The 72,089-nt window shown below is 37.8% G+C and overlaps 1 protein-coding gene, 1 long non-coding RNA gene and 1 pseudogene across 5 annotated transcripts; 2 read left to right on the forward strand and 1 right to left on the reverse strand.

Moving 5' to 3' along the window:
• Window positions 1-3,387: 3,387 nt before the first annotated feature.
• On the forward strand, window positions 3,388-4,067 carry LOC101408740 (nascent polypeptide-associated complex subunit alpha pseudogene; annotated as a pseudogene).
• Window positions 4,068-5,093: 1,026 nt separating this feature from the next.
• LOC147918189 (uncharacterized) lies at window positions 5,094-7,599 on the reverse strand. The gene is made up of 3 exons (XR_015553146.1): window positions 6,937-7,599; window positions 6,555-6,624; window positions 5,094-5,447 (listed from the first exon to the last, which is right to left on the reverse strand). It is a non-coding gene; the product is annotated as an uncharacterized LOC147918189 (long non-coding RNA).
• A 206-nt stretch (window positions 7,600-7,805) lies between these two features.
• On the forward strand, window positions 7,806-40,496 carry C1GALT1 (core 1 synthase, glycoprotein-N-acetylgalactosamine 3-beta-galactosyltransferase 1). Of its 4 annotated transcripts, none has more exons than XM_087423328.1 (4): window positions 7,806-7,998; window positions 26,346-26,582; window positions 30,064-30,731; window positions 33,675-33,769. In XM_087423328.1, exons 1-4 carry the CDS (start codon window positions 7,992-7,994, stop codon window positions 33,732-33,734), a joined length of 972 nt encoding a protein of 323 aa, XP_087279454.1. In that variant the 5' UTR covers window positions 7,806-7,991; the 3' UTR covers window positions 33,735-33,769. The 4 variants fall into 4 exon arrangements, with proteins under 4 accessions (XP_087279454.1, XP_087279520.1, XP_004431440.1 ...); XM_087423394.1 differs by lacking the exon at window positions 33,675-33,769 and adding an exon at window positions 36,772-40,496 and having other exon boundaries at window positions 7,807-7,998; XM_004431383.3 differs by lacking the exon at window positions 33,675-33,769 and adding an exon at window positions 36,659-40,496 and having other exon boundaries at window positions 7,809-7,998.
• The last annotated feature ends 31,593 nt before the right edge of the window (window positions 40,497-72,089 follow it).

A 72,089-nucleotide genomic window follows, 5' to 3' on the forward strand; every position in this document is an offset into this window, starting at 1 on the left:
ACAACAGAAATTTATTTCTCACAGTTCTGGAGGATAGGAAGTCCAAAATCAAGGTTCCAGCCAATTCAGTTTCTGGTAAAGATTCTTTTCCTTCTTTGCAGACAGCTGCCTTCTCACTGTGTCCTCACATGAGAGAGAGAGCAAGCTCTGGTGTCTCCTCTTCTTATGAGAGCACTAGCCCTACTGGATGAGGGTCTCACCCTTATGACCTCATTTAACTTTTATCACCTCTTCATAGGCCCTGCAGTCACATTGAGGGCTAGGGCTTCAACATACAAATTTTGGGGAACACAATCCAGTTCACAACACTCCTAGACAGATTAGAACAGACACCACAATAATCTGTGAACAAGGTCAGCTTTGCTCCCTCCAGAACCAGGAACAGTCTCACACTGGGAACATAGGCTGCTGCCACTTTAAGACTGCTACCTCTTTATGCCTGCAGCAGCTTTATGACTACTTCTGCTTTAAGACTGTTGCCACTTTAAGACTACTGACATTATAAGACTGTCCCCATGCAGGAAAAGGGGTAGGGGAAAGACAAGTAAAATCACCGCACTCTTCCTACTATTTTGAAGTGCCTTTTTCCTGATTCAGTTCTCACTGGGATGGTATAAACTTTTAACTGTTCCAGAGTTCTCAGAAAATTGGTTCTGACAGTTTCTGCTTGTTTTTTGATGTTTCTGTGGCAGAATGAGAGCTGGAGCTTCCTACTCTGCCATTTTGCTCTCTTTATTCAAAAGACTGTAATTTTTGCATGCTTTTCATAAGCCTTATACTATTCCTCAGACCAAACCTTTCAAAATGCTTTTTACTTCTTATAAATGAAAAGAACTATTTAGATCTCTCTTAAATGAAGTGATGAAACATACTTCTAAAGAATTAAAAAATTATCCATTCAAACTATCTTACCAAAAAAGAAGTGTAATTTAGTATAAGACTACAGTGTAGAGATTCATGGAACTCAAGAGCAGTCAGGCCATTTGCAGGACTACGGCCGTGGGAAATCTGTGAGAAGCTAGAAAGTGACTCTCTCCCCTTTCTTTCTCTCGCTCTCTCAGGGAGCATCACAACTCACAGTCACTACTCTTCTCAGATAGCCTGCTTGATTTCTCTCTCTCCCTTCAGAGCAGGTACCCTTTATCTTGGGTTTACGTGTTTGGGTTACAAGCCCAAGCCTGGATTACAGTTTCAGTGTTCAACGGAAAGCAGCTAAGACTTCTCTCCCAATTCCAAATTTCTGGAAGAGAAAATCTGATTGATTCAGATCCCTTCAAGGATCAAACTCTATCCAATCAGCTATGAACAAGAAGGGAGAAGGGTCCTCTCATATAAACATGGCTATGGGAACTCAACCTGTAGATGGGAACTGGAGGAAAAGGGATGAGGAAGAGGGTGCTTCTCAATGGATGATGGACAGAAACCCAACAAAGTATCTACCACAATCCATTTTTAGATTTAAATATATTTAAATACAACTTAAAGAAGAAGAAAAAATGTGCCACATTATGCAGCTAAAATTTGTAAGTCAGTTAGTTCTTTACAATAACCGAGGTCGCATACACATTTATAAATAATTTACTGCTTAGGGATTTTAAACTAACGCCAGTTTCACCTATTCCATTTACAACAAATGTTTTCTGCTTGTGTTGAATCATGAGGGAGAACAATTAAGGAATATTCTGATTCTTATTCCAGGGAATTAGAAGAACACAGAGTAACCCCAGGGAGCCCAACCTTATATGTTGAGAATATTTTTCTGGATGACACAAGTTCCTCAGTGCACACGTGGCAGTCTCTGCTTTCAAGCTAATATGTTGTGAGTCATGCTGAGTCCTCTTCCCTTGAGGTTAAAAGTATTTCCTAAACTTTCGTTTTTTCTTTATCTCCTCCTCTGCTCCATGCTCCACCTTTACCCCTTCAAGTGTCAGTCAATTCAGATAATAACAATACTCTTTCCAACTGTCTCAAAATCTTGGTAGATTTTGTGAAGATGTAGCTGCAAGGAATAAAAACTGTTTAGAAAATGCTCTCTTAGTTTCCATAGGGTGAAAATACCTTATCCTGGCAGGTATTTTCAATGTGAGTTGAGCTCTGTTGAAAAGCACACTATCACCAGAAAAGGAAGCTCTGTCCTTTTTGTTTCTAGGGTTCATCTTCTTTATACTCAAGTCAATAAAGATGGTAGGTAGCAGGGGTCATCTATAACCACAAATAATCTGATGTCTAGTTAAGCCAGTAGATTCAACTGATCTGGAGTCACAGCTGAATAGTGGAAAGCAAGAACAACAATACAACAAAACAAGGGAGTTTGGATAATTCATCCACTACATAATTAAGACTTGAATCTCACACTAAGGTTCCATCTTACTCATCCTCATATACTCACCTCTGGAGTTAGCCATACTACCAAATTGTGCACAGTCAATAATTGCATAATTTCTACCTCTGATGTTCCATTGCATAAAGCCTTCCCCTGTGAGCCCAACTCCTCCTTTCTGAAAGAAAAAGACAAGTATTCTACCATTTATTTTCTTGCTGTTGGGTGCAATTTTGCTCTAGGATAAACTCTTAGACTCAGACCAAATTATGGGTTAAGTGAATGTTTATTACTAAATATGTTTAACTACCACTGTTACCACAAAGAGAGGCACACACCCAACCACAATTGCAAATTAATCCATGAAAAGAAAAAGGAGCCAGTCATAATTATGTATTCTTTTCAAAGTGCAATAAATTTTCAACAGGCTAATAAAATGAGATCTGACATATAATAACCCACTATCCCACCATACTCTTAAATCTTAATTGCTTACTGCATCCTGCGATATTCTTAAATCTTAACTGCTTACTATGAATGATGCTAATATTTTACAAAGGTACACAGTAAAATCAGTAATAAATTATCATCTCTTGAAGAAAAGTCTTCATGGTGTGCACACCTAAAATATTTAATGCATAATTGCTTAAAAATAAAATAAGATAGACCTCACGAGCCTAATGTAATTAAAAGCATGTTAATGCTTTACAATTACACTGTGTCACACATAATTTCATTGACTGCCTTTTGAGGCAGGTTGGGATTATTTTCCCCAATCTATGGGTAGGGAAATTGAGATTTAGAGGGCTTAGGTGACTTGCCATGAGCCACTCAGCTAATCAGTGATAAAACTGGGAGCATTAGTCAAGTCTCAAGGATTCCATTGCTCTATTCACTATATGTTTCTTCCAGGATTGCTGATGCTAGGATCTCAGTAAGACTCACAAGTGATCTATGATCACGTCAGAAAATTTCATATAACACAGGTGTCAGAGATCAAAGATAATACCAGCATTGTATGTTACTCTTTAAAGTGAAAAAGATAGGTTCCGCACTCCTTGCACAAAATGCCAGGTGAAGCCACAGAAACCATTCCTGCTACAGAGCAGGAGTTGCCATAGCCCCAGGCTGAGACAGGGTCTGGAACAGAATCTGACAGTGATGAATCAGTACCAGAGCTCGAGGAACAGGATTCCACACAGGCAACCACACAACAAGCCCAGCTGGTGGCGGCAGCTGAAATCCACGAAGAACCAATCAGTAAAGCAAAACAGAGCTGGAATGAAAAGGAGGCACAGAAGGCTATGTCCAAATTGGGTCTTCGACAGGTTACAGGGGTTATTAGAGCCACTATCTGGAAATCTAAGAATATCCTCTTTGTCATCACAAAACCAGATGTCTACAAGAGTCCAGCTTCAGATACCTACATAGTTTTGGGGTAAGCCAAGATCGAGGTTTCAGCTTACCAAGCACAGCTGGCAGCTGTTGAGACATTGAAAGTTCAAGGTGAAGTGTCTCAAACATTCAAGAAAACACACGGACTCCAACTATACAAGAGGAGAGTGAAGAGGAAGAGGTTGATGAAATAGATGTGGAGGTTAAGGACATAGAATTGGTCACATCACAAGCAAATGTGTCAAGAGCAAAGGCATCTGAGCCCTGAAGAACAACAGTAATAATATTGTAAATGCTATTATGGAATTAACAATGTAACCATCTGAAAATGAGGACCTTTTTTTGGTGTTTCAAAAGAGTATCTGCAGTGTGGTTTAAAATTTGTACTGTTTCTATAATTAATAAAGTTATGGCTTCTTGTTGGATGAAAAAAAGTGAAAAAGATATATTCTACTTCATTCCATTGTTTATTCATTCAAACAACAAATAATTAAACACCTACATATGTGCCAGGCATTGTACTAGGCTCTGTTATCCCCAGCTGTATTAGTTATATTTGCTGCATAAGAAATGATCCCAAAACTTAGTGGCTTAAAATAACATTTCTTATCTCACAGTTTCTGTGGGCTAGGAATTTGGGAGTGGCTTAGCTGAGTGGTTCTGACTCAGGCTCTCTCCTGAGGTATAGTAAAGATGTTGATGACAGATGCAGTCATCTGAAGGCTTGACTAGGGCTAGAGGATCTGCTTTCAAGTTCACTCGCATGGCTGTTTTCAGGAGTCCTCAGCTCCTCACTGTCTATTGGCTGGAAGCCTCGATTACTCATAACGTGGGCCTCTTTATAAGTCACCTCAGTGTCCTTAACATGACAACTATCTTTCCCCAGCAGGCAACCCCAGGGAGAGAACAAGAAGAAAATTGGCATATGTTTTATAATCTCCCCTAAGAAGTCATACTATGTCATTTCTACATTCTATTCATGAGAACAAGTCACTAGGTATAGTCCAAACTTAAGGTGAGGGAACATAAGCTCTACCTTTTGAAGGAAGAAGCATCAAAGAACTTCTGGATATATTTTAAAACTACTATACCAGTGAATAAAATTTAACTTACAGAATTTAATCTAATCATTACAAAATGATTTGTTAATCTAATTTTGACACTATTTGGGTATTGAAAGGGAAACTAAGCATATTAGAGAGTGTTTTGTGTTGTTGCTGCTTGTTTGTTTCCATTATGTATCCCCATTTTCATGTCACTCTATTAAAAAATTATACATCTACTGCTAAATAAATGATGACTTTTCCTATCTTATTATATCAATTAGGAATTGCATTCAGTGCTTATAAAAGAAAACCCAAACAACAAAACCTTAAATAGGAGGGATTTATTTTTCCTCACGTAACAACAAATCCAGAAATAGGCTGTCCAGAGCTGGTAAGCTGGCCCTCCAAAGCAATCATGAACCCAGGCACCTCTGGCTTCCCACACTATTAACAGTGTGTGTGGCTTTTGTAATTATGGTTGAAATATGGCTGCTCCACCTCCAGCTTCATCTCATTGTTCCAGGTAAGAAAAAGGATGAGTACAGGTCATGACTAAAAGGACATTTCTTCCATAAAGCTTTGAGCCTCTCCTGGCAACATCCACTTTCATTTCATTTGAGGGTCACCTTGCCAACCATGGCTTACAGGAGTCTGGGTAAATACTTTTAACTGCACATACTGTCGCCCTGAAAAAAATCAGAGTTCTACTAGTAAGGAAGAAAGGATATTGGTTTAAACAACTAGCAGTGTCTACCACCCCTCTCCAAGAAGAGTTGGCACACATCATTCTGCTCCAAGAGTTTTCACACACATTATTGAAACACCACACCAGACAGACAACCATACTATCCAAGGTTTATCCGTGTTTCAAATGGGAGAATCTGGTTGTTTTGAGTCCCACATATAAAGTCTATTTTTCGAAGTAACCACAACTTTTCCTTTTTCTAGTTGATAACATTGAAGAATTGGCTGAGATTAATGTCACTTCTAGGAATTTGTCCAAGGAGATAATTGCACAGTTGTGCAAAAGTACATGCATAAAGAAGTTCATCCGAGTTGTTTATAATATTAGAAATTTGGGAAAAAACATAAATGTCAATCAATAGAATACTGATTAGATAAATGATGGCACATCCACTTAATGGACATTACAACTTTTTAAAATGATGTTATTCATGATATATCGTTCAGTGAGAAAAGAACTGTGTACATAGTAAGATCCAGTTATGAAATATTGTATTTATATGTCTATGTTTTTTATTCTTTATGTCTGGAAGAATGTAACACAAACTTAAAAATGGCTATCTCTGGATTATGGGATTTGGACAAATTTTTTGGTATTTGTTTGAATAAGTATGTATCATTTTCATGAAAATAATAGCTGTTTTCAAAAATACCCAAAAGGGTGGAAGGGGCTGATTTGATCTGGTATTGTTCATATCAACATTCCTTCTCTCCAGTAATTTTCTTTGACATGCTGTGGCTGAATTTATCCTTGGAAGGATTCCTTATCTTTGCTGACTGGAAAAATGTTATTCCTTATTCATTATAAATTTCAATAAAATTAAAATAAGATAAGGAAGCCTGAGTTTTTTTGCTTTGTTTTGCTTTCTATTTGGAATACTGTGACCCCTGGAAGAGTCTTTCTTTCCTTGTTTTACAGTGGCTGTGAAAGGGAAGAGGGTTAGGCCAGGCAATAACTATATACAGGCTGGGGAAGAGAGAAGAGGATGGAGGTAGGGAGGTAAGGGAGAGAGAAGCCTGGAGGCATGGGCCAGGGAAAGAGTACTAACCTGGACATCAGGATACTGGCACTTCTAGCATGGGCCTATCAGTTTATCTTTCTGACCTCAGTTTTCTCATCTGAAAAATGAGAGGTTTGGATAAGAATCACTAGATCTGTTTAAATTCTTTTGCAAGATTCTTTTGGATCTATTAATAGCATATCATGCCAAACTACACTGGAACTGAATCTAAACAAATTAAAGGAAAAATAACAATAACTTACATAGCTTATTATTTCTCCCAGGCATTTTAAGTAACTTGCCACAGTTACAGAGCTAATTGGCCGACGGACCAAGATTACAGCCCAGAGCCCACACTCCTAACAGCTATGCTAAAAGGCACTAAAGAACTGCCTGAGGAGCGCATTTAAAGGAAGGATAGCTTTCTCACCCTCAAACCAGGCATTGTGGATGATGATTAACGCCAGTAAAGCCAAGACCTTACCCCACCTCCTGACTGCTGTGGGGTTGCCTCAGTGGCTCGAAGGCTCCGCCCTCTAATCCACTGACAGCTTTCGGATTCAAAGTCCTTTAGCCAACTAAAAGAGAGACGACTTTTACAAAGCCTTGAGGAAGCTCTTCCTGCCGTTGCCTGACTGCACTGAAGTAATGACAGAACCAAAGATCACGTGTGCCTACAGGAGGCTTTGTGGTAACACTAACTGGGTTTTCAGCCCTTCCTGGTTCACATATCTGGTTACCCAGCACCCGTTCGCAGACCTCATCTTGCCGTGTTTCCTTTCGTGAAGGCCAGAGAGATACTGAGTAAAGAGAGTATGGGGGGAGGGGCGAGAAGAGGGAGAATAAAAGAACGGAAAGCAGGCTAGAGGCCAAAATACTCCTGCAGGGTTAGAGCCTGCCCCTCAGACAAAGGTCTATAAGGCGCCCCCAGCCTCAGTCCCTGCTACTTCAATGCTTTAGTCCCTCTCAAGATCCAGAAGCTAACGCAAGACCATACGGCAGAACCAGGAAGGCGACGTCCAGCACTCAGGAGCCGCAAGCGGGCTGCTTCTACAGCTCATAGAGCACCCGACTTCCCAGACCCCTTCGCAGAAGGGCGGGGCGTGCGCTCGACGGCCAATCCCCGCGCCCGTACGTCTCCGTAGCTCCGCCCCACCCTGCCCCCTCTCGCTCCGCCCTTCCCTGGAGCTGGTGCGGCGGCGGCGACGTCAGCGCTAGGAGAGCCCTGGGTGGAGGCTGTGCCGTCGGCGGGCCGCGGCCTGGACGCGCTGCGGGGGGGGGCGGAGCGAGCGGGCGGGAGCGCGCGCTGGGCCCGCCTCGGCCGCCGCCGCCGCCGCTGCTGCCGGGGAATCATCTGGGCGGCAGCGGGCGGCCCCGGCTAGCGGCCACGAGCCGCTTCTGCGGCTGCCAAGAGGAGCGAAGGTCGCCGGTCTCGTGTTGTCCCCCTCTCCGCCCCCCAGGAGGGGCGAGAGGGAGCCGCGGCTGATGTCAGGTACGGCCGGCGGAGGCGCCCTCAGGCTGCGGGTCCAAGGTCTCGGTTCCCCGGCTCTCCCCTCTCGGAGTGTGTGTGTTGGGGGGGTGGGGGGGCGGGAGCATGGAGGGTGGAACCAAACCCGGGGCGCGGCCAAACAGGTGTCTTGGGGTCGCCGCCGGGGCTGGAGACACGCCGGCTCCTGAGGGAGGCGCGGGGCACTTCCTGCTCCCGGAGCCTCTGCGAACTGCCATTGGGGCCGCCTGCCCACCGGGCCGCTATCTTGTTGACGTGTAGGCTCCTCTTCCTCGCGGGTCCTTTCGCTTTGCCCTCGCGCGCCCCTCACCTCCTCCTCCTCGCGCGCTGGCCGCGGCCGGACGGCGACGGTGAGGCGCGCGCTGCGACCTGGGTCGCGGCCGGACCACTTAGCGGTCCTGCCCGCCGGGCCCTCCCCGCTGCTTCCGACCTGTGGGTCGCGCGCGACCCGCGCTCAGGTGTGGGCATCTTCCGCGAGAGCCGCCGGGCTGCCGCGCCGCCCGAGCGCCCGGCGAGCGGGCGCCTTCCACAAGTGCCGGGAGACTTCCTCCGGGCTTTCTTGGATCATCAGGTTTGTGTATGACTGATTTATTTTTTAAAATTTCCATGCCTCTGGCAGAATGAGCCAGCCAGGTGTGTTGGGGGCAGTTGCTGCGTGGAGGAGGAGGAAAAGAGTTTTTTTCTTCTCCTCCCCCTCCCCAAGTGTGATGTGATTAGGAGACGCTGACAAGTTGACCATAGAGCTTTGAATTTGGATAAATTGGGTACTCTTAAAAGATGAACGTAATTTAGGGGTGGGAGTTTATTTTTCCCCAGCTCTTACCCTCTCCCCTTATTATTTTTTAGAATAAACACAAAAGCATTACACGCTCTGGAAAAGTTGACTAGATTTATGATCTAGTTCTCCAAATTCGTTATAGATATTGTGATATATCCTTTTAACGCTTTTCAGAACGGAAACTATTATGCTAGCTGTGAATTGATTTCATTATGAATTTAAAAGTTAGTTATAAAGTTGGAACTTTGCATCGGAATGAATAATTAGGCCAATGTGTAAAGGGACAGAAATATGTTCATTTACTGAAAGTTGGCATAGAACATAGCTCTGCCTGGGTGCCAGGGAAAAGTGTTGTGCATGATTTCGAGTTGTTTAGTTCTGGTGTAAGTTTAGACAGTGTGAATCTGAGTTTTTAGGAGATATTTAGACAACTTTCCACACCCTTATCAGATAAGTGTCAAATGAGCCTTATGCACGTGATGCTGTGCTCTAAGTATTGTATATAGTAAACTGTATTTATTTTCTGCCAGCCTCGGTATATATTGATGTACAATTTAAGTGAATATAAAGTTTCAAGTTACCAAACAGTTAACTCTTTTTACCATATGTTAAGTAAAACAGTGATTTAGTAAGGAAAGTATGACTCATTTAAAATTCTTCACAGGAAAAGAGTATGGTGTTTCATTACTAGTGGCGAACTATTAAATGTCTCTCTTAAATTTGCCTGGAATTTGTGTTTTTCTGTATCTTTTTATTTAGGATTCAGCATTTAAAAGATATTTGTTACTACCCATTTAAAGATAGGTATGGTTTTTCTTAAATATGCCTTTTTTTTTTGGTATAGATTATACTAGTGTATTTCTAAGTAAATTCAGTACCCAGAAATTCTTAGAATTTTATTACAAACTTATTTGGGAGTACATATAATGGATTAATGTTCACCTAGTCATAGAAATACAAAAGTGTGTGATTTAAGCATATGCTATTTACTGTTTGTATATTGATTTGTCACTGTGTTAAAAGCATTATACAGCTTATGAGCTTTATAAACCACAGTAATTTAAAATAGAGTCTGTGTAATGATTATTCATTGGAATTCTTGTGACAGTGCAGCTATAGACAAACATTAAATGGAAAATGGACAACTTGATGCTGAAATTCAGTTAAGATTCACTTAAAATTTTAAGCTTCCCGGTACAACCATTTTACTTTTAGAAGATTTGTTGAGATTTGAGTAAAGAGGCTACTGTACAAACTTTAGAAAGTTGTAAAGAAAGGTGTGACAAAATTCTTTTACCCAAAATTCATTCTTTTAAAAGAAGGAAGAAAAAAACAACCAATGGAGAATTTCTCATAAAAGAGAAGTTAGCATTTTATCTTAAAAGCTAAATGTGTATCTGATGTGTACTTAAATTTTCACTTTGCAACTGGTTGAAATGTCCAAGGAGAAAATACATGCCCAAATCTGTAATGCGTGAAAATAAGAAGTGTCCTTTGGAGAAAATAAATATAAATAAGCTGGTATTTGTGAAATAAGGAAGCCCATAAGAAGGTTTGTTGTTAGTGTGGTCAAGTCAGTTCTGACTCCTAGTGACCCGGTGTACAGCACAGCGGAACCCTGCTGGGTCTTTTTGTGCCATCCTCTCCCCTTCCAGCGCTGTATCAGACAGTGCTCCAAGGCTGTACCTAGGGCTTTCCTGGCCAGTTTTTTCGGGAGTGGGTGGCCGGGTCCTTCTTTCTACCCTGTCTTAGTCTGGAAGCTCCGCTGAAACCTGTCCACCATGGGTGACCCTGCTGGTATTTGAGATACTGGTGGCATAGCTTTCAGCATCACAGCAACATGCAGCCGCCACAGTATGAAAACCAACAGATGGTGTGGTTCCTTGACCAGGAAGCAAACCTGGGCCCAGGAATCTTAACCGCTAGACCACCACGTGAGAAGGTAGGAGAAACCAAAAAGAAGATCTGAATAAATTATCTAGGACCTGTCGTATGAGCTGCCTTGCACCTTGAAGGGACACATTGAGGGCAGAGAGAGGCAATATTAAATTGGGGAGATTCTGGAACAGGAAACGTGATTAGTTTACAATGAAAGTTGTATATTAAAACATTTAAACTGGTGTAAGTTAGATAATAGGAAGAATTTGAAATTATATACAGCTTGGTGTAGTCATTTGCATTCTTGGTTATTGTATGAGTTTCCTAGGGCTGCCGTAACAAAGGACAGCAAACTGTGTGATTTAAAACAATGGAAATTTATCATCTCACAGTTCTGGAGGCCAAAGGTGTGAAATCAAGATGTTGGCAGGGCCATGCTCTCTAGGTTGTAGCAGAGCATCTGTTCCATGCTCTTAGCTTCTTGTGTCACTGGCAATGCTTGGTGTTCTTTGGCTTGCAGCTATATCACTCCAGTCTCTGTCTCTGTTGTCACAAGGCAGTCTCCCTCTGTGTCTCTGTCTTCATATAGTGTTCTCCCCATTTTCTAAGGGCACGAGTCATATTGGATTAGAGTCCACCCTGATGACCTCATCTTAACTTGATTACATCTGCAAAGACCCTATTTCCAAATAAGGTCACATTCATAGGTACTGGGGTTAGTACTTTAACTCCAATCTTTTTGGAGGACAGTTTAACCCATAACAGTCATGTAATTTATCTTTTATAGTGTTCAGTAAATTTCTAGTACCATGTGACAGACCAAATCAGAGGATACAGTGGGAACAGAGTAGACGACATCTAAATTCATTTACCTGTCTCAGTGCCTACTGTATGCCAGGTTGTAGAGATAAAGCAGTGAACAGGCAGATAAAAATCTCTGTCCTCATGGAGCTTACATTCTAAAACATTGGGTTCTTAAAATATGGTTCCTGGATCTGCAGCATCCACATCATCTGGGAACTTGTTAGAAATGCAGATTTTTCAGGCCCTACCCCCAGACCTCTTGATTCAGAAACTGTATTAACAAGCCTTTCAGGTGATTCTGATGCAGACGCAGGTTTGAGAACCACTGATCAAGATGGAAAAAAGAGATAATAAACAAGATGAGTGAGTAAAATATGTATTATATTGGTTGTTAATAGGTGCTGTGGGTAAGAATAGGGTGGCCAGGGAAGACCCCCTGAGAAGTAAAGGCCTGAAGGAGTTGGGGAGTGAGCCATGTGAGTATTGGGGTGAGTTATGTTCCCAACAGAGAACAGTAAGTGCAGAGAGCCTCACATATTTGAGGAACAGCAAGGAGTCCAGCGTTAGAACACAGCAAGGGCAATAGATAGTAGTAGACTCAGTTTATGAAATTGCTATTTGTTCTTTTTATATTTACAAAAACCAAATACCAAGAGGAGAGATCAGAAAGAGGAGTAGGGTAGGATGGCAGATTGTGTGAGTTCATCTTAAGGTTTTTGCTTTGTCTCTGAATGAGATTGGGAAGACACTGGAGGGTTTTGAGCAAATGAGTGACATGATTTGATGTAAGTTTTAAAAGGATCACTCAGGTAAAATGGACTGGTAAAATGGATTGAAGAAGGAAAAGATGAAGAAAGGGAAAAGTTGATTAGGATTAGTTGAAAAGTTGATTATTGCAGTAGTTGAGAGAGAGAGAGGGAGAGAGAGAGGATGGGAGAAAGGGAAGTGACTTGGACTAGGGTGGTAGCAGTGAAGAGGTTAGAAGAGGTACAAGATTAAACACACACAGAATTATAGTGAAAGTAAGCTTTTTTCCTCCCACTCTAGTTACTTCGGTCACCCAGTTGCCTGCCTCCAGGGCAACTGGTGTTACGAGTCTTTATATACTCTTCTTGAGATATTTTTTGTATATATGATAAACTAAGTTTTAACAGGTTAGTAGAGTGGTTCTTAACTGGAGCTGATTTTGTCCCCCACGGGACATTTGGCAATGTCTGGAGACATTTTTTGATTGTCACAACTAGGGGGAGTGCTACTGGCGTCTAGTGAGTAGAGGCCAAGCATGCTGCTAAACATCTTATAGTGAACAGGACAGCCCCCACAACAGAGAATTATCCAGCTCAAGATGTCAGTTGTGCCAAGGTTGAAACACTGGCTTAAGGGGACTTACAGAGGTTAGGGCATAGATGATGGAGGGAAGAGGACCGTTGCAAAGACAGTAGGAATTGAGGAGCCTACTGCATTGGGATATTCAGCGAACTGTAGATAGTTCGGGATTACTGAAACAAATTATAAGGCATGGAATGTCAAAATATGAGGCTGGAAACCCGGGCAGAGTTTAGATTAAGGAGAGCCTTTATATGTTGTGTTAATTAAAGATGCTTAGCTTGTGCCTTGTAGGCAGTGGGGTTCCATGGAGTGGCGTGGTCAACTTTTCATTTTAGATGGGTCATTCTGGTGACAGAATGAGGATGAGTTGAGGACAGATGGTACTTGAGTCAGGGAGACAGATTAGATATTGCAGTAGCTTAGCAGGTTGAGGAGGGTCTGAAATAGGACAAGTAGAAATGGAGAGGAGAGGATGGATTAGAAAAATATCTAGGAAATAAAATTGGCAAGATTTGGTAATTGGATGTGAGGTGAGGGTAAGGGGAGTGGTAAGACTGTCTCCCTAATTTCTGGTTTAGTTAATCAGATGGCTCCATGTGAAATAGGAACCCATTGGTGATTTAGGTAATTATCAGTAATTTAGGTAAGATGAACAGATTTAAGGGAGGAAGGTAATGAGTCACTATTGGACATGTTGAATTTGAGATGCCTGTGGTCCAGGTGGAAATGTTTACTGTGTATGTGGGTCTAAAACTTGGAGATGTCTGAAAAGGATCAAGAGATCCTATTGTGTAACAAATGTGGGGAATTTAGTGCACGTTGATTTTTCTTGTATTATTTCACTTTCTGGATAAAACGTCCTATCTTTAATTTCTGTCAGAAAATGAATGGGTGTGTACTTGATAAAAAATTAAAACATCAAAAGGTTATAAAGTGAAAAAAATTTGTCTTTTCTGCCTATGCCACCCAGTCTTACTTCCTAGAGGTAGCCCTTGTTAAATATCTTGTATATATATCTTTGTAGAATTTTTTATGTATACAGAAGCATTTAAAAAGCCAAATGCAATCATACTATACAGACTGTAGTAGTTTGTCTTAAAAAATAAATCTTTTGGGGCCGACCTGGTGGCATAGTGATTAAGTTTGCATGCTCTGCTTCAGCGGCCCAGAGTTCGAGGGTTCGGATCCCTGGCGCAGATCCACACACCGCTAGTTAAACCATGCTGTGGAGGTGTCCCGCTTGCAAAATAGAGGAGGATTGGCACAGATGTTAGCTCAGGGCCAGGCTTCCTCAAGCAGAAAGAGGAAGGTTGGCAATAGATGTTAGTTCAGGGCCAATCTTCCTAACCAAAAAAAAAAATCTTTTATCTTACACAGTTGTTAAAATGAATGAGGTTGTGTTATGGAAGAAAATAAGTGAAAAGGGTACAGTGGAGACTAATGGAGATACCATCATCTCTTTGATATAAATTAAAAGATGCACATACATATATGTTGATATAGGCATTACTTTTCTTTGCAAGGATAAATAAGAAACAATACCAGTTACCTTTGGGGAGTAATAGGGATAAGAGATGGGAAAGAAACAGACTCTTTTTTGTGTATATATAATATTTTTTTAGTCTGTGGTTTCAGTTTGGGTTTGTTTTGTTTGTTTTATTTACACTTCTTTGATTTGAAAAGTAGCCACTACACCTTATTAACAAAAAGTTGTAGTCTGCCAGTTGTGCAGAGATTTTCCTCATTAGCGCATATAGGTCAGTGTTTTTAACAGCTGCAGAGTATTCTGTGGTATGGATGTACCATATTTTTCATTTCCCCGTCAACAAACATTTTATGGCTATAGCTGAAAGAAAGTCTTTGCAGACTTTTGTGTTTGTGTCCATAAGAAAAATTTCTGATTATGAAATTATGGGTCAAGACATATTTATTTAAACATTTATAAAGATGTTGCCAAATTGCCCTTCCAAAAGACAGTAAATACGTATATTGTGGGAAAAAATACATGAGTGCCAGTTTTCTCTCATATCTATGTCAATACTGGGTGTTAACTAAACTTAACATTTTTTGCCAGTATGATTAAAAATAGTATCTCTTCATTTGATTTACCTTTCTTTAATATGAGTGAAATTTGAACATCCTTGACTACAGTATTTTCTTTTTCTGCAAATCCGTTCTTTTCCTTATCTGTTTTTATATTAGATTGATCTTTTGTCATTTTCTTTATGATACTTTTTGGTATTGTTTTGCTGTACAGATTTTTTTTTTTTAACATTTTGTACAGAAACATACCTTTGAACCAGCAATTTCACTGCCAGAAATTTATCCAATGAATAACCTCATACAGTTTTTCTACAGTCATAGCTTCTGAGTTTTGGGAAGATCTCAGTTCATGATATAAAAATGTAAAAAAATGTTTTCTTCTAGTTTTGTTTTAATTTCATTTTTTAAAATATTGAAATCTTACAAACATTTGGAATTTGAAAGAGAAAGGTAGGGATCCAGCTGGTTGTTTTTTATCTTTTTCACGAAAGATAACATTTCTTGAATAAACCATCTTTTTCTTCATTGACATGCTACGTGTATTATGTATGAAATTTCCATGAACTTTTTTTTCTTATAGACTATTTTCATCTGATAAAGACCACCAGGGATATATATCTTTAGGCTTACAAAGTTAATTAACTTGCTGCTGTGTGGGAGACCACAGACCAGAGGAACTGCCAGCATTTTCTAAATAGAGAGGGGACAGGGTTATTGTAGAATTTTGGAGAAGGGTGAATTTTATACAAAATTTAAATGAAGCAATATTTGATAGGTTTAAAGCACAGCAAGAATGTGTGTCAGGGGGTTAATTAGCATTGGGCCTGGGCCAAGAAGCAGACTCAGAGTCTTGTTGCCTTGGAGACTACAAAGTTAAGATAAATGTGGAATGTTGTGTCTGGGAAACCTTTATGTGAAGCTCTGAGTTGGGAATTGAGGCTGCTTCCGTTCCATTAATGATCTATCATCCATGCAGGAGTGGGATGTTCCAATCTCACTGATATACTTTCAAATAACATAGTCTGACAGTCTGGTTGTAGAGAAAAAAAGTTTCTCAGCATTGTGTTTTTAGTATTGATTAACAAAAGCATGTTTTAAAAATTTCTTTAAGGATTCACAGATACATTGATATGCCTGTTTGACCTGAATATCAAATTGTTTTAATTACTATACTGCTGTTTATTGTAGGTAATATATTTTAATATCTGGTAGGTCTAATCTACAGTCCAGCCCCCAATGCCCTTTTTAAAAATCTTCCACTTATACTCACATGTTTATTTTTCCAAACAATATTTAGAATAATTTTTACCACATTATTTAATTTTTAAAAGTCTTGAATTTTAAGTGGGTCTAGTAGGCTTAGTCTACTCCCCCAGACCCCTTTCCAGAAATTTCTCAGGTATACTCACATGTTTATTTTTCAAAACTTTTAACATACTTTTTACTAAGTTATTTAACTTTTTTAAGTCTTCTTGTATTTTAGTTGGGATAACATATATAGATTAATTTGGAGAAAATCAACATCTTTATCATTGTTTTTTTTGTTTTGAGTTTTTTTAAATTAAAATGCACATAAAATTTACCATCTTAACCATTTTTAAATGTACAGTTCAGTAGTATTAAGTACATTCATATTGTTGTGCAACCATCACCACCATTTGTCTCCAGAACTCTTTTCATCTTGGGAAACTGAAACTCTATACCAATTAGATAGTAACTCCTCATTCCCCGCAACCCAGTCCATGGCAACCACCGTTCTATTTTCAGTCTTTATGATTTTAATTATCTCATAAAAATGGAGTCACATAATATTTTTCTTTTTGTGACTGGCCTATTTCACTTAGAATAATGTCCTCAAGGTTCATCCATGTTGTAGCATATGTCAAAATTTCCTTCTTTTTTTTTTTTTTTTTTGCTGAGGAAGATTAGCCCTGAGCTAACATCTGTGCCAGTCTTCCTCTAATTTATATGTGGGTCACACCACTCGTCAGCCACCACAGCATGGCTGACGAGTGGTGTAGGTCTGCGCCTGGGATCCGAACCCACGAACCCAGGATGCCGAAAGAGAGGGTGCTGAACTTAAACACTACGCCACAGGGCTGGCCCCAAAATTTCCTTCTTTTTGAAGGCTGAATAATAGTCCATTGTATGTGTATACCACATTTTGCTTATCCATTCATCCATTGAGAGACACTTGGGTTGCTTCTACATTTTAGCTATTGGGAATAATGTTGCTATAAACATGGGTGTACAAATATCTCTTTGAGGCCCTGCTTTCAATTCTTTGGGGCACATACCCAGAAGTGGAATTGCTGGGTCATGTGGTAATTCTATTTTTAATTTTTGTGGAAGTGCCATACTATTTTCCACAGTGGCTGTACCACCAGCAGTGTATAAGGGTTTCCTTTCTTCACATCCTCACCAATATTTGTTCTTTTCTGGGGTTTTTTTGATAGCAGCCATCCTAAAGGATGTGAGGTGGTATCTCGTAGTTTTGATTAGTATTTCCCTAATAATCAGTGATGTTGAACATCTTTTCATTCTCAACATGCCCATGCTTACTGGCCATTTGTATAGCTTCTTTAGAGAAGTGTCTTTTCACGTCCTTTGCTTATTTTTTAATTGGGTGGTTTGTTTTTTTTGTTGTTGAGTCTTAGGAGTTCTCTGTATAGTCTAGATAGTAATCCCTTATCAGATGCAGTCATGCGCCACATAACAATATTTTGGTCAATGACAGACCACATATGTGACGGTGGTCCCATAAGCTTAGTACCGTATAGCTTAGGTGTGTAGTAGACTATACCTTTTAGGTTTGTGTAAATACACTCTATGATGTTAGCACACTGACAAAATTGCCTAACAGCACATTTCTTAGAACGTATTCCAGTCGTTAATAGGACGCGTGACTGTATATGATTTGCAAATGTTTTCTCCCGTTCTGTAGGTTGCTTTTCTACTTTGTTGATAGTGTCTTTTGATATACAAATTTTTTAAATTTTATGAAATCCAGTTTGACTATTTCTTCTTTTGTTGCCTGTGCCTGTGATATCATATCCAAGACATCATTGCCAACTCCAGTGTTGTGAATCTTTTGTCCTATGTTCTCTTCTAAGAGTTTTATAGTTTTAGGTCTTATATTTAAGTCTTTGATCAATTTTGAGTTAATTTTTGTATATGGTGTCAGGTAAGGCTCCAACTTCATTCTTTTGCATGTGGATATCCAGTTTTCCCAGCACCTTTTGTTAACAAGACTGTCCTTTGCCCATTGAATGTACTTGGCTCCCTTGTCAAAAATCTTTTGACCACAAGTGTGAGAGTTTATTTCTGGGCTATCTGTTCTATTCCATTGGTCTAGATGTCTATCTTTATGCTAGTGCCACACTGTTTTGATTACTGTAGCTTTTGTAGTAACTGAGGTTGAATATAGAATGTTCCATTTTGTGTTCTATTCATCTAAAAATCAGAACTCTCAAGCCTCTGTCCTGTTTATTTCTTGATCCAGCAAGCTACCTGCCACCATTTAACATTTTTGGGGAAAAACATTTTTAGTCAGAATAATGCAGCAATTCTCGAAGTGTGGTCCAGGGAAAGTGAGATCTCTTAGACCCTTTCAGGAGGTTCATCAAGTCAAAAGTACTTATACTAATATCAACATATTATTTGCTTTTTTCACTTATTCTCTTACAAGTGTACAGTCAGGTTTTTTTAGAAGCTACATAATATATTGCAAAAAGTTGAATGCAGAAGGAGATATGAAATTTCAGATCCTGCTGTCTTCTATTAAACCAGATACTGAGATTTGCAGAAGTTTAAATCTATGTGACTCTTCTCACTAATTTTTTTTAGAAAATATAGTTATTTTCTATAAAATTTTAATAGATAGTGGGTTTGTCATTACTATTTATGAATAAATATTTAAAACTCTTCAGTTTTAATTTCTAGTAAAAATCTAATCAATAGGTATAGCCCACATAAATAAAAGCTATTTGAGGCCCTCACTAATTAATAGTTTAAAGGAATCTGGAGACTAAAACTTTTGAGAGCTGCTCAAGTAATATATACTCATTAAACTCAATTTGGAAAAATATGGAAAGAACAATATTCTTAGTTGCCCCTAATTTCACCACTGAAATTAGAAATTAGGATTGAAATTAGAAATTAACATTTTGGTATATTTTTTCTAGTCTCTTTTTTTAAGATGGCTTCTTTTTTAAAGCACGTTGTTGGAATAACATTGTGTATAAAATTTTGCCTTTTTGTTCACTTGTGTTCTAATCATTTTTCCATGTTATTATGTAATCTTCAAGAAAATTTTAGTGATTGTGTAATATTCTATTTAGTGAGTATACCTTAGTTTATATAAGTTTCCCTTTTCTTGGTTCTAATTTTTGGCTATGAATCTTTCGTTTAGCACATACTTGAGGGCTTATGTGAAGGCACTGTTCATAAATGCTTTTTTATTTTTTATTAAGATAATTTCCTTAGATTAGATTAAGAGTTGAGTCACTGAACTAAACTTCAAAGGCAAATAAGGGAATATGCTAAAGAAAATCTTGTCTTTTGAGTTTTTTATTAGTATCAGACCACATGGCAAACTATTAAAAGTATTAGGAATTTATACAACTCCTTTGGCCTGTATCGTGTTGTGGAAAGATTAAGTGAATTAATTTAATGCACTTAGAAGAGTATCCTTTGCATTGAGTAATTTCTCAGTGTTCTTTTTTTTTTATGGTATGTATGTATTTATTTATTTATTTATTTTTGAGGAAGATTGGCCTTGAGCTAACATCTGTTGCCAGTCTTCCTCCTTTTTTCGTTTTTTCTCCTCAAAGTCCGGGGTAGATAGTTGTATGTCATGGTTGTACGTCCTTTTAGTTGCTCTGTGTGGGATGCTGGCTCAGCATGACTTGATGAGTGGTGCGTAGGTCGGTGCCCAGGATCTGAACCGGTGAAGCCTGGGCCGCTGAAGCAGAGCACAAAAACTTAGCTGCTACACCACCAGACTGGCCCCCTCAGTGATCTTTTTTTTGTTTGCTAGATCATATTTTAGATTTGACTCTTATTTTAATTTTGTAATTCAAATATACAGGTGACTAACTAAATGTTTTCCCAGGCTGCAGACCTCCATCTCTAACAGCTTGCTCCACATTTCTGCATCATTGCCCTACTGGTGCTTTAAAATAGATACACGATGATATACTGAATATTGATCTGACCAGAGTCTGTCATGTCTTTAAAATATCTTTACCCATCCCTCATATTTGTTGGATAGTTTGGTTGGGTATAAAATTCTAGGTTGGAAATAATTTTTCCTCAGAATTTTTAAGGAGTTTCTCCATTGCTTTCTAGCTTTCAGTGTTGCTGTGTGAAAGTCCAAAATCATTTAATTCCTGATCTCTCCTATGTGACCTTTTGTCCCTTTGTCTGAAAGCTTACAAAATGGTTTCTTTGACCCAAGTGTTTTGAAATTTCATGATAATGTATTTTTATGAGTCTGTTTTTGTTCACTGTGCTGGGTTTCATTGAATCCTTTCAGTCTGGAAACTTCCTTGAAATATTTGGTTGTTGATTTCCAGCCCTCTCTTTTATCTGCACCTCTAAGCTGATCTTTAGTTATCATTGATCTTCTTTCTTATTTTCCATCCCCTTGTCTCTTTACTTTGCTCACTTTCAGGGGAATTTCTTTAACATTATCCTGTAGCTGTTCTATTGAGGTTTTCGATTTTCTTGTATTTTAATTTGTAGGAGTTGTTTTTGTTTTCAGAATTTTTTTTAAAGCTAGTAACTTGTTCTTATCTCATGAAGGCAATGGCATGGCATTTTTTCTCTCTCAGGATGTTAATGATAGTTTGAGGGATTTTTTTTAAGTTTTCATGTCATTGCATAGTCTCTTCCAAGTTGCTTACATTTGACTATCTTGGTATTTTTCTTTCATATTAGAGGCTTTCCTTTAAATATCTGGTGATTCTTAACTTAGTTGGCTGTTCATATTTTAGAGTAGATATTAAAAAACTAATTGAAATCTCTGTACATGATGTTGGGGCTTATGACCAGTGGTTTTCACTATAGGATGATCTAACCGTAATGATTCATTGCTGAACCTTTTGGGGATTCCATAGTGTAAATCCAAACCAAGTGGTTTTTAACTTTCCCTATCCTGAAGTCACTGAAGTGGATGATGCTAATACTCTGTCCATAGGCCTGTATCTTCTTCCTGCTCACAGGCTCGTGATGTTTTTTCACTCCCAATTATCTATCTCCTAAGGTTCTTCGTTGCAGGGCTGACCTCACACTGCCAGAGTTTGCTTTATCAATGTACAAGCTGTGAAAGTGCCTAGGAAATTTGTTTCCTAAGGACAGCCCTTAACCAATGATTGTATGGGTACAACTCTGAAGTGTGGCCTACATTCCTCCGGAACTACCCTGAGGGAGTGAGCTAAAATTACCCTCCATGGGACTTTTGTATCTTACCCTTGCTTGGCTTCCTTCCCTTCCCTATCCTACTTCCCTACAAGTTTTTCTAGGGAATACTTTCTAATAAATCACTTTCACACAAATACCTCATCTCTGAGTTTGCTTCCAATTTAAGATAACCACTAATGTTTGGGCTGCATTCTCTTTGATAATTTATTATTTTGGGGTGAGATTAGACTGAGGTTTTCTGTGCTATTTTTGGGGGCTCTGTCAGATATTGGTATCAAGCTTTTACATAAAAGAAGAATTGGTTAAGTTCTATTTAATTTTCTGGAATGACTTATGTAGCATAAAAATTATGTTTTTGGGAAGATTGAAGTATTTTATCCTGGAGAAACCTGGACCTTTTTGAAGTCTGGCTCTTTGACAACGTTCTTTATTTCCTCTGTGATTATTTGTCCATTTAGGTTTTATATCTTGAGTCAGATTTGATAATTTGCTTTTTTTTTTTTGTGAGGAAGATCAGCCCTGAGCTAACATCCACACTAATCCTCCTCTTTTTGCTGAGGAAGATCGGCTCTGAGCTAACATCTATTGCCAATCCTCCTCCTTTTTTTTTCCCCAAAGCCTCAGTAGATAGTTGTGTGTCATAGTTGCACATCCTTCTAGTTGCTGTATGTGGGACGCGGCCTCAGCATGGCCGGAGAAGCGGTGCGTCGGTGTGCGCCCAGGATCCGAACCCGGGCCGCCAGTAGCAGAGCGTGCACACTTAACCGCTAAGCTACAGGGCCGGCCCCCGATAATTTGCTTTTTTAGAGAAATGAGTTTCATTTAGGTTTACGTGTTTAATAGCTATTTGTTATATAATGTGTTCTCTTGTTTTTTCATTTTATCTATGAATGTGGGTATAGTTTGAATCTTGGTGTGAACTGTAAAAAAGATATTTGTGAGTTAATTGAGGCAATTTGATTATAGAAGACAGTTGGAGAAATTTGATTACAGCTGTGGGTTGGATGAGTTCAAAGAATTATTGTTATTTTTGGTAGACATTGATAATTTCGTTAGGCATTTTGTAAGAAAAAGTTCATATTTCCAGAGACGTATATTGAAGTGTGTAGAGATGAGATGACTTGATGTCTGGGATTTGCATTAAAATTTTGTAATCGAAGAAATAATAAATGAAGTAAATATAGCAAATTTTAAAATTATAATTCAATCTGTGTTATAGGTATGTGGGGGTTGGCTCACTGTTATACTTTTGTTTGTATTTGAAGATTTTTATAATTAAAGTTAAAAATACCAACTCTGAGTTACCCCTCTGATGAAATTAGAACACATACTTCTTAGCACATTCTCTCTCACCCTCCTCTCCATTTTCCTTCACAGGATATGCCTTTTCTGCCTAGGTTTCTTGTAGTTAAATTACTATTATCGTTTTATCCTATGTAGCTTTTCTTTCCAGGATAATAACATTTCTGCTTTGTTTCATAATTACCACACACAATTACTCCACAGTTCTATATTGGGAAGGATTACAACCTTTCGTGTTGTATGTTAACACTTTCATTGTGTGCTTGATTCATTTGTGAATTTTGAGGTGTTTGTTTTAATTTGGATTTAGCTCTTAGCTGAATTATATCTTTAAGTAGGTAGTGTATCAAGGGTATATGGATACTGAGTCCTTGCATATTTGAAAATGTCTTCCTATTATCTTGATTCTTGGATGACAACTTGCTGAATTTTTAAGTCTAAGGGCTTATGTTTTCCCCCTCAAAATGCTTGGGTTTTTGCAGCATTTCTTTTAGCGTATAATCTTATAGATGAGAAAGCTCCCTAGTATTTTTTTCCTTTGTAGTTCTGCCTAATATTTTGCCTTTGACTTGCTTGTTTTTCCTGGATACTTAGAGTTTGTTTTTTGTTTTTTTAAGAGTGAAGTTCAAGATGTCTCTCAGTACTGATCCATATATTAGGTTTGTCTGGGTTTTATATGAGACCTTTAAATAGTCAGATGTGTGGCTTCCATTTCAGTGCATTTTCTTTTATTATATCTGAGTTTTTTCTTATTTCATTTGTTCTGTTCTCTTTTGGGAAATAAATTCTCTCTGTTGGCTCTCCGTTGTCTTTCGTAACTATCATCTTCTCAATAATTGCTTTAATCTTTTCAGTTTCTAGGAGAATACATGGTCCTATGTAGCTTATGATTTTCTTCTTTATGGAGTAAGTGTTCAGGACGGTGCTTTTCACCTATCTTTTGCATCCTATGTTTAATTTTTTTTTCCACTGCAAGATTTTTATGTAAGTTCCATGTATTTCTGTTTATTCACTTTTAAATAGAATCAATTCTAGCTAGTCTTGCTTAAAAATTATGTAGATAGAAATGTTTTTTATTACCTTCCACATATAAACAATTGTTTTATGCACCATTTGGATCTTTCCTTTAAAATTTGAGCTAGAGATTTGTGCTGCTGCTGGCTGATAGTTTCTCTATAGCCGTTTAGCTACCTGAGAGAGGTGAATTGAGGAGCTGGGACCTTGGACAGCTGCGAGTAGGAATTTTGTTTCTGACTTGTTCTGTGATTTCTTTTAAGACTCTAGGAGGTAGAGGGGCTTTACTAGGTTGGGGGCATATCGTTCAAATTTGGTCATTTTCCCCATTTTGTCAGAGTGAATAGTTCACTTCGATAAGAAGTTGGGTTAGTTTTGTGAGTCAGAACATGTTTTTCTCTGCATAGTTACCTTTGATCCATAGTGACTGGCCACCATTTTATATTCCCACCAGCAATATATAGTGCTCTAGTTTCTCCACATCCTCATCACCATTTGGTGGTATCACTGTTTTTTATTTTTGCCATCCTTATGGGTATGTGGAGATATCTCATTTTAATTTTAATTTGCATTTTCCTAATGCAAATGATGTTGAACATTTTCTCATGTGCTTATTTGTCATCTGTACATCCTCTTCAGTGAAATGTCTGTTCAATCTTTTGTGCACTTTCTAATTGAATTTTTGTTCATTTTTCTGCTGCTAGTTTTGAGAGTTCTTTATATATTCTAAAGACAAGTTCTTTTGTTAGATATGTAGTTTGCAAATATTTTCTTCTGGTTTGTAGCTTGTTTTTTCAGTCTCAGTAGGGTCTTTCACAGAGCAGGTTTTTAATTTTAATGAAGTCCAGTTTATCAGTTTTTCCCTTTTGTAAATTGTGCTTTGGATGTCAAATCTAAAAATTCTTTGCCTACTTCTAAATCCTGAAGATTTTCCTACTGTTTTTTTGTGTGTGAGAGGAAGATCAGCCCTGAGCTAACATCCGATGCCAATCCTCCTCTTTTTTTGCTGAGGAAGATTGGCCCTGACCTAACATCGATGCCGATCTTCCTCCACTTTACATAGGACGCCGCCACAGCCGGGCTTTGACAAGTGGTGCGTGGGTGTGCACCCGGGATCCGAAACTGCAAACCCCGGGCCACTGAAGTGGAATGCAGCGCACTTAACTGCTTGTGCCACCGGGCTGGCCCCTCTGCTATATTTTTCCTGAAAGTTTTGTAGTTGTATGTTTTACATTTAAATCTATGATCCATTTTGAGTTAATTTTTGTATAAGGTGTGAGACTTAGGTCAAGGTTTATATTTTTGCCTAGGGATGTCCAGTACCTTTTATTGAAAGGTCTTATCTTTCTTCCACTCAATTACTTTTGTCTCTCTGTCAAAAATAAGTTGAACATATTTATGTGGGTCTGTTTCTGGGTTCTCTGTTCTGTTCAGTTGATCCGTGAGTCTGTCCCTCCACCAGTACTAAACAGTCTTGATGTCAGTCACTATGTGATGTCTTGAACTCAGGTAGATTGATTCCTCCCACTTTATTCTTCTTTCCAAAATTGTTGTAACTATTCCAGTTCCTTTGACTTAACATACAAATTTTAGAATGATCTTGTTTATCTACAAAAAATCTTGAAGGGATTTTGTTAGAAATTGCATTAAACCTGTGTATCAATTTGGGGAGAATTGATATTTTTCTATGTTAAGTCTTCTAACCCATGAACATGGTCTGTCTCTCCATTTATTTAGGTCTTGATTTTTTTCATCAGTATTATTTAGTTTTTAATCATACAAGTCTTGTACATAACTCCAATTGTTTTATGTTTTTCATAATCTTTTCCTTCAGAGGGATTATTTAGAGGAGGGGAGTCATGTTATAAATGTTTAGCTGACATTCAAATTTCATTTAGATTCATTTAATTTCCCTTTTTTCTATAAATTCAAGTAAATCAAACTTAATATGTTAAGTCTTTAAAATAGCATGACTAATATAATCCAAATTCTGTAAAATTATAGCAAAATAGTTAAGAATCTGAATTCTTGATTCATATCGCTGGTGTGACCCTGGGAGGGTTACTAACCTTCCTGTGTCCGAGTTCGTCTGTAAAATGGGATTAATTGTCCCTAGTTAATGGTTTACAGGTAATCCATCTAAAGCTCTTAATATAGGGCTCAAACGTTAGCTATAATTCTCTCTCCTTCCATCTCTATTATTTATATCTGTTATGATATCTGTAATCTGTAACATCTGTAACATAACCAGATGTTAATGATAGTTGTTTCTGGGTGATGGGATTTGGGATGATTTCTTTCTTCTTCCTACAATTCTGTATTGCTTGATTTTTTTTTTTCTTTTTTTTTTTTTTTTACAATGAATTGTGCAAACCTGTCTCTTAAAAAATAAAGTAAAAATATAAATTTTAGTTGTCCCAGCACTTCTTTTGCATCTGAAATCTCAAATGTTGAGCCTGGAAATCTGTATGTTTAAAATGCTTCTCAAGTGATTCTGATTGAATCATATTTACCCATGTCCATGTTTACCCATGCCCTACCCCAGCAATGATTATCCTAGTTACTACTCATTTATTTTATTGACTTGTCCATAATTTTAGCAGCAAATAGAAGGATAAACTCATAAAGTGAAATACTCTTAGAATGTTCTCCTATATGGAAGGAATTAACTTTCAAGTACAGCTAAAATTATCAGACTTTTTACCCTTGGTATGTATATTGCTTTATAATTTGTAACATCCTGCTAATTTTTTTCTTACAGAAATACACTTTCGGGAAATGGCCCCTAAATCTTGGCTGAATTTTTTAACCTTCCTCTGTGGATCAGCAATTGGATTTGTTTTATGTTCTCAGCTATTTAGTATTTTATTAGAAGAACAAGTTGACACCCAGCCTAATATTCTTCATAATGATCCTCATGCTAGGCATTCAGATGATAATGGACAGAATCATCTAGAAGGACAGATGAACTTCAATGCAGATGCTAGCCAACATAAAGGTATGATTTATTTTATTAAGGAGTAAACATAAACAGTATTTTGCAGTCTATGTAAGTGTTGAGAGAATTAGAAATAGTTATTTATATGAATTTTGTTATATCACACTATATCTTTTGATGAAAATGAGCTTAATTCCAGATACTAAATGACAATTCTTGGGTTGCCTCAGGAGAAGGAAATTGCTAAGACCCAGATTTATTTAGGGGGTAAAGTATAAATTTTGAATTTATTTTTGATAGAAACAGTTCAAAAACTGTAATTTTGGAAAAGGCAAAACTTTTCAGATTAGACTTATTTCTGAAAATTTTCATTTAGTCTAATTTTGTTATCATGCTGTATATCTCTGTCTTTGGTTTTTGCTTTTGTCTTGTTTTGGTCTTAGTTTTTGCTTAGTCTTGTTTTTCTAGGGAAACTCAAAAGGTATAGATAAATCTCAGTTTATATTTTTATCAGGAGCTAATATAACTAATCTTTTCTCCTTTTGAGAGGTATAAAGTACTGGGGAAGTAGAGAACTAGGGATGTGTTATCGTGACCTCCCTTTCTGCTGGCTTCCTGTCTCTAACCACGTTTTCTCGATTGAGTCCTCTGTGTGCCCCTTACATATTGGTTTTCTCCAAGTTTCTGTCCTTTGGCTCTTTCTTTGCCTATGTGATATCATCAACCCCCATAATTTTAATTTCTATCTATTCCTTTCTGTCTTTATCTTCAGCCCAGTTCCAGACACTATGAGAAGACATTAACACAATTCACAGATCTCTGCAAATTGTGATTTATTTAACAGAAGAGAGTACAAACAGCTAGAAAACAATTGGAATTCTAGGATGCAGAGGGTCTTCATTAAGAGTTGTTTGTCTTATCTTTCTGGGAGTAAATTACTTCTTCCCTGCCTCAAGCAGAGGTTGAAGGGCCAGGTGACAAATCCTGGTTGAGTTTTATGAACTAGCAAGCACATGCATACTATTACAGATTATGTCGTGTTGTATGTTTATATAACAGTGATTCAGCTCTGAGCAGGTGCTCTGTGTTCTTATCATAGAGCAGTTTGATCACTGTGCACTTGCTTTGTAGCATCACTCCAGGTCTTCAAATGATCAGTTGGAACGAGGCGTCTACATATATTAGGCACCTACTTGTCCTGCTCCATGGTCCACGAAATGTAGGGTATGCTAAAAATCTGTCTATTTGTCTTAGATTTAACATGTGTAAATCAAATTCCTTTTCTTTTCTTTCCTACTCCTAAAACTTGCTCTTCTTCCTATATTCTTTATTTTATATAGCTCATTACCATCTGCCTAAGCCAGAAACTGTGAAGTCATGGTAGATGCTTTCCTTTGCTTACCAGTCAATCCCATTTGTCACTAAATTCCAGCAATTCTACTTCTTTACCATTTTTCAGATTTCTTCTCTCAATCCATAGTGCATTTTTCCTTTAGTTGTACTCATGTACCTGCATTCAACCAAACTTCACCATGTCTTCTGTTCTTTCTTCTAGTGAGTGTCCACTCATTTAAAGACCTTTTTTCTGTATCATCTCTTATTTTTCCTAGTATTGCTTTATCTCCCTTTCTCTGTTCTACTCAGGTTTCCATTCTGCTGCTTGATAGGATTTATCAGCTACTGCTTTCTTTTTCCTTAGCACATTGAACCCTTTGTACATACCTCCATTATAGCAACTCTTAGTACGTGGCAAGTATTGATTTGCATGCCAAGCTTCCTTACTACACTGTGAATTCTTCTGTAGCAGGACATTTGTCTTATTCATCTTTTCATCTTCTGTGCCAGTACATGCCTATACAAAGTAATTAATGAGTGCATAATTAAAAGAATGAGAAAGAATATCTACCAGATCACAGCAGTGGGGAGAAGGTTTTCTTGCTCTAAGTGAAACATATGGAGGCTTCCAGCATCCAGCATTTTCCTTATCCATCCAGGACTTGGTGTATCTGTATGTTGGAGATTGGGCTCTTCAAGTATATGAACCATGAATGCTCTCTGACTGACAATAGGGTAATTTTTGTCTATTTTGAGATTGTGTATTCTTGATATTCAGAGAGGCATGAGAATATTTTTATGCCTTTGCCCAACCTTCCCTTCTATTCCCTCTCAGTCAGTTAACTAGAAATTTATGCCTTCAGTTGTTCATTTTTCACAGGTCTGAGCTTTTGTAACTCACTGGTTGACCTTAACTTTAAGGATATGATTCCTCAGCATTCTGCCTAGAGTATCACTACACAGAGTGTGGTTTTGCAGGCTCTTGCTGGTCCACAACTAAATAAGTATTGAAATCAGGATTAAACTGAAACTTTTATGGTAATTTGACAGAGTAATTTTGTCTAAATCTAAAAATAAAAACTTTTGGGGGCTTGTATTTTTTATTTCTTTTTTTTATTTTATTTTTCTAAAGTATATGTCTCTAACTAATGAAAATAAAAATTGATTCTTCACCAAGCACTGATCTAGAATCTTATAATTAGACTCGTCCTCTAGACCAGTGTTACTCAAAATGTGGTCCTAGCCTGACAGCCTGTGTTTTGTTACCTATTTGTACCCAGATAACAAACTTGCCCCAGGATGTAAGTCAGTTAATTAAGCTCACTGCTTAGTTAAGTGGACTTTTTTGGGGGGTAGCAAGACTTCTTCGATGAAAAAAGTAGTATGTTGCTTTATATTCTGGCATAAATTCCTTATTTCTTTGCAAACTGGTACTTTGAAAAACAGTGCTCTAGACAATCTTGGAAATATTACCTCTGCCTGTTCTTCTGTTCTGTTTCTAACTGGTGGATCTGCATTTTGGAAGGAGGTATGTTACTATCAGAAGTAATCTCAACTCTACATTAACTCTTCTCTGAACTGGGGTCATGAAAGCCTTTGTAAAACCACTTCAGGGTGCTTATAGAAATTCATAACAGTGGACTTGTGTGAGCTTCACAGTGAACTGCCACTTCAGCAGCATGTCTTTCCTGCCCTTCAGAAGCTTATTCTGAGCAGTGAGAAATTCCTGTCAATGTTCTGTTGAGAAACAGCTGAAGCTTTCTTTGTAGAATAAAGTGAAAAACAGAGACTATATAAGGCAGTGCTTAATTTGTGTACGAATCACCAGGAGAACTTGTTAAAGTGCAGATTCTGATTCAGTTGGTTTGGGGTAGGGCCTGAGATGCTTCATTTCTAACAGGCTCCCAGATCTTGCTGATACTGTTTGGTCAATGAACCACAGTTCAAATAGTAAGAATTTAAGTCATAGTGACAACTCTTTTTAGCTCCAATGATCTCCTGGGTAAGATTGACATGAAACCAATCAGTCAGCATGTCAATTCATATTAGGTTGAGTTTTGATTTCTTTCAGCTAAATCACTAATTGTAGAGAGGTAAATAGAAGGGGGGGAGTCTTTGAAATTGTTTAAGAAAATATCTTCTTCAATATAATTTATTTGGATTTTACATCTATGTAAATATAACTTTAAAAAATTTTGTTTAATAGATGAGAACACAGACGTCGCTGAAAACCTCTATCAAAAGGTTAAAATTCTTTGCTGGGTTATGACAGGGCCTCAAAATCTAGAGAAAAAGGCCAAACATGTCAAAGCTACATGGGCCCAGCGTTGTAATAAAGTGTTGTTTATGAGTTCAGAAGAAAATAAAGACTTCCCTGCTGTGGGATTGAAAACCAGAGAAGGCAGAGACCAACTATACTGGAAAACAATTAAAGCTTTTCAGTATGTTCACGATCATTATTTAGAAGATGCTGATTGGTTTATGAAAGCAGATGATGATACGTATGTTATACTAGACAATTTGAGATGGCTTCTCTCAAAATACAATCCTGAAGAACCCATTTACTTTGGGAGAAGATTTAAGCCCTTTGTAAAGCAGGGCTACATGAGTGGAGGAGCAGGATATGTACTGAGCAAAGAAGCCTTGAAGAGATTTGTTGATGCATTTAAAACAGACAAATGTACACATAGCTCCTCCATTGAAGATTTAGCACTGGGGAGATGCATGGAAATTGTAAATGTAGAAGCAGGAGATTCCAGAGATCCCACTGGAAAAGAAACTTTTCATCCCTTTGTACCTGAACATCACTTAATCAAGAGTTATCTACCTAGAACCTTTTGGTACTGGAATTATAACTATTATCCTACTGTAGAGGTAAGTTTAGAAATTTTATTACTGTATAAGTACTTTTACTTTTGTTTACTTTTTTTAAAAAACTGGCTAATATGTGTTTCTTTAGTACCAATAACTAAGAATCTCCCTTAGTCTTTTTTTTTTCAATTATTTTATTGAGGTCATAATGATTTAACCCTTAGTTTTTTTATATAGAGTGGCAATTTAACAAAGTAGATGACAACAGGAGTGTCAGCAATAGTCATTCAACAAATACTAATACTACTGTGTGCTAGGCACTGAGAATATAGCATAAATATGGCCAAGTTCCAGTTCTCATGAACCTTACTTACCTTCTGGATGAGGAGACATACAATAAACAGGCAGACTAGTCAAGATATTATATGATTTTAGGTAGTAGTAAGTGCCCTGAAGAAAAATAAAGCCAGGTAAGGGGATGGAGAGTGACCTGCAGTGGAGTGGGGTACTCTAGTTTGGGTGATTAAGGAAGGCCTCTCTATGGGGAGACTCTCGGACAGAAACCTGAGTGAGGTTAGAGAGCAGGCTGTGTGACGATCTGGGTAAAGAGCCTTCTAGTCTTCAGGAACAACACATGAAAGGTCTTTCTGAACCTCAGTCTTATGTTCAAATCCTGCCCTTTCACTTAATAGTTGAATGACCTGGGGTGGACAGAATTTGCGCAACTTCTGAGCCTCGGTTTTCTTGTTTGTAAAATAGATCTAATCTACCTGTATCGTTCAGTTGTAATTACGGTATAGTACAGTGCCTATCATGCAGTAAGCACCTAATAAGCCTTAGCTTTCATTTTACACCTTAGCTGACAATCTTGAGAATTTTATCTAAAGTGTATTATTTTATTAAATATTTCAGATGTACAGATATTTGAGAAGAATATAATATTTTGTACCCACCAACCAGCTTTGCCAAATATTAACGTTTTGCCCCATTTGCTTCAGATTGTTTTAAAGAAGAAAGTATAGATATAGTTGAGGCCTGTGTACCCTCCCCAATCCAGTGCTCTTACCTCCTTCTTCAGAGTTAACCACTCTCAGGAATTTAATATTTATCATTACCATGCATGTTTTTATATTTTTACCTACATGTTTATGTACCCCTAAATAATATATTGTTTTGCAGGTTTTTAAATAAATGGAATTTTACCATATGTATCCTTGTACCATTTGCCCTTTTCACACATTAAAATTTATTAACATTAATGTATCTGTTTCATTACTTTAGACTGCTGTGTAATAGTCTAATGTATGAATAAACTATAATTTATCTGTTCTCCTGCTGATATACATTTGGTAGATTGTTGCTAAGTTTTTCACTATTATGAGCATTGCAGCAATGAATGGCTGAGGGAGACCAGGAATCTCGAAACCTAGCTTTTAGACTCAGATCTGTTATTGATTAATAATGCCTTTAGGGAAGTCACTAGTACTCTATGCATTCTTTTCTCTGGTCCTAAGATACAAATAAGACACTTCATGCTACCATTCTCTTCTTTACAAGCCATTGTTTTCAAATCATCATCTAGAACAGTGGTTCTCAACTGGGGGCAATTTTGCCTCCCAAGGGACTTCTGGCAAAGTCTGGAGACATATTTGGTTGTTACAGCTGGGAGGTTGCTACTGGCATCTAGTGTATAGAAACCCACTAGAAACCCACAGGTTTCTGCCCACTAGATGCTAAACATTCCACAATGCAAAAGACAGCCCCCCCCACAGCAAAGAATTATTTGGCTCAAGATATCAGTAGCACGGGGGTTAACAAACCTTGACCTAGAACATGTGACCCAAGCTTTAGGTAATCCACTTTAAAAAGATACTTTGAAGCAAATCACGACTGCTTCTGCTGTCAGTCACCAGTGTGTTCCTGGTACTTATACAGGTACGATAGCTAATCCTTAGAGTAATTCTGCATTTAATAGGTGACAAAACTGAGGCTCAGGAAAGTCAGATAACTTGCCTATCCTGATAAGTAGTGTACACAGTATTGCAAATCACTCTGATTCTCAAAGCTCTTGTCACTTCCATCATGAGCTCTCCTCTACAATTAATGGGATATGTGCCCGAAGAAGGGGGTTAGGAGGATATGTTAGAATAAATATTCTGTTGTTGGAATAGAATTCCACTTAAATAAGAAAACATTTTAAAGTTCAGTTCTATATAATTAAGCTGTTTGAACCCTTATGCTAACATTTTATTGCTATTGTAGATGCAACAATTTCCTAGACTATAAAACAAATGTATTCCCGTCTGCCTTTTGATAGTCTATTTTTGTTTTGTTTTAATGACATACTACTTTGAATGCTTTTTGTTATAGCCTTCATAGCAGTGATTAATTCATTATAAATGCTCTTTAAAAAGTTATACATTCAATCCTCAGAAACCTCTTAGTAAAAGGAAAACGTTTTTTTTTTTTTTTTCTCGCTGGGAACTAATGGTGAGTGGATAATATTGGGTTTTGAATGCTTTTCTGATGTAAACTTTTCTTAGTATATTCTGACGCTTCCAAGATTACTTGACCTCTTCCCTTCCCATACGAAATTATACCCAAACTTAAGAACATTACAAATGCATATAGCAAATACACCTGAATGCATATAAGATTTTACTGAGGGTATCTGATATTGGGTACACATGTAATGATAGCAAAGGGACATCATAATTGTCATTATTGTGTAACCAGTAAAATAACCTTCTTTCCTTTTAAGAGTACTGCCCACAAACCTACAAATAGAGTATACCTAACAGTATGCTTTATATAAACAAAATAAATATTTCTATAGTGCATCTTTTATTTAAATTATAATGGTTTTTAAAATGGATGGCAAAATTTATGTTCTTTCTATAAAATTTGTTCTTTCTATAAAATTTATTCAGTTATATTGAAGACTATAGAATAGACATAGAAGTACCAAAATTGACCCAACTTCTAATGTTGCCTCTTCTCTTTCAGGAACTTCTATATAAACCCAATGTGAAGTCAAACTTCTATTATTACTCATCCATAATTTAATAAATTTTCGTCTCCCTAAGTGAGTTACTATTTTCAAAGCGATCCTAAATTTTGTAAATACACTTTTTTTCTACAGTAATCACTAGAAATACAGTGTAGAAAAATTTTACCTAGCAAGTTAGGGTGTGAGATGTTCTAGTTGATCAAAGAATTACATAATTGGTTCGTAAGTTGTTTAGAACTTACTCTTCATATAGTTCCCTTCTCACAACACCTTCTCACTTCCCTAGGAGTGAGTCTGTTCCCTAAGAATAAAGTCTAACCAAAGAATTTGCAGGCTTAATACAGTGGATTTAAAATAGATGTATAATTATTTATATATACATAAATCATATGTATCCCTCTACATGTGAAATTGCCTTTTTCGTAGGTCAGAAATGATCAAATACGATTTATTCTATTCTTTGGTTTTATTAACATTAACTGTAATCCATCTGAAACTTACTGGTATATGGTTGAGGTAGAGAGCTCCTGGTTTTTCCAAAGTAACTAGTTTCTCCAGTACCATTTTTAATTGAGTCTTACTTTCATTACTGATTTAAAATACCTCCTTTATCATACATATAGCATTACTTCTAGTAGGATCGGTATCTCAGATTTCAGTTTTGCTCCATTGTTCTATTTGGTTTTGGCTCAGCACCATATTGTTTTGAACCTTGTAGCTTTACAAAATTTTTAAGTTACTAATCTAGGAGTGTGTATTTCTCTCCTTTATTTCTCTCTCTCTCTTTCTTTCTGAATGTTTTGGCAACTCTCATGTCTTTATCCGTGTATAAATTTATTAATTTAGGGACAATAGATATCTTTGCCCAGGATTTTTTAAGTTATCTTTTAGGTCTCTTAGTAAAGTTTTATAGTTTTCTTCAGACCTTTATTTCTTCTTCAGTATCTCCCTAGGTATTTAATATTTTTGTCACTATTCTATTTGGGCTCTTTCTTAAAACTTTTTAACTGGTATATAGGAAAGCTGTTGTTTTTTTTAAAGTATCTTTAAAATCTGACCCTGTTCTTGGATTCTTTGTTTCTGATGATTTTTCACTTAACACTCTTGAGTTTTTGGTGTAATCATAATCATATGCAAAGAACTATTTTGTTTCTAATAATTATAGCTGTTTTATTGTCTTTTATTGCTTATAATGCTTAATAATAACAGTATCCTAGCCATCCAGTAAAAAAGCAATAATGCAAATAGAGTGTAACATAATTAAGGCAGTAAATCTTATTAAAAATATTATTGCAATATTTCAAGTCATATAAAATTGCTTCCAGAGAGGATCAGCAATTTAAAATTAACTGCTATTGTTCTAGTCTTTTAGTTTAATATGCACTGGCCAGTATAGTATCCACTAACCACATATGACTATTGAGCACTTGAAATGTGGCTAGTCGAAATTGAGATGTGCTGAAAGTATAAAATTCTCACCTGATTCAAGGACGTAGCACAAATAAAAAGAATTATTTTGTTAATAATTTTTAAAATATTGATTGTATATTGAAAAATAATATGGATTTATTCAGTTAAATAAAATATCTTCAAATTAATTTCACTTATTTTTACTTTTTAAATGTGGCTACTAGAAAGTTTTAAACTGTGTTATGTGGCTCACATATATCTATTAGACAAAACTGATTTAGATAATCACAACTTATCTGTTTACTTTTCGTATTTGTTTCTATTCTTATATTCCCTAAAGGTGTAAAAATTAGGCACCAGGTAATTTTCCAGTGCCTACATAGTTGTTCAGGAATCCCACATACCCTGTGTTTGTTTCAAAGGAAAATTCAGAGAGAAGGCCAGAGAAAATACACTGGACAATTTCTTGGTAATTTTTACTGCACTGTAAGCTACACACTTCCAAACATGAATTATTAAATGTTCAATTTAATAGGTCAGTATCAATCTTCTCTGGGAACTTTCTAGATTATCTTTCTCCTTGCGTCCTTGCAAAGACATTAGATAGAGTCTGAAGTTTTTTTGGAGTCATCTGGGTAGAACAGTCTCCAGACACCAATTCTGACCCCAAAATGACCCAGTGGCTGTTTAATTCTGGGACCAGGTTTTTTTTGTTTGTTTTCTCTATTACTTTTTCATTCCTGTTTGTTGTATTTTTGTTGTTATTTTGTTTTTGTCTTTTTTAAACCTGTTCTCATACCAACTCTTTTAGGAATCTTTGAGAATTATCTAACTGAACAAAGGTTTAACTCTGACCTGCTTACTGAGAGCCACCTGAATGTGGTTATTCTGTCAATAAAAGCTAACATTTATTGATCATTTACATGGGCAAAGCATGGTCCCAGGCGTTTTATGCACGTTGTCTCCTTTAAGTAACCATCTTTTGCACATGGGGAAATTGAACCTTATAGAGATTAAATAACTTGTCCAAGGTCATACACTAGTTGGCAAAATTTAGATTCAGGCCTGGGTTTAACTCAGCACTTGCCTCTCAAATACTGTACCGTTGGGTTGAGATGAAGTATTAGGGTGCAGGCACATAATGGGCAAGGCTTTGTAGTCACTGAATGCTCCAAAGGTGTCTTTCTGAGGCTGAGTCAAGCAAAAATTTATAGTGAGAAAATTATGCAGAGAAAGCAAAACTTGGAGAAATGGAGCTTTATCTTTTGTATAACTGCCTCTTTCATTTGAAGAAGTCTCAAGACTTTTTCTGCTAAAACACTCTAGAGTGTGAGAGAATATTATTTCAGTTAGAAATACTTGAGCAATTTCATGTTTGGTTTTAAATCATTTGGAACTCTAAAAACTCTTGGTTTCTTCCACAGGTTGAATAAAGTAGATGCCTCTGCTTTACTTTGCCAGCTTTGATACTAGATTCTCTTAAAATTAGTATTTCCTTTATCAGTATGTGAATATTGTATGTTAGCAATGTGCTATTTATTAATGATGCCTATTTCCGCTACTTTTTTAGGGTCCTGGTTGCTGTTCTGATCTTGCAGTTTCTTTTCACTATGTTGATCCTACAACTATGTATGAGTTAGAATACCTCGTTTATCATCTTCGTCCATATGGTTATTTATACAGATATCAACCTGCCTTACCTGAGAATATACTAAAGGAAATAAGTCGAGAATACAAAAAAGAAGATCCAAAAGTGAAATTGGAAAACCTCGAAAGAAAAACAAATGAACAGAGGTAAAATGTCTAGCACTGCACTGAAGAAGAACTTCTGCATTTCTGATATAGAACACTGGAATCTCAGTGAGGAATTCTAAGTGAACATTCCGTATTAGAGATCTTTCATATGAATGACTGTAAACTGAAGCTTTAAGTGAGCTGTGAAGTCTGTTAAAATGTTTTGATACAGTAATATATATATGAAAAATATGTGTTTTTAAAATGGTGGCCAGGCAGAGGGACTAGAAAAGAGATTTTGTTGCCTGTTCCTGACCACATGTATTATTGTCACTGAGAAACTAAAACAGTTAAATTTGCTAAAACTACACTGCACCATGTTAGTAACACACACATGATGCTAAACAGATCTGCCTTAAAGAAAATTTTAGAAGGAAATACTGTTGCTCGGTGTTGTTCATAAACTCAAGACATGAGTTTATATTTACAGTGTGATATAAATGAACCAAACTCCTCCCACATTCACATGCAGTTTTTGTCTAATGAAAATTTAGCTGTTCATGATTGGCAGTATTTCTTCCAGAAGAAGGTAGACTAAGAATGGCACGTGTCCTAAAGTGCATTAATAAAACCACATTTTGAAATTGTCATGGGCCTTGACTGTATTATATACTTGTTCTAATTAGTAGTTAATCTTGTACTGAATCTCGGTTGTCTCTTTTCTAAATATGTTTAACCATTCTTGAATACCATTCTCAACTATTAATATTTATTTACTCAAAGCATTAATAGCATTCTATAAACATGCATTTTTAAATATTGTGTTCCCAAATTTACCCATTGTTAATTATGGGTAACTAATAAATAGTAAATTTAATGCTATTTGGCAATGCTTTTGTTATATCACTGCCATTCTCAGGAATTACTAAGTGACATTTTTAATTATTTAAAACTCTTTCCAGCTACATAATTATAGTTTCTTTCATTCTCATCCTGTTGAGAGATGAGAATTTGTTTGTGCCTTTCATAACTTGTTTAAAGCAGTTTTGAAATTCATTTTTAGGATCTGAGGTGGCTATTAGTTACACTGGCAGAATCATTTGAATGCAAGATTTTGATCAGAGTTAATTAAAAACATCAGAAAATGCAGAGTCCTTAAACTCAATATGTCAGGTGTTAAAAGATATTGAAATAATTTATAAAGAGCCTGAATTTTGATGCTGACTTACTATTTGGAGATGATTGTTTTGCCAATGGATAATTCTAACAGAGCAGAGTACCCATTCAAGACTGTCATCAAAAACACATTCATAAATATTTTGTTTTCATTTTAGTGACCCTCTATTTAAACAGTTTCTAAAAGGAAAGAATTTTAAATTTTTGTTGTCTTTAGCAATATTATTTGAGTGTATCGTTAACAAAATATTTTACAGACTTTCGGTAAGATTATCTTAACTGTTATAAGAGATTTACATTTCTCTTATATTTATGATTATGCTAGTTTTACATGGCTGTCACACCGTTGACTCTGCTGCTTAGCTAAATAGTTACGTTTGTTGTGCCAAAACATGTCAAAACCACGTCCTCTTTGGATGGTGTATTTGAGAGGATGTTCATCTTAGTCACTAATTGTGGGCTACTTTGTCTGCATAGTGAAAGCTCACACCATTTTTACTATTAAATTGTTTTTTGTTGTTTTCACGGCTGTATCATCTGCCAAAATTTTAAGGCATTCATTCTATTCTTTGAACAACTGTTCGCCTTGGTGTGGATATTAATTTCTTTGCAGTCCATATATGCAACTTTTTTGTACTATGTATAAATGATTTGTCATAAACATCCAAAAAACCTTAAAATTTACACATAGGAAATTAACATTGTGATGACTCCTGGTGTCTGGAGTCAGACTGCTTGGGTTTAAATTCTTGCTCCATCACTTACTAGTTTTGTAACCTTGAGGAATTTACTTTAATCTCTCTGTGCCTCAATTTCCTCATCTGTAAATTAGGGACAATAATACTACCTACCTCACAGGATTTTTTTGAGGATTAAATAAGTGAATATATGTACAGCTTTTAGAACAGTGTCTGGCCCAGAGTATGGAGCAATTAGTATAAGGTTTTATTGTTATTCTGTTACCTTGGGGTGTAAATATTTGTTTTAAATGAATGAAAAATCTGCTCTAATCAAATCAGATCTTGAAGGAAATATTTCATACATTTCTTATAATAAGTAATAGCTAGTTTTTCTCTGATGCCTACTGTATGCCAGATACTGTGCTTAGATACTCTGTGTACATTAGTGTTAATCCTCACAAATTGAGTGTTATTCCTGTATTACAAATGAGAAAACTGAGGCTCAGAGAATTAAAGTAACTCTTCTGCTGTCACAATGCTGGTAAGTGACAGAGCTAGGATTTATACTAAAAGCCTGTTTGTTCTCTGTACCATGTCAGCCTTGAGGGTTAGTTATTTAGCATTATTTCCATTTTTACTTATTGACATGTGACATCTGATACACTGGCCAGTAATAGTCAAAGTAATCAGCCAAATTGTTGTAGGGGTTCTCAGATTTTGTTCTTATACTCTTGCTTGGGAGCTTGTTAAAATGCAGATTTCAAGACCCTGATTTCAGAAATTCTGATTCTAGCATGGGGCCCAGGAATATGCATTCTTACCAGATATCACTGGGCAGTGGTTCTTAAAGTCTGGTCCCAACTAGCAATATCAGCATCACCTGGGAACTTATGGGAACTGCAACCTCTCCTGGGCCCCACGCCAGACCTGCTGAATCACAAACTCTAGGGACGGAGGGTAGCAGTTATGTTTAAAAAGTCCTTCAAAAGTGAGTCTTGTTCATGCTAGTTTGAGAACCATTGTCCTAAGGCCTAGGTGATTCTGATGGCAAATGATCCTTGGAACATGCTGAGGATTACTGCCCCATAAGTAAAGTGTCTTTCAAAGATTTAGATAAAGCATGTTTAGATAAAGCATGTAGATCACACTACATTAAATGTGAAAGACTTCAAAGATAAAGAGTCAGTGGATCCATCATTTTGGCAAAATTCTTTAGCTTCTTCAGAGTGACTAATATCAGGGCCCACAGTAACATCTGTAATTCTCCGACTTTAGTAATTTCCCATTTGGGCAGGAAGGGTTCATTAAGTACTAGTAAGTACATACTAATTCATTAAAAGTATACCTAAATAAGTGTCATCAAAAATGTTCACAATTGTTAGTAAAAAATTTTAAATAGAGGTAGCAAAATACTATATTATAATATGCAGAATGTTTTTCTGCTAATGCATATTATCAAAATTTCATCACTTTCAAGAATCAGTTGATTGTCTTATATGACCTATAAGCAAAAAATTCTCCAAATATTTGATAGAGCATATAAAAGCAATTTTTGTGATCATAATGACTGACTTACCATCTTTTAATTTAAGATCTTTGTCATTTGGATAAGTGATTTTAGTTTGGTCTCAAAATATAGGGCTTTGGCTAGCATATGTTCTCTAATAACAATATACTGGTATTTTCAAATGGGAAGTTCATTGATGATAGCAGATTTTTGTCTCAGAGTTTAATTATTTGTTTTCAAATACCTTAAATTTTAGAAGAGTTTTTGTTTCTGTAAGAATATTCTAAAATAAATCACTGACTAGTTTTTAATATTTTCTGAAATATGGTAATTGGATTTGAACATTAAATTTGCTTACTGGTTATTGTCATAATTGTTTCTTGAGTATTTTTCACTTCCTTGAGCCTATTAAGCTATATTATTACCAGATTGAGGCTTGAAAGATCCCTTGCTTGATTGATTAGATCAAGTCCATCCTTTTATTCATTTAAATTTTCCGTTCATTAGTGTATCCTTTGACAATTTCTGCTTCTTTGTATTTATTGCCCTTCTTTATTTCCTTTCTAGTTAATTTCCATTTTCCAACTACTCTTAATGCTGCCTTCACAAGGTTAATTTGGCTGTCATTAGTGATTACAATTTATATCTCTTACTGATGATTTTATACCTATTAACTTTAGGTTTCCCTGTGAGTTTGGAAGCAAAAATCTAATAATAATGCCTTCTGCCTCTCAGGATACTTGCCCTACTTAAAAATCTACAATTTTAAACTAATGCTAGATATACAATTATTAAATGAAGTAAAGTTATTTGGATTCCATCACTCTCCTCCCCCTGCCCCCTTTTTCTCAAAGACAAACAAAAAAAACGCATTTGCCTCATTTCTCTCCTTCTTTATAGTAGGCCTGACAGAAACATACTTAAGAAATCTGGGGGACAACCTGTGGTTTCTTGTATTCTAAATATAACCTCTATTGATTAAAAAAAAATGACTTATGTTTATATATTAGAGTTGAAATAGAAATTAATACAAATTAGAATAAGAAATTTTACGAATTCTCTTTAGAGAAACCACTCTAAAACTAGTTTAGAGTTATAGTACTCTATTTCAACTCCTTTACCTCCCTAGTTTTCAGTTTATATCAATTAAGTTTAAATAACTTTGCAGGGCCGTGCAAATTAATAATCCATATAAAATATTAAGGGAAACTAATCTTACTGCTAAGCAGTGTGTTATATTACACAGTGAATGTTTGTGTTTTGGAATTTTAATATTATGTAAGGTAATGGTATCATGAATGGTTTAAAAATGTCTGGTGACTTGCTTATTTTAAGTGATCACCAGTAAGTCAGAAAAATGTATTTTTAAATGTTTTTTAAAGTGCCTTTTGAACATTTTTAAACAATGGATTTAAATAACTGCATAAAATAAATTACCATGTTTAAAGCTGTTTTATCTGATTATTTTTAACTGATGTAAAAGTTGCCACAGAAACATTGTCTCTTATGGGTAGTTTGGGATTATTTTACCAAAAATATTTTAAATTGTTTTCCCATCAGTGTTCTTTAATTTGAATAGGCTTAAATAATTTTTGCTGCAGTGTATATTATTTTTCTTAAAGCAACAAATATTCCACCTCTGATTTTGAATAATGTACCTTAAAAAAATTAGAAACACCTACTCTGTAGTCCCAGTAAGTGTGTGTGTGTGTAGGTATGTGTATAGAGAGAGAGAGAAAGAAAGAGGTTGCTTTTCTATTTTTTGGTATATTTTGATCTATCATGTACACTGAGAAATTCATTTATTCAACTAATTTTTTATTCAAACAATTGTGCCCATTTTTAGCATCTACTAGAAATACAATGGTGAGCAAGACATACGGGATTCCTGTTTTAATAGAGCCTTCATTCTGTAGCTAGACAATAAACAAGTTAATAGATGAATGAAAAAGATATTTCAGAGAGTGGTGTTAGGAAAATAAAACAGAGTGATATGATAGAGCAATTTTCTGGATGGAGTGTCAAAGAAGTCTTCTGAGGAAGTAATATTTGAGCTGAGAGCTGAATGACACACATCTTATATACTTCAAAAGTTATTTATATCTGTGAAGTTCTTTGCTCCTACTATGTAAAAAAAAAAAAATAAAGTTTCCACCTTTGCTTAATCATGCTTCGGGCATATGTGAAGGTTTACTGAAATGCAATGTGTAGGCCAAAAGCTTTGAGTTTTTAAGCATATTTCACCCAGAGCTCAGGTCTGTTGATACTAGATCAGTCTAGGATATAAATAAAAATTGACCTACCTCTTCCTAAGCAAGTGACTACAAATGTTCATAAGGCCCCTGAGTCTAGCCTGTCTGCCTCAATTTTCAGTAACCTCTACGCAGTGTGTTCCTTATTAGTGCATATGTACATATATGCACATATACAGATATATGTACACACACTGTCGTTTGGATTAGGCAGCTTCAGAAAAGCTGAGGAGATAAAAACCACTTCATATTGCTTTGGTAGACATATTCAGATAGCCCCATGTTTGCCAATTAGTTGTATTTAGTTGTACTGGTAATTGGTAAGTCATTAGAGAAGAGATTTATTTACCTAAATACACATAGATTTACTACCTATTTTAAGTTTTCCAAAGGTATAGTCCTAGAAAGGATACAAGATGATTGCTGAAATTATCTTCTTGCTAAAGGGAAGGGCTCTACCTCAAACAGATCTGGTGTAAAATAATATTAACAATATAGATTGTCCAAATAGAAATTCCTTTAGTGTTTAAGACTGAATGAACATTTAACAACTAAAGTTCAGTTCAGTAACGTTGACGTTTTCTGGATAAGTCTGTCAGTATTAGTAAAACATGAAGGTAAACTTTGTTTTGCCATTAGTTTGATTTGTTACCATTAATGAATTTAGTGTTGCTGCCTAGAACTTTACTGTAGTTCTTAGAACCATCCTTGTGTTACATCATTTCTTCTGCCAAAAGAACCACCAGTTGTTTGTAGTGGTCTTTATCGTATACTGTTACTGATATTTATTTTTTCCAGGACTGAAAATTTGTCCAGGGCATTTATACTTTTTTTTTTTTTTTTTAAATATTCCCTCATTGTATAGTACAGTTGAATACAGCTGCTTACTTCTCAATGATGAAATACTCTTGGTCATTTTTTATGAGATTCAGTTCTAAGACTTCAGCTATTTGGATTTTCTAATGAATGTCTAGTGAAAGATGAACAGTACTTCCTCGTTTGTAGAACTGCTAGATGATGTGCCATCATAGAACTAATTTGAGTGCAATATCTTAGTCTTAACAACTAATCAAGTTTTGACTTTTGTCAGTTTCAAATCTTTTTTCATAGAACTCACTCTAAACTGCATTGTCTTTCCTCCTCCTATTCCTGTAACAGTAGAATCATACTCCTGGTAGCATTTAGATTGAATTTCACTTTCCATTAATTTTGTTGTTGTTATTAAGATTATAGAGAGATGGTGATAAAATCCAGAAAGTAGTTTGAAAGAGAAGTAATGATTCAACTTTTCCTTTAGTTCTGTACAAGGCTGTCTTCCTTGAATTTGTACTGTTTAGTGGTGTGTGTGTGTGTGTGTGTGTGTGTGTGTGTGTGTCAGAGACAGAGAGGAATAGAAATAGTCGGATTTTTAATATTTGGGTTTTTCTTTAAAATATTAAAACTATTGCTTTTTAATGCTGATTAGTTGTATATAAGTAGTTTTATTCAATGAGGTGAAGGAACTATGTGTTAGAATAATTGAGCATTGAAATGATTTATTGTTTATAAAAAGTAATTTTTAAAAACCTATTTGCTTGGTTGAATTTCCCCTCACTTTTTGCCTTTGAATTTCTGGCTTTTTCAACTTTCTCCTGTTCTTTTCTTCTCTTGTCCCATGTCTTTTCTTTTTTCCTTTCTTTTCTTCTCATTGGCAATTCTTTAGTTTCTTAAGACTTTTAATTGCCCCCATTTTTTATCAACAGACATGTTTTGAAGACTTTTTTTAATTACGTATCTTTTGTGAATTTCAATTCCCTCTCACCAGCTGAAGAAACTTTCCTAGAATTAACTAAAAGGGGAAGGAAGAGATAGAACTCAGAGAATGCATGCCAGTATAATCCTAGAATTTCTTCTTCCTTATGGAAATGTTTCCTTCTAGAACCTACCCAACAAAAATATGGGTGCATTTTTAAATACTTAAAAACCAGTAAGAATTTGCCCTCTTATTTTTAACCTGAAATTGATGTCATCTTGTTTGGCAAAAGTAGTACATGAGGTTTTAAATGGCATTCGTTGTGGCAGAGGGAGCTCTTAGGAACAGAATCACAAGTATTGTTCTACTTTATTTGAAACAGTGAGGCAGAGGATTCTCCTCTGGTTTGCTGTTGCCTCCTAGGACATAACAGCTTCACTGGGTGCTGCCATCTTTTCCTGTGACTTCTTCCTACCATTGTGTTTGCCCTGAGGAAGGGACTTGTCCTCTCCCTTGTTACCACAGCACAGCAGAAACTAGACATTCCTGAATGTTCTAGAAGAACAGAAGAAACAAGTCCAGAGAATATGAGAGCTGTCCAGACCCAGTGGGATCCTCTTGTCCCTCACCAAGCTGGCTTTTATTTGCTACCTCTTTCCAAGGCACCAGAGGTAGCTGAACCACCCCCACTAGAGGCATTCCAGATACTACCACATCTTTAGAATCTGAGCCAAATTGACATCTACCCTAAGAAAGATGAAGATTTCCCTTCGCCTCAGTCTAAAGCTCTCAGTCCTCACTTCCTGCTGGAGAACTGATCCCTCCCCTGAGAAATTGACAATGAAAACATTTACTCTTTTCAGAGGAAATCCCGTCTTTACCCAGCTTTGTGGCCCCAATAATAAGATAACCCAATAATCTGACATCCAATATATTTCACAAAGTCTGTATTATTTGTTCTTAAATAAATCATGTGAAGCAGCAACAGCCAAACCTATGTGAGGCTGTACCAGGCCCTGTCCTATTCTGTTTTGTCCCACTGCATTAGGGTTTCAAACATATCTCAGCCGTGGTCACCTCGTTATAATATGAACCAGCCTTGAAGCTTGACAGAATGTTACTTTATAATTTCGTTTATGTTATGTTCCTTTTTAAAATTAGCTACTTTTAAATAAGTCTTCATTGTCTTTAAAATATCAAAATTTTGGAAGTGGAAGCAGAAAAAAAGAGTTGGGGAAATAAGTGAACCACTTGTATTTTCTTAGTGATCCTAAATTAGATGTGACCAGCATTTCTGAGGTCCTTAAGTAATCATGATATTTTTTCCACCTGAGAGTTTCATAATCTTTACCAGGTTAGACCTTCATTCCATGTCTTATTATCCTTAGATTCGCTTAGGTTACTAAATCCTCAAACAAATATACCAAATGGAAAACTGGTGTTCAGAAGTAGAATGACTCAGAACAAGTGAAGCAGAACTGGGTGGTGAAATTTAACCTAAGTCTGAAATTTCAAAACACGTCAAGATCCAGTCTTCTTTATAGTATATACTGACTTAGAGGGTGGAAAGAGATGAAAAACTGCTGGGTGCTCATAAATTTTTAATTTAAGATCACAAATGACCTTATTTAGGGCTAATCGATTACCTCATAATAATGTAAATTAGCGCTTTAATACAGAATTTTTGCTATAAAGCAGTAATTTATTTGGCCTCTTACTAATTCAGTAGTCTTTACAAATCCTAAACTTACAGAATATTTTCTAAATTTGCTCTTTGATAACTCTAGAGCACTGCATGGAATTATTTGAAATTTGTCAGGATGTCCCTTTTCCTCTTTGCATCTAAAACTTTTGATGTAGAATTACCCAAACTTCCTGTCATTCTTAAAACTGAAATAAGTGAAATAGAAGCTGTGAAAATGTGAAGCAGTGACTTTACCCAAAAGCACAGTTGTTAGCATCAGTTAGATTAATTATTTTTTTTTAAATGAAGTTAAAGTAGACTGGTTTCCTTTGAACTGACACCATTTTTCTCCAGACTCCATTTTATGTGACAGGGTGGTAGTGGTTTCCTCTCTAAAATAGTTATACTTCTCACACCTAAGAATTAAAAACGAACCTCACCCCACGGTATATCATATTAAAATTAGAAGCTGTCATGGTTACTTCCTCTTTCACCTCTCCCACAGATAATTCTTCCCAAGATTGAACCCAAGCTATTCTGTACACACAAGGTCAGCAAACATTTGATTTATTTTGTTAGCTTTCATATAAGTCAAAATGACACCTAGGAGGTAGAGGTGTGGTAATACACACATCAAATCTCTTAATATCCTAATTCTAAACCAGTCAGTCCACACCCCCTTTCATATAGGAAAGAATGAGAGAAACAATCTGACAAGTAACAATCATGCTGCTAGGGCCAAAGATGATTGTGGCTAAATTAAAGATTTTTATTTATTTATTTATTTTTCCCCCCAAAGCCCCAGCAGATAGTTGTGTGTCACAGCTGCACATCCTTCCAGTTGCTGCACGTGGGACACAGCCTCAGCATGGCCGGAGAAGCAGCACGTCGGCGCAAGCCCGGGATCCGAACCCGGGTCACCAGCAGCGGAGCGCGCTCACTTAACCACCAAGCCACCGGGCCGGCCCATGTGGCTAAATTAAATCTTGACTGTTCTTGACATTCCAGAGCTGTCTTTTGTGAAACTAGCTCTCCTCCATTAACAAAGCAGGGAACAAAACTCATTGCTCAAGGTCCTCACTCTTCATTTAGTTCAACAGTTTGGATGGAAAACGGAGATGTATCTTGAGGCAACAGAAGTACAGTGACCCCATTTTCTGCCTCATGTATTGCGTACGGGAAAAGGTCAGTAGTTTGGTTGACCACTTGTTTTCTGCTTTAGTATTTTAGTCTTGAGTCAAGGTAACTAAAGAATAACTGTACTTCAACTGTGTGTTGTGATCCCTACCATTCCTTCCCATTGGATAAAATTTGGCTGTACATTTGAGCTCTCTGCTAAACATGTAAGATGGGAGAAATGTTACCATTAGAGAAGTGGAAAAAGACCAGCCCCCTACTCCATCACCACCAGTCAGGACTTTAGTGAAATCTGCCACTTTTTATTGCTATCACAGAGAATAAATATGATATCTTTCAGTAAAGAGAGGAGGATCATGCTCATATCAATCAATTGAGGGGAGGACTGGCGAGATTGAGGGTAGCAATGAGGAGCTAGGGGAAGCACAAGCGGAAGAAACTGCTTGAGATGAGAAGCAACTTCCAAGTGTTGAGTGGTTCACATCTTTGTCTAGGGTTTGTTTATTCAAAGTCTTTCTCATTAACCCTTCCCTCACTTTCCTTCTACTCTTCAAGTCCGATTCTTGTGTTCATATGAATGGTGTGTTTTTGCCCCCAGGTACTTTGCTGGTCCTGGGATTGCAAAGAAGAAAAGATACGAGTCCTTCCCCCAGGAACTCAATGTCTGGAGAAGGCTCCTCCTACTCAACTGTAACAGAGCTGACCAGTCTTTAAATAGTCAAAACAAAATGGGTAGTGAAGGCTCAGGACTTAGAAGCAAAGAGCAAAACTCAAAGATAATAGATGCCCTTTGACCTAAGATAAAGCCCTGCTAGGTGAACTGTCCAAGGCAGATAAGATTGCCTTTCAGAGGCTAATAAGCTTTTTGCGAAATTAAGAGTTTAAGAAGTCACCCAGTAACTTCTGTAAAGAAAAGTTTTGCTGGTAATATTTGTCCACTATTAAGCCCATCTATTGAGTTCTTGGTTTCATTTATCAAATATTTCAATTCTACAATTTCCATTTGGTTATTTTTTATAATTTCCGGGTCTCTGCCAATGTTCTCAATCTTATTTTTTTATGTCCGTAAACATATTAAGCATAGACATTATAGAATCCATGTCTACTACCTCTATTATCTGGACCCCACCCCACCCCCACCCCTCATCCCCCACATGGGTCTATTTCAATTGTCTGTTATTTCTTTTGTTATTAAGCTACATTTTCTTGCCTTGTTATTTTTGATTGAATATCATCTTTGGCAGGAACATCACACTTCTCAACAGTCTTTTGAATAGGACAAACGACTCTGTGTCTCACCTTATAGACACCATAAAATCTATGCTACCCAAAGTCCTCCAATAGCAGTGGTATCTATGTAATTGTCAACCCAAGAACCCCACTGACTTTCTACTGACTGATCTAGTGAAGGGAGGAAGTTAGAGAGCTCAGCAAGATTGCCCTCAGAGAACCAAATGAGAGAGGAGCCACTCTGATTCCTATGATGTGTATAATACTCACATTGTACTGATTTGTATTCAACCAAATAAAATCTCTTCATTTTAGACAATCAAGAATGAGCAGACCCCTGTGGTCCCAGGATGGAGGATAAGCTGATATTTAATCCCTTAGCAGTCACACTTCAGTGGGGGCTCCATGAACTCAAATTTAGAGAACAAGTACTGAGGGAGTATCTTGCATTCCTTTGGCATTGTTTAGTCTTAGAAGCAAGCTATACACTGCATGCTTAGCTGACCTAAATTCATTAAAAGCCACACTTTGGAGAAACCTCCATGTCTTCATCTAGATAGTAAAGGCTAAGTGTTGGACCTTGTGCACTTCTGAACAGGTACTGCCTCAGTCTCTAAAGGAGTTTCTAAAGTTAAACAAACATAAATTTGTGAGTTCTCAAATTTTAAAGTCAAGTCTTAAAATACAGAATAGATTCCAGGTCTGGCTTTTCTTGCTGGCGTCAGAACCTTAATGTTGTGCATCTAAGAACTCCCTGAAACAGTTAATGAACTGGGACATCCTCACGCCAACGAGTCAATAGTAGTGTGGCATACTGCATTTGGAGAATAAGCACAGACACTGTGACTATATTAATTTTGATTTTGTACATTAAAGCCGCAAGCCTGATGTGATTTCACTTTGAAGCAGAGTATATTGGAATTATTCCTATTCACCAACTCACCCATCTACCACCCTGGTCTTGATCTTAGAGTGGGGAGATAAATTAAGAGCAAAAGTTACTAGTTGGAATTTTATGAGCATTATATTAAATGACTTCCAAGAGACAATCTTACATGAAGAGATGTAAGAATAAAAACAGAGAACTGGGGAAAGGTTGAATTACAAATTTAGTTGAAAATTAGATGACATTTTAGATTCACAGAGAGCAAGAAGTATGTCTCATTCATCTTTATATCTCCCACAGAGGTTTGCAGAGAGTAGGTCATCCATAAATATTTGTTCAACTAAAAGGATCTCAGACCGTGACATCATTACTTAAACCTTATATTGTGACATATCTGTGTGCTTTGGTCACAATCCAAGGGGTTTGGGCTAGATTTATCTTTGAAGACACCCCTAACCCTAAAGCTAATCATCCTACTATGCCAGTTTTTGTTACATTTTATTGTTCCCAGAAATCACCTGGTGTGCTAGTTACAGTGCAGAATCCCAGGCCTTGAAGATCTGTAGTGGGGCCCAGGAATCTGAATTTTTAAAATCACTCCAGATGATTCTAATGCAGGCACTATGGAGCCCCGCTTTAGAAGCATTAAATTATGCTGTACATCTCTTGCTTCCAGTGTTTGCTTAAAACGTAGCGATTTATGTTATTTATCACTTTAAACATAATTTTTTAACCTAAGATGATTCTCTCTAAAAATGTACATTTTACATTTTAAAAAATCTTTTGAAGCCAAACTTTTACCCAAGGTGAATATCTCAGGAAACCAGAATCTTTCACACACCTCTCGCCCACGCCTGGCCTTCTTGATTTCCTACCACATTTAAGAGCACCTTATGCCTTAACTCTTTAAGATTGGGCTAAGAAGTGCTCTTTTCAAACTATCCCAATTTCCACAAAAAACAAAGATATCAGAAGACCTAGACAATGTCTGTAGAGTTGTCTACTTTGGGGCATGAAATAGATATTTACACACATGAATCTCACATATGTCTTAATATCCAGACTGATTCCACCTTGTGCTATTCTTAGATACTATCCATTTTTCTCTCTCGGGAAGTTTTCAAATGCTAGCTTAGCATCAGCATGTCAGTTCCATTCAAATTAACACTTTAAAAGATCTGGACTGGAGGTCAGTGAGTCAGGGCTCTTGCTGCTGTACAGCAAGGCCCAGGCGTATCCTAAGAAGTAGCACTTACATCAGGCTGCCCTTACAGGCTATGCTCCCACTTGTCCCTGCAGACCACTCTACAAAGGAACTAAGAGATGAATTTTGGGGGAATAATTTCCTTGAGTCATTTTTCAAAACATAGTGGAGCATTCTTAAGTGTTGTTCATTTGAACTTTGAAATGGCTCCATTATTTTGTAAATGCCATATCCTGGATAGCTAACTATGGCTGACAATCTATCCCTTGTCTGAACTGTGCCCAAATCATGATATGTCTAGTGCATCATTGAAGGAAATGAATTTGATATACTTATTGCCTCTCTGAGTTTTTCACCTTTCCGTTGTCAGCTTTTGGAACTCTTTTTGGCAGATGAAATTGAGACTTCAAAAAAAGAAAAATTGAAACTTACGATGGAATTTTAAAATCCAGTAAATTTATTTTCCAGTCATATTTTAAACTGCTGGATCATTTGCCCATTCTTTCTTTCTGAAACAAAAGAATGCACACATGTGGGCCTATATGTACTCATGCACACAGACAACTTCACTTTGGAGGCCTCTGGTGGACAGCCTATTCTCGGTTGATGGGACGTGTTAGAATCTGTTGCCAGCCTGAGGTGAGCACGCAGGAAGGTGGTTGGGAGGTACCCTAGGTAGTCACACCTATGGGGAAGTAGAGGAAACAGGTTTGTGCAGAAGGAGGTGTTGAACTGTAAGGCAGTCCTGACAAAGGCCTGAGCCAATCCCTCAAGGAAACTCTGGAAATGAGATGGCCCTTTGGTCTTGTTCTGCTTGAGACAAGGCTGCAGGGCTTTATACACCAATAATCACCTGCCACTGGATGAGGACTGCCCAGGGAGGGAGCACGATCTTGGACAGGGCAGCTCTCTTCAGCTGAAGATAATCCCCTGAGAGGAACTTGGCTGAGAGCCTTCAGCTGCCAACACTCCCAGCAACTGGGGAATGGGTGCTTCAGACTTGAAGGGGGACTGGACCACACCCTACAGTGCCCAACTAGGGAATCACAGTAAAAATGTAGCCATGAGAACTTCTGTCTTTGGGCCTTTAATTTTTTGCTTTGTTTTGTTTTGGCTTTTCAGGATTATCCAGACTTTGCCATTCTCTCCACTCTTTGTGCCAACAGATTTTCAATACTTTTGAATTTTCCCTACTTAAAGATTAAAAATCAGACTAAAACAATACTTGCCTGAGAACTCCTAAAAAATACTCTGGACAACTACCAGGTATGCTTTGCTCCAAAAGAGTAATTTGCTATACCAATTTGGGCTTCTGAGAAAAGTCAAATTGAGTTTAGGAGGCAGGGAAGTCGAGGGCTGCCTGTGCAGCGTGGTTGAAATAGTCATGGAAAGATTACCCAGACCCATCGGCTCTGAAATCATCTTCCTTCTTAACTACCTCTGAACTCCAGTGGTGCTTACCTGTCAGTGTCACTCACCTGGCCCTTGGAAAGAACTGTTTCCTCTTATTGTTTATTGCTTTGTGTCTAATTGGAATTCCCAGGCTTGGCTGCCTGATGCCTCCAACCGTTCAAGGTCAGGCCAGCCTACTGTTCCTCCATGTCCATGACCAGGGCATACATGTAAAGCTGGCATCATTCCTGCCCTGGTTTTTGCCTACTATGTGAAATAAATTATACCTAATGGAGCTACAATAAAAGACATGACAGGTACTAACACTTCACTTGGGGATTGCTAAATACTAGCTGATAACAAGATTGAAGGATGAATGAGAGCCTTTGGGGTAGAGGGGTGCTAAACAGGGAAGTGGGTGGGCAGCTGTGGTAGGCAGAATTTCTAAAATAGTTCCCCCTCTCCAAATATGTCCCATCCTAACCCCCAGAACCTGTGAATATGATGAAATATCACTTCCATGATTCTGTTGTTATAAAGCACTGTTTATGTTAAAATAAGGAGATTATCCTATATTATCCAGATGGGCCCAGTGTAATCACAAGAGTCTTTAAAAATGGAGAGCTTTCTCTGACTGGAACAGGAAAGGAAGTCAGATTTGAAGCATGGAAGAACTTGGCACACGGTAGTTGCCATGAAGATGAAGGAGACCATGTAAGAAGAAATGTGGATGGCTTCTAGTAGCAGAGAGAGAACACCAGCTGACATCTGGCAAGAAAACGAGGCCTCTGTCCTACAGCTGCAAGAGACTGAATTCTGCCAACAACCTCAACAAGCTTGGAAATGTATTCTTTACCCAAGCATCCAGATAGGAGCCCAACCCAGCCAATTCCTTGATATTGCCCTGAGACCCTGAGGATGAAACCCAGCTGACCTGCCCAAACTTCTAACCTACAGAACTATGAAATAATAAATTGGTGTTGTTTTAAGCTGCTAAATTTGTGGTAATTTGTTACTGCAGCAATAGAGAACTAGTACAGTAGTCAAGACCAGCAAGTCTACTCACTATTTTGAAAATCACTGTTTCCTTGGAGAAAACTAGAATTTTTTTTTTTTTGAAGATTCCACATATACTGATATCATTCAGTATTTTTCTCTCTCTGGCTGGCTTATTTCACTTAGTATAATGCCTTCCAGGGTCATCCATGTCATACAAATGGCAGGATTTCCTTCTTTTTTATGGCTGAATAATATTCCACTATATATATGTATTTATCACATTTTCTTTATCAATTCATCTGTCTACAGACATTTTGGTTGTTTTCATGTCTTGGCTACTGTGAATAATGCTGCAATAAACATGGATGTGCAGATAGCTCTTTGAGATAGTGATTTCAATTCCTTTGGATATATACGCAGCAGTGGGATTGCTGGATCATATAGTAGTTCAATTTTTAATTTTTTGAGGAAGTGCCATACTGTTTTCCATAATGGTTGTACCATTTTACATTCCCACCAACAGTGTACAAGGGTTCCCTTTTCTCTGCTTCCTCGCCAACATTTATCTCTTGTCTTTTTGAGACTAGCTATCCTAACAGGTGTGAGATATCTCATTGTAATTTTGATTTGCATTTCCCTGATGATTAGTGATGTTGAGCACCGTTTATGTACCTGTTGGCCATTTGTATGTCTTCTTTGGAAAAATGTCTACTCAGGTCGTTTACCCAGTTTTTTAATTGGATTATTTGCTTTTTTGCTGTTGAGTTGTAGAAGCCACTTTCACAGAAACAGAGAATAGAACGGCAGTTGCCAGTGCTGGGAGGAGGGGAAAATGGGGTGATGTAGGTCAAAGGGTACAAAGTTCTGAAGATCTAATGTAGAGCATGGTGACTATAGTTAATAATATGGTATTGTATACTTGAAAGTTACAGAGAATAGATCTTAAGCGTTCTCACTACAGGAAAAAAAAACTACGTTAACTAAATAAGGTGATGATGTGTTAATTATCTTGATCTTGGTAATCATTCTACAATCTATATGTACATTAAATCATCACATTGTGCACTTTAAATATATACAATTATATTTGTCAATTATTCTTCAATAAAGTTAAAAATAAATAAATAAATAATGATTAAAAAAATAAAACTAGAATCTGCTTCTAAAACCAATCTGGCAGAAGAGGAAGGTGGACTGAGATCCAAATTTATGTGATGGCTTGAGCTTCAACTTTGTGTATACCAACCTGTTTATTTCTAACACCTATCCTATGTGGCAAATACTATTATTATCCTAATGTTACCTCCATGGGCTGCTAACTGATGTTCAGAGAAATTAAGTGATTGGTCCAATGAGTTCTCAATCCTAGTTGCATACCAGAATCACCTAATGAGCTTTAAAAAAATTCCTGATGCTCAGGCCTCACCCCTGACCCACTGAATCAGTGAGGTCCAGGCCTCTGGCACTTTTTGAAGCTCCTTGGATGATTCTGATATAACCCAGATAATGTTTGACAACCACTGGTTTAAAGTGTAATCCATGGACACCTGCATCAGAATCCCCTCAGGGCCGGAACAGACACCAATGGTTTTCTCCCTGACAGCCACCCCCTACTTCATTTACAACAGAAGCCTAGTTATGTTCAGGTGGCAAAGTGCCTAGCCTTAGAGGATAAATCATGGTGGTCTCAATTTTACACTCGAGTCTTGTTATCCCGCTTCACTTTCCTAAATACCTTCCCATCTCCTTGTAGCTAGAGGCAACCAGTAACACAGTTCTGGTGAAAAATATATAAGGAGGCTCTGCCCTGGGTGGAGAGTTTCTAGGAAAGATTTTGCTTCTGAAAAAAGATGAAGGTGCACAAGGAGAGCTGTCTGGTGCCATTCCTTCAGCATGGTAGTGAGAGGATGTGCTAATGAAAGCAGCAGTCATCTGTGGCCATGAGGAGAGATGCCTAAGATGAAAAGCTAGCATACAGAGAAGGTAGGAGAGAAAGAAAGAGTTTGGGATCCTGATGACATCACTGAGCTGCACCAACACTGGAACTGTTATTAGGAGACCTCTTGTTATGGGAGATAATTAGATTATTATTGGGTATTTTGTTGCTTGCGGCTGAAACCATTTGTAGCTGTAGTCAGGGCTAATTTAGAATGCTAATCAGAATTTCCTGTGGTAATGGGACCTGGCTTACTTGCATTTTTAACAACCACCTGATTCTTTTTGCACTGAAGTCTAAGTACACTGATTTAAGGTCACCTATACAGAAAATGATGAAGCTGCTTCTAACTGGCTCATGTTTTTTTCCACTTGACTGTGATGCAAAAGAATGGAAAAACATCTGTATTTCTTGCTTGTTACTACACTCCCCATGGGAATGTTGGTATTATACATATCAGAAAATAATAAGTAGGGAAACAACCTAGAAAAAACATGTCTGCAAATTTTTTGTTAAAAAAAAGTCTGTAAAACCCACATTTGCATATAATTTGGGAAGTAATGGGTATGTGGGGAAGAATGGGAGAAGAAAAGGAGTTGCCAAGTTAGTCTCTTTGTCTAAGAAGGCTTCCAGACTTCTCACTTAGAGTGTCGTGTATCTTCATCATGACCCCTAGAGTCGTCTCTGATATTCCCCATTTGGAAGTGATTCTGTGTGTGGAAAGTTGTATGTGAGCTTGCTGAAGAGAGTAGCCATCGGTTTTGTTCGTTGCCCTATCCATAGTCTAAAGCACAATGCTTTGAACATAGTGGATGTCCATCCATTGTCAACTGCAAGATCCCAAAAGACCAGCTTTCTTGGAAGCTGGTATTTTTTGAGGCATGTGGAATATATCATTAGCTCACTTTCTCAGATGGGGCCCAAAACACAGAAAAGCAAAGCTTACTATTCTAAAGGTCCCTGAGCTAAGCAGATGCAGAGCCAGCTCTCTCTGAATTTATTCCTGTGCTCTTTCTTCCAGGTTCATTCTTCACAATGCCCAAATTACTCTTTTTTAAAACTGACCTCAAACATATCTCCCCAATAAAGATTATGTGGAACAGGGAGGTAACTATTTACCGTCAACAAACAACAGTCTGCCATTTAAAAGAAAAAACTGTACATTATGGGTGTCTCATGTAATTAAAATTTAATGTTCTTGTGATAAAGACACATAACTCTTATATTGTACATTATATACAGCATAATGACTAGTATATGGAAATTAAGTATGCATTCACTATGTTAATGCATCAAAGCACAAGTTTTTAGACCCTTTTTCTTTCACCTCACCCTCTTCATATGTTCAATGTTTTGCAGCAGGAATGAGCATCTCGTTAAATGTAGAAAGAAATGTCTTGCCATTTCCTGTCCAACCCTGAGCACATCAGGGATTCTGCTTCACGTTGACTGACGATCAAGAGAAAAACTTACAGAAATTTCCTTAAAATGTGGATGTAATCAAACGTGGGCAAAAGAAGCTGCTGTTTCCCCATTGCCAATGAGCCTAGCTGTTCCCTTCAAGGACATCACTCAAGAGCCCCGTTGATCAGTCTGGGTTCCCTCCTGTTTTAGAGCAAGAAGACCCTTTCCCCAGCTCCGACAAGTGGGATATCAAAGAACATACTCCCATCCTGCAGATCACATTCAAGAGGTTCCAAACCAGTCGGTCCCTGCTCAAACTTTAGAGAGCTTGTTTGAGGATAGAAGTAAGCCAACAAGCAAGCAAACCTTACATAGCAAATAGAAATAGGTTGAAATTGCTGCTTCCAGTAGATTGTATGGGTCCAAAGAATAAAATGATCTTAAAAATAAAAAACCCACTCCTCTCTGCACCTCTCATGGCGCTTGTTAGAACCATTTAGTACAAGTCTTATATCTTTTAATAAATAGAGTGGCACATCTTAGAAAGTAGGGACTCAGTGTGTACCTTTGCATTTTGTACAACATCCAAGACAAGGCCTTTGACCTAAGATATAGTCACTAAATGTTGGTTGTCTGAAGGGTTATCTGACGCAAACTGGTCAGAATGGCCTTCTCCCTATGGGAGGGGCTCCCACATGGCCCCAGGAGAAATAAAATGAACCAGGACTGCAATGCCATAGGCAAAGCTCTCTTCAGGCACCTGCTTTTCCTAGTCTTGAGCAACTTCCTGACACTCCAACTGCCCCCAACCACCCAGACACTTGTCATTACTTACTAGCTCCCTTTTCTGAAAGATCAGTGCAGTGGGGAATGGCTAATATTGGGTTTTATCCGTTATTTGAGCTTTAAATTTTACTTACAATGAGTAAGGCCTTAGCTACCTAAAACTATGAGATTAAATCATTTGTTGCATGAATGAGTTTACCGAGTACTGATTATGGGCCAGCACTGCATGGAGATTGAGCCGTCAGCAAGCTTCAAAAGAATAAAAGGGCATACAAACAGAAGGGTAACATGAGATCTGATTCTATATCAGATTAAAATTATCCTTTTGTTTATATGCTCTTTACGTCCTAACTCTCAGCAGGCCTGGATCTACACTGTTGGCCCAGCCAGGAAGAAGGGCTTGAGACATGCGCAGCAGGCTTACCTGGATGGCTGGAGACCTTAATAGCCAAAGCCTGAGAAATGCCAAGAATCTAGAAAGAGACACTGATAGTTTTCCAAATAACAGTTTCTGAAATGATTGTCTTAGCTTGGGATGGGCAGCATGAAAATTTTGTTTAAATATAAATCAACAATGTCTTGATTCAGGAAAGAAGTGTCTCTCTATGCCAAATAACAAGTCTTCTTCTCAGGGCTGGTTGTCCACCGTTTGAGATTTTTCGGGTGCCTCTTGGTGTCTCCAGAAATATTTATGTGTTGGTGATACTCTATTGCACAAATACTTTCTGGAAGAAAATATATCTCCTTAAGTAGTAGGTACGTTAAAACTTAAGCCTAACTGCCAAGGAACTTTCCAACCCTAAAATACCTGTATTTCAATTTAAGATGCCATTTCAGTTAGAAATGTGACACGAAAATCACTTAATTGATGAGTCATGGTAGGCCTGGATGTTCCAACATGCCTTTCTTAAGTGAATTTTTTAAACGTTTTTACTGTTTGAAGAGTTAATACATATGCATGGTGCAAAATTCTGAAGGAAAAGAGAATACAGGAAAAATAAACATCTCCCTTATCTTGCTTTGATTTTAAAAATGATGTGATGGTGGAGGTACAGGGCAGTGGATGGTACACACTCTAGTAGCTTAAAAGGAGAATAAAACAGAATGGGGAGAGAATATTAAATAAATTTTGATCCATAGTTTGGGAAAGAAATGAAATGGACAGAAGCCAAAACTCAGTCTGCAGAGAAGATATTTAGGGGAAGTAAAAGTTAATAATAGATTCTATATATGGGTCAATATCTAGTACTAGATGCCAGTACCTGCATATATTTATTTATTTATTGCACAATCATTTTAATAACCCCAATTTACTAACGAGGCTGAGATTAGGTAATTTTCTTGGGTGTGAATCCCAGCTCTGCCTCTTACCTGCTGGGGAATCTTAAGTTTATGAAAAGTTTTGAACCTCACTTTCCTCCTCATTTATAAAATAGGGATAAGCAATGTCATGAGCATGTATGTAAGTTCCTTACCATGGTGTCTTGACGTGTAAGAACTTAATTCTTTTACTATTATTATTAAGTTGTGTACTTGAACCAATCAGATCTATGCTGGAAAACAGCAAATTAGAAGGAGCCCCACTCTAGTTTCTTATATTCTCATTCTCAAGATCTAACTCTTATCTAAGCCATCTCAGCCCTCATCCTACATGACTGGAGTTTTATTTCTTAGGAAGGAATATGGGACCCAAGAATTTCATTTGCCAATATAAGTCGTTAGCATTTTGCTCAGTCTCCATGAATCATGATCAAGTTTCAAAGACATCTACTTATATTACCAAAAAAAAGAAAGAAAAAATAAGGCCCTCTACTTCCATTTCTTATCTTTGATTCCCTGATTCCATGATTGTATGAGCCTCACATCCTCCCATGCTTTTCATAGTTCAGTGGAATATCAGTTATAAGCCTTCTGTAGGGTGGTTCACTACATTTTTCTTCTTAAAAAACTCCATTAACACGTGGCCACTCAGGTAGAGGAGAAAACTTTTCTGGGGTCTAGCTGTTTTCAAAGCCAGATTAAGAAGATAAACTGGGAATTTGGCAGAGGACTCAATCTATAAGGGACACCAAAACATTTATGGAGACATAATAAGATTAAGAAAACTGTGTTAAACAGCCACAACACAAGATAGAATAAGGTATAACAAGAACAACTTAGAAGGGGAAGAGGAAAGTGATTGTATTGATTTAGTATAAGGAAATAGGAGGCCATCAGATAATGGACTATCTCACACACAAGAGTTTTTGCCCAAACCTCAAGGTAACCACTAAACAAATAATCAAAACAAAACCACATATGATAAACAAAGAGAAAACTAGAAGAGTCATAAGACAGAACAACCAAACTGAATTGGCAGTCCGAAACAAATGGGACAAGAAACAAAGGAAATGCAAAAGAACCAGAAAATAAGTGACAAAACAGCAACATTAAGCCCTCATATATCAATAATTACCCTAAATGTAAATGGATTGAACTCTCCAATCAAAAGATACAGAGTGGCAGGATGGATTAAAAAGCAAGACCCAACAATATGCTGCCTTCAGGAAACACATCTTAGCACTAAAGACAAGCACAGGCTCAGAGTGAAAGGATGGAAGACAATACTCCAAGCTAATGGCAAACAAAAGAAAGCAGGTGTTGCCATACTCATATCAGACAAAGTAGACTTCAAGATAAAACAGGTTAAGAAAGACAAAGAAGGGAAATATATAATGATAAAAGGGACACTCCATCAAGAAGACATATCACTTATAAATATATATGCACCCAACATAGGAGCACCAATGTACATAAAGCAACTATTAACAAACCTAAAAGGAGACATCAACAACAACACAATAATAGTAGGGGATCTTAACACCCCACTGACAACAATGGATAGATCATCCAGACAAAAATTCAATAAAGAAATAGTAGACTTAAATGAAAAACTGGACGAGATGGACCTAGTAGACATATACAGAGCACTCCATCCAAAAACAGCTGGCTACACATTCTTCTCAAGCACTCATGGAACATTCTCTAGGATAGACCATATGTTGGGAAACAAAGCAAGCCTCAATAAATTTAAGAAGATTGAAATCATAACAAGCATCTTTTCAGACCATAAGTCTATGAAACTGGAAATGAACCATGAAAAAAAAACTGGGAAAGTGACAAAAATGTGGAGCTTAAACAACATGCTACTGAACAACCAATGGATCATTGATGAAATTAAAGGAGAAATCAAAAACTATCTGGAAACAAACGAAAGTGATAATATGCCATATCAAACCATATGGGATGCAGCAAAAGCAGTCTTGAGAGGGAAACTCATAGCGATACAAGCCCACCTTAACAAATAAGAAAAAGCCCAAATAGGCAACCTTAAATTACACCTAACAGAACTAGAAAAAGAAGAACAAACAAAGCCCAAAGCCAGCAGAAGGAGAGAAATAATAAAAATCAGAGCAGAAATAAATGAAATTGAGACCAAAAAAACAGTAGAAAGGATTAATGAAACAAAGAGTTGGCTCTTTGAGAAGATAAACAAAATCAACAAACCCTTAGCCAGGCTTACTAAGAAAAAAAGAGAAAAGTCTCAAGTAAATAAAATTAGAAATGAAAGAGGAGAAATTACAATGGATACCACAGAAATACAGAGGATTATAAGAAAACTGTGTTGACCAGAACTCACCTCAGGGAGAGTAGTATGTACATAGGGAATACTTTGATAGTCTGCTGAAGATGAGAGCTAAGACCTCTGGGTGCATTTGGACTACCAGAAGTTCACTGAAATACTGAGTATTGGTTCAGTTAACTGAACGCTTACTGTTTTGCTCTTGGGGTGTGAAGGATTGAGACCTGAGTTGGGTACTGCTTACCAGCATCCCATCTTCTCCACTCTTTCTCCATGCACAGGTCTGCCTCACCTATAAAGAAGTGTTGAACGAATATTTGGAGACAAAGTTTAATAGGGTAACCAGATACTCATAGGTCTTGGTTTAGAAAATATTTCCAAATAGCACCTGAGACGTTGCACATAGATCTTACACTGTGTCTTGATGTTGGGTGTTACATTTCAATCCTCTACACTAGAGGTTATTTACTGGAGCTCTTCCCTTTCTGGAAGAGGGAGACATACCTGATTGCACCATCAAGAACACAGATTTAGCCATCACAGTGGAATTCATTGGCCCTACATCTTGCTAGTGCCCAATTCACCAATGTACATAACTGAGTCAAGCACAGCTTTCTGTTATTAATCAAAATATAAAAAAAACAATTGCCAGTAATAAAGTGTGTGGTGATGAGTTGACTGACTTATATAGAGCTGTTCTGTTGCGGCTTCATCTGTCTTGCCATATCATGGGATATTTCTTGATGCATGTGTAAATAATGACATGTTAGCAGCATAGATAGATTGGCTTGAGTAGGGAGCCATTACCTGTTATCATGTTGATTGCAGTTGATTCCATAGAAAAATTCCATATCTTTGTTCATTTTTTGTGCCATATTCTGTAGACACAAACAAAACCAGAACCAGAAGTTTCATTCAACTTTATTGTACATTGGAGAGGGATGAAACTCAACACTGCAATGTGTACTGTGCACCTCGCTATTTCAAACATTGAAACTGTCTGAACACTAAATTTTTTTAATGTGAGAAGGTACACCTTGTTATCATGCGTGTACAAGGGGGTGATTTGATTGTAGGAAAACCTTGAGGACATGTGACTTTGTGAGATCTGAGAAGCTGTGGATACACCCTCCTATCAAGTAGTAAATTCATGTCAAGGAAGAGAAGCTCCTGTAATGGGTAAATTTCTGTACATTGGAAATGTTTTTTAAAAATTGTGTTGAAAGGAGATATATCAAAGAAGCTTCAGTATGTTCCCTTGTCTAATGATGAGATCTTTTTAAAAATTTATATGAAAATCTAGGATATCTGGAGGCAAACTATAGAGAATACAAAACCTATTCCTCTTAAAGTAGGTTTGACGAGCCACAAGATAGTAATGGCTGTAGTTAGCTGTTGGTATTTTTGCAGTATGTAAGGGAGGGAGTATAGATGAATCCTTCTTTTGTGTACTGCTTCAGTTAACCATGACGGAAATCGATGTCTTCAATCTCATCCAAGATTTATTTTTGAACCAAAAGCTAACACTTCAAGTGTATGGATCAAGTTGTACTGATAGTACCCCCTGCTATGTTTGGTAAAGCTTCAAGCTTTGCTGCCTATATACAGAAAGGGGTAGCTATTTGTATAACACACTGCCATGCACTTGGTGTAAGAAATTTGTCTGCAAAAATGAGGAATGCTCTATCTTCTTTCTATAGTAACAAAAACTCCACCAGGAGATAAAAACCAAATCTTTGCGTCTGCTGTGATTTTGTTAAGGAATTGGTAGCTGGCACATCAACCATTTCCATATAGAAGTGAGGTGACTTTCGTGGCAGCATGTTTGTGTTGTTAACATCGTGAAATTACAAAATTTAGTAAAATGCTTCTTTTTTGTGCCTCTCTAGGAGGTTGGCCTTCCCCCAGTTGGCCTGAGTGCCCATCTAATTGAAGGCGAGGGGGGCGCAGTGGTGGAGGTTGGGATTTATAGTCAGAAGGAATGCAAAAAGTATTATTTTATATTATTCAAATGCTGGCATAAGAAATAAGATTATGCAGGAAAAAAATAAAAAGACTTCTAAGTTGGGGTCTGCTTTGAGAGAGGATTTTCCAGATACTCTTATTTCTCCTCTTTAACATATCACAGTCCCAGCCTGCGGGATCCAGTTTAGGGAATTCTCCTGTGGGCTAGAGAGGAAATTTTGCTACCTATGACAGCAAATCTCCAAGACCTGCTGCTACATGGAAGAAGATACAACATCACAAAATAAATGACAACCCACCCATTGTTCTTCCCAGGGCATGGTGGGAAGAGGGGAGCGGGATGGAGAAGGAGGATTAAGAAAAAAGTACAGGGAGGATGTATGCCCCCCCGCCAGCCCAGCTTAAATGAATGAGGAAAACTCAGAAGTAAAGGGGGAAGAAGGGTTCTTGCCTCAACTTTCCAGTTGGGACTCTATGAGGGATTGCTTCACAGGCTCTTCTGCACCAACCTGGGGAGAACTCACATCACTTGACAGTGCAGGTCAGGAGGAAGTTGTGGTTACCCCAAGTGGCCTTGGTTCCCATGTAGTGTATATATAGAATCTGCAGTCGCTGAGCCTGGGGTGGAGAGCGTCCCAGTGGGGGTTGCTGTAGTAGGGATGGGGTGCTGTGTAGAGAGGGTTACAGAGCGAGTCACCAGGCTAGGGACTCAGAAGTGTCTGTAGCCTCTGAGGAACCAGGGTGGGGCTGAGTCAGTCAAGGAGAGACCGGGTGACAGAGTGGCTACAAGTCCTTCAGATGAGCCTGTGTTCTAACCACATGAAGACCTAAGATCAGCTCTCAGGGACTACTCTAATGGTTCCTAACCATCAGCATTGAAGAAAAGGTCCAGAAGAATACGAAGAAAGTTAAAAATTGTGCGGAGAATGGAGAGGAACATGCAGACAATGCCAAACCAGCACACACAGGGCCTTTCGGGGCACTTTTTGTTGTTCAATAGCCACAGAATTGAGCCACAAGTATCAACTGGGCAAGTGCCAACTAGGTGAACTATGTCCATCACCCCAAAGACCGCTGTACCCAAGACTCTTCTTTCACCTAGTAGTCGTGATAACCACACCTGTCCCCCCATATCCACAGGCACCTTCTTGGAGAGGAGTCGAGGAGACACACAAGTTAAGAGATCTGGGAAGCTGGTTTTGTTTTTGTTTGGTTTTTGTCTTTTTCCCAAAAGCTGAGCATTATCTAACAGGATGGTTTCCTTTGTTAATTTGAAGTAAGATTTTACCCAGATAGGGCTAAAAGTTAGTGATTTTCCCTCCTACTGGAGGTCAGGAGAAAGCCTACAATATTTACAGACAAAAAAAAAGGAACAAATCTCAGTTGTAGTGTAAGTTAAATTTGCAACCCTTTATTTCTGAAATTTTTGCAGCGTTTATTTTTGAAAGCCATGAGAAATATGTCTGTTTATTTACAACCCAAGTAATACATTAGCTGACAATTTAAGAAACAGAAAATTTATCCTTCACATAGCATATACAGCAGCTGTACTCAAACTAGAAAATGAACACAATTAATTCATCTAACTATTGATCTAATAAGAATATGGTATGTCCAGAGAAACACTATTTGCTTTTATGAGGAAATTTCTAGTTGGGATAAAGCATGTTGAAATAACTTTCCTATTCTTGGAGAAACAGTTTCAGAAAATGAAGAAATGACCACAGCAACTGATGTGACAATATATTTGCAACAATTGAGTGACTCTTTTCTTGGATATTTTTCCCCTGGAGATTTCATATAGAAAAAAGGAAAACAAGGATATTGGAGCCATTTTTAAAGAAATCTCAATTCTATCAATGATAGTTCTCTAGAGAAAAGAAAGTCTTATTGAATTACAACCCAATGAACATATTTTAGCAAAAAATATTTTGGCTGGGCAAGTTCTGGTGAACTTGATTAGCATATCCTACAAACGGCAAAGACAGCAGTGGAGATTATCTGATTTTAGATTTTCTCACTTTTATACATTAAAAAAAGGTCTCGAAACTGATAATGACATGAATATAGTTATTTCCAAGTAAAATGTCATCATTTCTTGAATATCTCTGAACACCAAGCTACAGGAGAGGAATATATTGTTTTTATATGGCTATAATTTTAATGTGTTCTTATGAATTCAGGATTATAATAACACACTAATTATATTTCATTCTATAGTTATAATTATCTACAAAGTATTATCCTCTTTCAGAAGTTTATAATACATAGTATAAGAACATAATTTGAGAATGAAAGGATGCCAGTTGCTGTCAAGTTAAGGACCAAGGTTCAATATCTAACTGTCAGGACAGCCTTCCAAAGACCCGGTACTTAGTCCCAACAGCAGCAACTCAGCGCAAAGCTCACTGCCCTGGTCTAAATGTAACTGAAACCTAATGAAGGCATCCATTTGCCTTTTATTTTAAACCTTGTCATATAAGATTTGATAGAATATAATGCACGTTAAGGAGCAACTCAAAAAGATGGGGCATTACATAATCACTCTAGTTGATACAAAACAAACGTAATAACTGAATTGTAAGAGTTCATGTTGAATACAAAATGATTTCAAGTAGGCCTTCTTATCATGAGTTATTGGATCTTGAAGGCTCAGCATGTCTATGCCCAATGTATTAACTCAGTGTCATTTCACCTTCAGTATTTTCTACTTGGCATTCCCTGTACATCCATTTGCCAAGGGCAGCTCCTTTCTCTTCTTTAGTGGCAACTGGTCTTGTTTGAAAATGGTAGAGCCTGCACATGACATCTCAGCCTATCTCTCCTTACTATCCCTCTTGTTGTCCAGTTATTACATCTTCTCATGTTCCAATGGGGCAACAGATCCATTTTCAAGGTCTCTACCACGAGGAGATGCAGGTAGAGTGGAAAATCCTTACGTGGATAGCATTTTATTAAAGCATACACTGGTTAGAGTTGTGCAGTTAGAAAGATTGTCTGGACTCAAAGTCAATTTTTCTGACAAAAAACAGTCTGCCTCTCCCTAGAAGAAAGTCTGTCTCAAACAGTCACATCCTCAGGTCCCAAGATGTCCAATTGGGGTGTGAGAGCTTGCTTCTTGGGAGCAGAGGAGTTTGGAGTTCTCCCAGACTGCCCCAGCTGCTGTAGGCGGCTGTGAGGTTCTTATCTGCTGGCTTTACATTTCCATTTCTGTATGTATCTGGGTGAGTCTGGCTGCCCACTTCAGCATCTCAGCCACTCACCCCTTCCCACCTCCAGCAAGTGCCCACTGTAGATTCAGTATTGGATGTGTATATTCTCTTTTCACAATTTCATCAATAAATAAGCCAAGTGTTGCAGCATGTTTACAAATGCTGCAAAGGCAAACATTTTCCAGTCTCCACTCTGCCTTGCTCCTGCCAGACTCTGAGACTCTCTACTTAGACCTTCTTTGTTTTGACTAAGACTCTGCCTCTTTGGCCCAGTAATGTATCCTTGAATCATGTGAGCTCATGCCCATCCATCAATAACCAAAGACCTACCTGAGTGCCACCCCCCTTGTCAGCAGCTCACACCAATTTTATAGATGTAAAATTTTATGGATATAAAAATACCTGATTAATGTCTGGTATTTAATGAAAGACTTAGGAGAGGATATACATGAAATTATTTCTGGGCATGTTTTGGCTAACAAAAGTTTGGGATCAGGAGCAGTTCCTGTTAGGAGTACTTAGAAAAAATAAAAAAAGGAACAAGTAATAGGCATAGACAAAAGGAGGCAGAGAGAGTTGGCAGTAAAGGAACAGAGATTTTTGCAGTGAAATACTGGAAAGATGAAAGAAGATAATTGGAAGTAACCTAGGGCCTAAAACTCTGTGGGAGGTGAGGGAGCATATGAGTAGAGAGGGGTACTGAAGAGCTGAGAAAATGAAAAGTAGGAGATAGGAATCAACAGCCCCAGAGTTACACATTCAGAAAGATATTTGTAGCAAATATAGCCAGATATCTACTGGATTCCATTTTCTCCTTCTTCCAAGCTATCAAAAATGCTCATTTGTTTAGGGCAGAATTATCATCAGTTAAAAACACTTGCCTTCCTAGATTTCCTTTCAGTTAAGGGTGTGATATGACACCAATGATATGTAGGCAAATGTCCCTACAGTCTTTCCTTACCCAATAAACGACGAAGCCTCCAGAAGAAAAGAATGTTGCTATTCTCCTTTGCTCTTTCTCCTTCCCGTTTCATGAGTGGTCTTTATGCTGCAGATGCAGCAATCATCTTGCAACTACAAGGAAGAAAACTGCAGGACTAAGGTTAGAAGGAGCTGAAAGGTGAAGGGACCGTGACTCCTGATGAAAGCCTTGAGCCACAGCATTTTTTGTTTTTTGAAGCAGAGCGCATTTCTAAAAGAGTAAGGTATATTTGGGGAGAAACCCACTCAAGATGAAAAAAGATACTCCTTCTGAAGATATTGTTGTTGTTAGTGCCCTCCAGTCGATTCCGTCTCCTAGCGACTCTGTGCACAACAGAGTGGAACCCTGCCCAGTCTTTGTACCATCCTCTCATCTTCCAGCACTGTATTGCCAAAGCTCTTCTGCTATTCATAGAGTTTTCTTTTTTTTTTTTTTTAAAGATTTTATTTATTCAGTTTTTTTCCCCCCAAAGCCCCAGCAGACAGTTGTATGTCATAGGTTCACATCCTTTTAGTTGCTGTACGTGGGACTCGGCCTCACGTTGGGTGGAGAAGTGGTGCCTCGGGGCGCTCCCGGGATCCGAACCCAGGCCGCCAGCATCAGAGCGCGCGCACTTAACCGCTAAGCCACGGAGCCGGCCCTCATAGAGTTTTCATGGCCAATTTTTTCAGAAGTGGGTAGCCAGGTCCTTCTTCCTAGTCTATCTTAGTCTGGAAGCTCCTTTGAAACCTGTCCACCATGGATGACCCTGCTGATATTTGAAATACTGGTGGCATAGCTTTCAGCATCACAGCAACATGCAGCCTCCACAGTATGACAACCAATGGGTGATGTGGTTCTCTGACTGGGAAATGAACCTGGGCTGTGGCAGTGAGAGTGCAGAATTTTAACCACTAGACCACCAGTCTGAAAATATTATCAGTAACAAAATAAAATTAATTAGACATCTCTAATACTGAAATGGTGAGAGAGGGATAGCCAGTTAAGTTTCCAGTGAATAAGGAATGATAAATGGAAATTAACTGTACATTACTCATATTATTCATGTAAAATCATTAATATAATATGAATATCATTTCTATTTCTGGTTCTGTTACATCACTGTATTTTAGCAAACCTAAAAATACAGGGCTTTCTTAAGTTTTTTATACAACCTGAGTCTGCCAACTTTTCCTATTTTTTCTGTATAAGGTTTTAAGTTCTTCCATCTCAAATAGTACTTCCTTGGGTGTTTTTGAGGAACCTAAGTCTGCATGGGGAAGAACTCCTGCTTTATAATCCTCTAGAACTGTGACCCCAAGGATATACATATCCCAGTGTCGATGCAAATAATCCATCACCAATCTATAAATCAAAATTAGGGTGAGTTTATTATGACCCAGATTTAAGGACTGTATAGCCTGGGAGAGTCCTTTCACAATGAAATGAAGCACTCCAAAGAAGTGGGGGTGTACAGAGTAGTTATATACCATCAAAGAGCATGTATCACACATGATTGGAATGTTCCTTTTACAGCAGTCATGAGATTGCCCTGTTGGCACAGCAATTGATGGACACAGCAGGTAGCAGGTCTGTTGCCTCGAGCTGGGTGGTCACAGGGTGAGCGCAGCAATCAATTCCCAACCTAGGGAGAGATGCTTTTCCTTAGGGAAATGTCATTGTGGGGGAAGTTACATCTTTATCTTAAGGGCATTTATTCTTGTCTTTGGGACATAGTAAATGCTTTAAACAGATATACAATGCATGCTCAATGGCCACCTCAGGCCCTTTTGGAAAAACAAGGTCAGGCCAAATTAGTTTTACACCAAATGGCTTCCTCATATACTCCACTATATCCTATCGCTTCTCATTTATTTATCACCAGCAATTATAGTTTTAGAGCCACTGGTTCTAGTCTCTTTGCAGCTGTCGAAGTTTGAGTGTAACCTCTCAGGAATGAAGTTATTAGCTGGATAAGAAACAAACACCTCCAACAATGCTATTCATCCTGAGGATTCCTTAAACTCTGTGTTGTCCAGACAAACCCTAATGATATACACCCAAGGTGAGTTATGGAGAATTATTTACAGACTCCTGAGAATCTAAGAATGGGATGGCAGCCCAGTTGTTCTGATCCCTGAATCATGCTGTTTCATAGATTCAGCCTACCTTAGCTAAACCTAGTATTTATTTCTGATAATGCAGCAAGTATGAATATAGGACACATTTCCAAGTGACTTCCTTTAGAAAATGTGAGTATATATTTGTTAACACCAATATGTAGCAAAAAGAATATGCCTCTAGAATTTGGACAACAAATTGAAAAAGTGATTTTTCTTTGTACAAAAAGCAAATGCATTTAAAGTATATACATAATGTACAAGTGGGTAAAAGGACTTTATCAGAAGGAAAAAATGATCAATTCTATTTAAACTGTCTATTTCAGAATTATATTAGTTTCTTATTCAGAAATGTATTAGGTCAACTTAAGTACTATTTGTTACATCAGAACTACTAACACGTTTGTTACACAGTTTGGAAGAAAGAACATGGATCAGATGTCAGTTCCACCTTAAATAAAATAGGTCATTTCTTTTCTTTTCTTTTTTTTTTTTTTTTTCTTGTGAGGAAGCTTGGCCATGAGCTAACATCCATTGCCAATCCTCCTCTTTTTGCTGAGGAAGATTGGCCCTAAGCTAACATCTGTGCCCGTCTTCCTCTATTTTGTATACCACCACAGCATGGCTTGATGGGTGGTGCATCACTCTGTGCCCAGGATCCGAAACTGCGGACCCCGGGCCGCCTAAGTAGAATGTGCCAACTTAACCACTAGCCACCTGACTGGCCCCCCATTTCCTTTCATTTTGATAGTTGAAATTTAAGAAAGAAAATCGACCAGATAGGGATACAATCCCACAAGCAAGAGATGAATGTGTTCCAAATGACAGTGTAGTTTCAATGAGACCTTCAGGTTTTTTGTTCCAAGGGTTGGCTCAATAATTCATTACACAGAAAGTGTGTTTGGCCAGGCGAGACCTTCAAATCTGAGATCCTCTGTGGTCAGGGGAATGCTAATGACTGTCTGACAGCTTGTCACAGACAGTGGATTTTTCTCCTGGTATCCCTGGCCGGTTTTCCTTCTATCTGGTGGCTGATAGAGTGCAGACTGCCAGCAGGCACTATACCTACCATCTTGGGAGGATTCTGCTTCCAGCAAGCCTTCTTTTACTGTCATCTCTTTATTGCATCTGTATTCCAGGTCCCTCTAGAATTTACAGCCCTATGGTTTTAATTTGCATTTGTTTGTTATATTGCTTTACATGACTCCTTTTTCTACTTCATGAATCTATTTCTGATCTACCCAGGACGTCAAAGTGCCTGGAGGCTCTCATTCTCTTTGATGCAGAGAAATTCCCCAGAGGCCATGCCTTTGATTTAGTTTATAGCCCTCTAGGACAGTGTTTCTACCCTAAACTCGCCTACAGACTAGCAAATGACCTAAATTACTGAGTAAAGAAGAGAAGGAAGGGAGTGGGAAGAAATGAGACCCAAGACAAGTCACAATACCTGTTCCCAAAGAGGGAGAGGGTACTAGACAGGAAACTTTTGTCTCTCAGGTGTTATCATCTGTCAGAGAGCACTACACAGAGCTGATCGTCAACCAACATCAACCACTTACTTTTACTTTGTGGTAAAATTATCTTGTATGCAAATGGCAAGGATTCTTATAATGATATATTATGCTTAAACAACATCCTCAGATGGTAGTAACAAATCAGGGGTGTGACAGGGAAGTGCTTCACAAATGTTCCAGCTCGGGGTGCAACCTCGAGTTGCAGTTCATGCCCGAGCACAGGGGCTGGGAGCTTTTGCTCCTACTCCTCCACCCTCCTTGGGGGTGTCTAGGCCCAAGTCTCAGAGAGCTGGTTATTCTGGTTTTTAAAGAGGGCATTGTCCACAAGAATATTTCCAATAGAACTGAGTGATGTCTTGGGGCATGGTGGGTGGGCATCACCCCTACTGGGGCCTATAGGTATAGGACTGCCTACTGTGCATGGGAAGGAAGAAGGATACTGTTGTTTCTCAGCACAGGCACGTATGGTGGGCATCAGAGTAGTGCATGTGCTGGGAGTCATCTATTGGTTGGTCGTGATAGCCAGCGCAGAGAAGAGTGAATACACAAGTGAACACTGGGAGGGGCACATGCAAAAGCTTAGGGCCTGTAGCAAAACAAGGGCTAAGCAGGTTGGTATGGTTGTGCCAGGAAGTCCATCAAAGTGGAAAGCAGGGAGTGGAACCTCAGGCCTCAGGTCTTGGTTAAATCCTGAAAACTCCTCATTGTGCTTCTGTTGCAAACAGTGCATAGAAGTGAATGGGGCAGAAAGTGAGACCATGAGGATGAATAAATAGAGTGAGAACAGCGTGGCTGAGACCGTGTATGGGGAGTCAAGAATGAGTGGCTTGTTGTCATGCAAATTGTCCCATGTAGGCAGAACATGTGCATGGGAGGCCAAGGACATGCAAATGAGTAAAATGTTGAATACTTGGGTCAAGGGTACTGGGATGATCAGTGTTACCAGGGTGCTAGCTTTTTACTCTTTGGAATGTTTATCCTCCACCCCCACCCCAACCAGAATATGAGCTCCTTGACTTGTTCACTGCTGTCTCCCCAGCTCCTGGAACAGCCTGGCACATAGCAGGTGTGCAATAAGTATTTGTTGAATGCGTGATTAATTAAACTGACTGGTATTCCTTCTCACTCTCATTATTGGAGAGATGAAGAGCCAGCCAGCCTACAAAACCCATTCTAGACTTAGAAGCGATAAGAAGCCATGCATTCCAGTAAAACAGAGAACCACTCTTGTGTTTCTTCCCTTCTCTATCTTTCCCTGTCCCCAACAGTACTTTTTGCCCCCTGACCTGCAAAAGATCTGTTCTGTCCGTGCTGATTCCCAACACCAGCCCTCAACATGATTTCCCCCCATCCTACTCCAACTCTGTTGTACCACATGGCGGGGCATCACCTTGCTCCTCCAGGCAGGGAGCTTTTCTCAGCACCGCTAAGTTTGCTGGTAGCTGCGAGTGATTCTTTACAAACAGATGAAGCCTGGATGAAAAGCAGAGACATGGGCTAGAGGTGGATGGGGCCTTCCTGGAGGACACGATATCTTCATGAATTTCATCCATTATTAAACCATGAATCAGCCCTACTGATTCAACGCCTTGGCTTGGTGCACAACTATATTTAGCAAAGCTTCAGAACGGCCCAGAGTGACTGCCTGCAGTAACTCGGTTTTTTCCCTGGGCAGATGTAGCCTTGGTACATCATCTGGTTATGTGAGATTCTATACTGCACTTGTGCATGTCTCCTTTATTCAGCTCATAACTGAGGACATTTAGCTGCTCTCTCACAACCTCTTTGAAATTAGGCAGTGATAAATAAGATAAATCACTGTAAATAGCTTTATCCAGAAAAAAAGAATTAGTGAATATGGAGAATCC

Source organism: Ceratotherium simum, chromosome 1 (assembly GCF_057802395.1).
Source record: "Ceratotherium simum simum isolate JZ-2026a chromosome 1, ASM5780239v1, whole genome shotgun sequence".
NCBI classification, from domain to species: domain Eukaryota; kingdom Metazoa; phylum Chordata; class Mammalia; order Perissodactyla; family Rhinocerotidae; genus Ceratotherium; species Ceratotherium simum.

Bases quoted from the DNA above. Each gene is read 5' to 3' on its own strand.
- C1GALT1 (XM_004431383.3), top strand. The intron at 26,583-30,063 runs GTATGATTTATT...TTTGTTTAATAG, and splicing joins AGATGCTAGCCAACATAAAG to ATGAGAACACAGACGTCGCT. The intron at 30,732-36,658 runs GTAAGTTTAGAA...CTACTTTTTTAG, and splicing joins ACTATTATCCTACTGTAGAG to GGTCCTGGTTGCTGTTCTGA.